The 72,089-nt window shown below is 45.6% G+C and overlaps 2 protein-coding genes across 6 annotated transcripts in view; both read right to left on the minus strand.

Annotated features, from left to right (window-relative positions):
• The window catches only part of PURB (purine rich element binding protein B), a 7,408-nt gene extending 3,145 nt beyond the window's left edge, over positions 1 to 4,263 (minus strand). Inside the window, exon 1 of the mRNA XM_077262870.1 lies at positions 1 to 4,263. This exon is cut by the window's left edge and continues 3,145 nt beyond it. Within this exon, the coding sequence (XP_077118985.1) occupies positions 3,001 to 3,990 (990 nt within the window). The 5' untranslated portion in view covers positions 3,991 to 4,263 and the 3' untranslated portion in view covers positions 1 to 3,000.
• A 19,511-nt stretch (positions 4,264 to 23,774) lies between these two features.
• Positions 23,775 to 43,994, minus strand: LOC143775047 (neuropeptide Y receptor type 1-like). 5 transcript variants are annotated; one of them, XR_013215581.1, is made up of 5 exons: positions 43,196 to 43,715; positions 39,796 to 39,896; positions 26,597 to 26,662; positions 25,905 to 26,093; positions 23,775 to 25,240 (listed from the first exon to the last, which is right to left on the minus strand). XR_013215581.1 is itself a non-coding variant. In XM_077262874.1 (5 exons), the coding sequence occupies exon 5, from the start codon at positions 25,206 to 25,208 to the stop codon at positions 24,096 to 24,098; it is 1,113 nt and encodes a 370-aa protein (XP_077118989.1). In that variant the 5' UTR covers positions 25,209 to 25,240; positions 26,597 to 26,662; positions 39,796 to 39,890; positions 43,372 to 43,665; positions 43,889 to 43,994; the 3' UTR covers positions 23,775 to 24,095. The 5 variants fall into 5 exon arrangements, 4 of the variants coding, with proteins under 4 accessions (XP_077118989.1, XP_077118986.1, XP_077118987.1 ...); XM_077262874.1 differs by lacking the exon at positions 25,905 to 26,093 and adding an exon at positions 43,889 to 43,994 and having other exon boundaries at positions 39,796 to 39,890; positions 43,372 to 43,665; XM_077262871.1 differs by lacking the exon at positions 25,905 to 26,093 and having other exon boundaries at positions 43,196 to 43,692.
• Between the last annotated feature and the right edge of the window lie 28,095 nt (positions 43,995 to 72,089).

Consider the following 72,089-nt stretch of genomic DNA (forward strand, 5'->3'; position numbering starts at 1 on the left):
CTGAGAAAAACAAAGTAGAATTAAACATTTCCAACAGGTAGTCGGATAACATGAGGGTACGCTGGGATAAGAACCAGCAGCGGCTCGAATTCTTGAACCTAAAGTAGGCCTGCCATTTACACACACACACCGAGGCAGCCATTGGTGGACTTGTGGGATGACCATGGGGGGTCTCCTCACCAAAACATGAAGAAAAATGCTGCCTCGGATGCGTCCAAGCAACAGGCCAATACTTTACCATTAGTCACCTGCCAAGCTGTTCTCCGCTTCCCCAACAATCAGTTCCATCATCTATTCCCTGTCTAGAAGAAGCACACGTGGGCCGTGTGGGACGTTGGCAGGGTCAATCAGGTCCAAACACAATAAATACATTAATATAGATACCAAATTATATCATGAAGTGGTGCAGACATATAAGAAGGCAGCTTACGTGAAGAAAATAAAAGATGAATGACGTCTATGCATCATATACCGAAAGCTGCTACATCTCCAGAAGCCTCCGCGACAATGGTGGTGGAGCTTCTAGAGAAGAAGCAGTACCGCCGAGGCTCTGGAGATGTCTAACACCTAAGTATGGGGAGATCATGATCAGCTCAGACAGGAACACACAAGATAAAAATACTACAATTTAATTTCGACTTTCTTGGGGACGGAGGCGGATGTGGGAAACGGCAGGCGCCTCGGTTCCCAAGAAGGTTCATTTCTCATCGTAACGAACATTAGCGAGGGAGCCGTTGAGAAGAGTTAAAAACATATATCTGTAGAGGTCGTAGTAAAAGTACAGGTTGAGATCTAGACACTGCAGCGCCCCCCGCTGCCATAATAGAGGGGGCAATACGAGAGCATCTTGTAGGCAGTAAGTTTGAGTAGAGGGCCTGGGGTTGTCACAGGCCGCACGCTCTTCTCCCCCGTTGCTTGTAGTGCTGTGGACTGTTCACCACCTGGACAGTTTTTAATTTTTTTTATTTTTGGAGGCACCATTACCCTCCGAGGTACTGAGAATTGAATGCAGGTCTTTTCAAGAATAAAAAGCCCGTAAGAGAAGAATCATGGACCTGAGCTTATCTTATTTGACGTTTGTCCGTTTGCATGAACCTACATTGTTTTGGTTTTTTTTTTTGGTCTTTTTCTCTTCCTGGTTGGAAGGGTTTAATAAATTGGAGATCTCAGATTTTCAGGGGGGGGTTTACTTTACCCCTTCGAATTGATGTTTAATGTCAAATTTTTGCTCTTAGTTGCTGGTCTTTAAAAAAAACAAAAACCAAAAGGTGACCTTATGGCAGTAGGAAATAATCCATGATTGGCGGGATCAAGAATTCAGTCCTGGTAGGAATGGTAACGCTGGTCCTGTCCCTCTGCGGACTGGAGAAGCAAAGATTTGCCAAGAAATCCAAAAACGAGCTTTTTCTTTTCTTTATTTTCCTTGTGCTTTAGGAATGGGTGACGTCCTTGGGTAACTGCAGAGTGTGGTAGGAACAGAACTGCTGGTTTTCTTCTCCTTGAGGGAGGGGGCATCAATGGAAAGCCCCTGAAGCAAACTGATCATGGTGGCGAGAGAGGCAAGGGAGAAAGGGGTGAGCCTGGACTAGCGGTCGCTTCCCTTTATTCTAGCCCATCCTGTACCCCTGGACCTTCTGCTCGGGTTCTGGTGAAGCTACGGTCACTGCTCTCTACATCCTGCCCAGAAGTCAGGGTTTTCCTAGCCAAGTGGCTCGTGTGACCCAGCACCGTGTAGAGCGTAATACACACAGGGGAGGCTGGGGTACTCCTACGTCCTGCCAGCTGGTGGTAAAAATCCCAAAAAATACACTAAGATCAGTCAGTGCCCTAGGGTTGGTGTGACGGTGACGGCCCAGGCGGCCTGACGCCAGTACTCACATCCTATGTGGTGGAAATGTGTGGGGGAGGGGAGCTTCACTTCTACAGACGGGGAGCACTGCTCTAAAGCCTAACCAGATTTAAAGGGGCCGCCCACCTTTGTTAGGAACATGGGTATTGTTTACTTAACTGCATCGATTTGGGGCTAAAAATCATTTTTGAAGATGGAGTGAATTAATAATTTGGCCCTGTTTTGCTTTTACAGGGTTTTATGTGTTCAGAAACAGATAAAAACCATTCTTAGCCCCAAATAGAAGCATTTCGGTTAAAGTCCTTAAAAGGTGGACAGCCCCTTTAACCCTTGGGTCACGTAACGCATTTATACACCACAGCTGGTGGTTATACGCAACATATAATGGTTCATGTGTGATGAGACTAGAACATCTGCATCCTATAATATCCCCCCCAAGCTGACAACCTGCCAGAGATGGAAGAACAACAAGTCCCAGCCTGTGATCCCTTCAAGTATGACGGGAGATCTATGAAAGCTGATAGGAGAAATTGTCAGCTGCTTGTAGCAACCAATCACGGTGCAGCTTTCGTTTCAGTACAGTGCTGCTGTAAAATGAAAGCTGCGCCGTGATTGGTTACTACAGGCAAAAAGATTCTGTCACAACTTTCAGAGCTCGTCTGTTGCAAATGGCAACCAATCACAGAGTAGCTTTCATTTGGTACAGTGCTTGTAACATGGAAGCTGCGCTGTGATTGGTTGCTAGGGGCAAGATTCTTTTACAATTTTCAGAGCTGCTTTGCTGTTGCCAGCAGCAACCAATCACAGTGCAGCTTTCATTTGTTACTGTAATCTTGTACAATAAAAGCTGTGCTGTGATTGGTCACTACAGGCAAACAGATTGCTTTACAGTTGCAAAGAGCAACCAATCACAGGGCAGCTTTCATTTGGTGCAGTGCTCCAGAAAGATGAAAGCCGCAGTGATTGGTTGCTACCGGCGACAGTTTCTCTTATGACAGTTTTCATAGGTCGCGCAGACAACAGAAGCATGCTGGGACTTGTCGTCCTCCCCGCATGCTGGGCCTTGTGGTCCGCCGGCAGGGTGCGGTAAGCTGTGTGACTGACCTCCCCCCCAGCTCTCCGCTTTCTCCTCCGCCTCCTCCTCTCTGCGCTCAGTCGTCGTCCACGTCTTCTGTCTCGGAGTCTTCGCCGCCTCCCCCGGAGCCCAGGCCGCCGCCTCTCTCCCCGGGGCCCCGGCGGTCGTAGAGCTTGTCTCGCTGCCGCTCCTGGATCTCCTTCATCTCCTCGGCGTAGCGGCAGAAGGCGCCGCCGAACTTGCCCCAGGCCTTGAGCGGCACGGTGATGGAGTTGCGGTAGCTGGGCTTCACCTCGCTCACCCGCAGGAACACGCCGTACTTGTTGCAGCCCACGTCGAAGAAGAAGCGCTTGGAGTCCACGGTGATGGACGTGCCCTCCGGCAGCTCCCCGTACAGGCCGCCGGCCGCTCCGCCTCCTCCCGCGCCGGGGCCCAGCCCCACGCCCAGCTCGTCGTCCTCCCCGCCGTAGTCGTCTATGAGCTTGGCCAGGGCGTCGCGGAACTCGATGAGGCCCTGGGCGGGGAGCGCGATGGTCTGTCCGCTCTGCAGGCCCGCTCCCCCGCCCGCGCCGCCGCTGAAGCCCGGCCCGCGGTTGATGGTCTGGCGGATGCGCAGGAAGCGGCCGCGCTGGTTCTCCTTCAGGTCCAGGTAGTACTTGCGGTTCTCCCGGACCAGGAACTCGCTCTTCAGGGCCCGGCGAGGACCCCCGGCCCCGGAGCCGTCATCCCCGGAGGACTGCGCGATCTGCTCGGGGCTGCTGGGGCCCAGCTGGGCGTAGTGCTCGATGAAGTCGCCCAGGTAGTCGCGGAACTCGGCGGCCACGGCCATGGAGAGGGTGAGGCGGCTCTTGGAGCCCCCGGCGCCGACCTCGGCGATCTTGATGAAGCGGCCCTTGGCGTTCTGCTTCACGTCCAGGTAGAAGCGCTTGTTCTGGATGTCCAGCCGCTTCGAGGCCAGCTCCTGCGTCTCCTGCTCCCGGGACATGTGCTGCTGGAAGCCGCCGGGGCCTCCGCCTCCTCCTCCGCTGCTGCCCCCTCTCTCGCTCCCGCTATCCCCGTCCGCCATCTTCTCCTCTCCTCCTTCGCGCTCACAGAAGCCTTCTCCAACTGTCTCCTCTCGGCTTCCGTCAGTCCCTTAGCCCGGGACTCCCTCCGCCTCCTCCTTCTTCCCTCGGGCTGCCCGCCTCACAGTCAACCCGCTCTCTGCCGCTCCTCACCCTCCACCGCTCTGCTCGCCCCTCTTCTTCCCTCTCGTTCTCTCTCTGCCTCAGCCCAACCTTCTCCTCCTCTTCCTGCGTGTGCGTCCTGCGCAGCTACGACTGGAGCGGGCCCCCGGCTGAAGCCGGCAGCGCCATCTTGACTAAGGGCATGACATCTTCAGCATTGGTAGGGTGCAGTGCGGGGATTGGTTGTAAGCGCTCACTGTAGAAACCAATCAGACCGCTTCTTTCAGCGTGTAATCTGCACGGGAGGAATAAAAGCTGCCCTCTTATTGGTTGCCATGGCTGTAGGGCTAGTGGTTGCTATGGGCAACTTCACAGTTTCAGTCGTTTTTTAGGCCTGATACAAATCCAGAGGAGCACAAGGGGCAGATGTGGTAACATGTTTGTTTCATGGCATAAATTCAATTAAAACGTCAGAATTTATAGACACTTAGATAAGAATAGGAAAAGTGTAGCTAATTGTGGCATATTAGTAAATCTAGTGCGGCGGTCATGTACAAGGGTTCCCATGGTTACAAGAACATGACAGCTGAAGCGACACCACACTTGCCCAATGGTTGCCCTGGTATTACCGCTCTCCCCATTGCTATGTACATGGAGACTGTATGTGAGCGATTTGCCTCCTGGTCTCGTGCCGAGGCGAGTCCTACACTAGAACATTGGAGGCCGAGAATCTAGTTGGCACAAGACTGCAGGTACGCCACTCACCTATGGCTGGTCATGTGACCTTCCACCCGCACAGGAAGTCCCGGGGAATCGTGACAGTGGGCACATTCCTCTCCATCATGATTCTGCAATCACTAGTTTATCCTTCTATCCCTTTAATCTAAATGTATATAATGGCACATCAGGCAGTGTACAACCAGTCCCCTCCATAGATCTCCAACATATTCTTCATTTACTTCTTAAAGAAGCACTCCTCTTCCTCCTCCTTCCATCAAAGTTATCCTCTCAATTCTCTATACTCCTCCTTCTACTGTAGACCTGTCCTCTGCTTTCAACACAGTTGACCACTGCCTACTACTACAGATCCTCTCCTCCTTTGGCGTCAAAGACCTCGCCCTATCCTGGATCGCCTCGTACCTTATCAACCGCACATTCAGCGTTTCCTACTCCCACACTACCTCTTCATCTTGCCCCCTCTCTGTTGGAGTCCCCCAAGGCTCTGTCCTAGGGCCCTTACTCTTCTCAATCTATACACTCGGCCTGGGACAACTCATAAACTCCCATGGATTCCAGTAGCACCTCTATGCTGATGACACTCAGATCTACCTTTCTGGCCCAGACGTCACCTCTCTTCTGTCCAGAATCCCAGAGTGCCTATCAGCCATATCCTCCTCCTTCTTCTCTTCTCTTTTCCTCAAACGCAATGTGGACAAATCTGAACTCATCATCTATCCTCCATCTCATATATCTTCCTTACCTGACCTATCTATCACAATTAACGACATCACGCTTTCCCCCGTACCGGAAGTCCGCTGCCTCGGAGTAACCCTTGACTCTGCCCTATCCTTCAAACCGCACATCCAAGCTCTTTTCATCTCCTGTCGTCTCCAGCTCAAAAACATCTCCAGAATCCGTCCTTTCCTCAACCCTTAATCTACTAAAATGCTTGTGCATGCCCTCATCATCTCCTGCCTCAACTACTGCAACATCCTTTTCTGCTGCCTCCCTGCTAACACCCTTGCACCGCTCCAGTCCATCCTTAACTCTGCTGCCCGACTAATTCATCTCTCTCCTCGCTACTCCTCCGCTTCCCCCCTCTGCAAATCTCTTCATTGGCTCCCATTCCCTCAGCGTATCTAGTTCAAATTACTAATACTGACCTACAAAGCCATCCATAACCTGTCTCCTCCATATATCTCTAAACTAATCTTCCCTCATGTAATCTCCGCTCCTCCCAAGACCTCCTTCTCTCCTCCACACTTAGGCTACTTTCACACTAGCGTCGTGCACTGCACGTTGCTGTGCGTCGTTTTGTAGAAAAAACGCATCCTGCAAAAGTGCTTGCAGGATGCGTTTTTTTTCCATTGACTTGCATTAGCGACGCATTGCCACACGTCGCAACCGTCGTTCGACGGTTGCGTCGTGTTGCGTCAGACCATCACCACCAAAAAACGTTGCTTGTAACGTTTTTTGGTGCGTCGTTCCCGTCTTTTCCCCACACCTCACAATGGGGCAGCGGATGCGTTGAAAAACAGCATCCGCTGCCCCCGTTGTGCGGCGCATTCACTGCTAGCGTCGGTACGTCGCAACGACGCAATTCGTCGTGCGTCGTCCGACGCTAGTGTGAAAGTAGCCTTATTCGCTCCTCACCCAACCGCCTCCAAGACTTCTCCCGAATATCCCCCATCCTCTGGAATTCTTTGCCCCTACACGTCCGACTATCAACCACATTCGGATCCTTCAGACGGAACCTGAAAACCCCCTCTCTTCAAGAAAGCCTACAGCCTGCACTGACCCCGCTGCCTCCTCACCACTAACGGAGCTACTGAAACCCCCCAACCTACTGTCTCTTCCCCACCATCCTGTAGAATGTAAGCCCGCAAGGGCAGGGTCCTCGCCCCTCTGTATCAGTCTGTCATTGTTAGTTTGTTTACTGTAAGTGATATCTGTAATTTATATGTACCCCTTCTCATGTACAGCACTAAGGAATCAATGGTGCTATATAAATAAATAATAATAAATTGCAGTCGTCATATTATATAGCACTATGTACTTACAATTGCTCATTTTGCCTTTCTACCCAGTTAATTCTTCTCTTTTCTATGTAGAAACAGGAAGTCTCTTGTCTCTGCAGAAATTATTCCCCTTTTTTAACTGGTGACCCAGTTTCTCTGCTCCTCCCCTCCTGCCAGGGACTTTTGCAGTGACTGATGGCTCATACAGGGAAAATTGACCTCCTATTTCTACATAGAGCTTAGAAGAGTTAGACTAGTCAGTTATTAATCACGTGATGTCATAGACTTAATGGAAAAGAGAAGAATTAGCGGGTTAGAAAGAAAAAATGGGCAATTGTAAGTACAGAGTGCTGTATAATATGGTGAATGCAATATATTAAAAGGATAACTTTGCAAGGAGGAGGAGTGATTCTTTAAAATCTGAATGGGGGCTCTGAAAATTAACCACTTACAGCACATGCCCGTATCATTATGTCTGAAGTCTGCTGCTCTTAATACAAATGGACCTAATGGTATACCAGAGACGTGCTGGTGCCATCAAAACCAAGAGCTGGCTGTAATACACAGCTGAAATCGTGGTGCACGGGATGGGACCTGAGTTGCCTTCAATCCTGCACATTAAATCCCTTTGGTCGGTTTCACACAAATTTCTTCGACTAGCGATGGATCTCTCAACCCAAACTCAACAGCCTCATAGGCATCTATAAGACTAGGTGCAGATAATCATTATTTTCTCATCTGAGAGAATCTGGTGGATTATGCTAATCCCACTCTGATCAGAGTATGGTAACAGTGTGATCCGATTCTCTTTGATGTGAATAAGAGAGTTAAAAAAATGTCTCCATCTTCTCCATTGTGTTAGTCCGTGGAAATTGGACTGCACTCAGATGTCATCTGAGTACAGTCTGATGGTTTCCACACACTCTTTGACTTGCATGACTGAGTGTGATCCGAATATTGGACATATGCATGACGCCATAGACTAACATTGGATCAATGTTTCGTCAGATTGCACGCAGACCCGGGTATTGAGGCGAGAGACTCGCATTGCACCCGCAAGTGTGACCCCGGCCTTAGGTGCAGTATATGTGTAAGTATGGCTCACAAGGCATCTGTAGACCCCAGTCTCCCAGCAGAGGCCAGTTTTGTCTCTGATAGTGTACACTGGGGTTTCTATCTTTTGTTATAAGGAATACTGAAGCAAACTACTTTATACAATACAGTGGCATCCAGTAAAAATGCATCCCATGTTGTATGGAATTTGTAACACGTCCTTTGGGTAACAGTTAACACTTTATGGCATCAGTTACATCCATTCATTTGAACAAGTGAAAGCAAAAAACACACATTAGATTAAATATATAGCTCTGGCAAAAATTAAGAGACCACTGCAAAATGTTCAGTTTGTCTGATTTTTCTCTTTATAGGTATATTTTCGAGTGAAATGTAAATTATTCTTTTATTCTATAAACTACTGACAACATGTCTCCGAAGTTCCAAGCAATACATTTTGTATTTATTTTCTGAAAATGAGAAATGGTCAAAATAACAAAAAAAATGCAGTGCTTGCAGACCTCAAATAATGCAAAAAAAAACAAAAAAACAAGTTCATAATAATTTAGAAACAACAATACTAATGTTTTAACTCGGGAAGAGTTCAGAAATCAATATTTTGTGGAATAACCATGATTTATAATCACAGCTTTCATGTGTCTTGGCATGCTTTCCACCAGTCTTTCACACTGCTTTGGGTGACCTTATGTCACTCCTGGTACAAAAATGTAGGCAGTTCTTCTTTGTTTGATGGCTTGTGACTATCCATCTAAGGCCGGGGTCACACTAGACCGTAATACGGACGAGTGCTATGCGATAAAAAATCGCATAGCTCTCGGCCCAATGTTAATCTATGGTCCAGCTCCCATCATCCGATATTTTCTCCACCGTATTTCGGATCCAAGGGAACTCGCAGCAGGCTGCGATTGTCAGCGTATCTCGGCCGAGACTCGCCAATGCAAGTCTATGGGGGCGAGAAAAAATCGGATTACACACGGACCATGCGTGTGCATTGCGAGAAATACGCAGCGGTGTTCTATAGAAAAGCCGGTAATTCAATTGCCGGCTTTTCATTTCTCCTTCACAAACCCGACAGGATATGAGACATGGTGTACATACAGTAAACCATCTCATATCCCCTTTTTTTTTTTTGTATATTCCACACTACTAATGTTAGTAGTGTGTATGTGCAAAATTTTAGCGCTGTAGCTGCTAAAATAAAGGGTTAAATGGCGGAAAAAATTGGCGTGGGCTCCCGCGCAATTTTCTCCGCCAGAATGGTAAAGCCAGTGACTGAGGGCAGATATTAATAGCCAGGAGAGGGTCCATGGTTATTGGCCCCCCCGTGGCTAAAAACATCTGCCCCCAGCCACCCCAGAAAAGGCACATCTGGAAGATGCGCCTATTCTGGCACTTGGCCACTCTCTTCCCACTCCCTGTAGCGGTGGGCTATGGGGTAATGAAGGGTTAATGCCACCTTGCTATTGTAAGGTGACATTAAGCCAGATTAATGATGGAGAGGCGTCAATTATGACACCTATCCATTATTAATCCAATTGTATGAAAGGGTTAAAAAACACACACACACATGATTTAAAAGTATTTTAATGAAATAAACACAGCGGTTGTGTTAATAATTTATTGCTCTCTCAATCCATCCGGGACACCCTCGCTTGGAAAAATAATAAACGCACAAGATACATACCTTCTGATGTCCGATCACGTCCCATGATGTAATCCATCTGAAGGGGTTAACTAATATTACAGGCACGAGCTGCGATAAACCACTCGCTCGTGCCTGTAATCCCCGGGTGCTGAAAGGAAAGCAGAGTGATCTATACTTACATTGAGTCGCGGTGATGCGCCCCTGCTGGATGTTCTCATGAACTGCAGCCTGGGAACTTTTTCCCACGCTCCAGGTCATATGAGGACATCCACCAGGGGGCGCCTCACCGCGACTGAAGGAAATGTAGGTCAATGACCTACATTTCATTCATTCGCCGGGGATTACAGGCACGGAGCACAGCTGCATTTGCAGGGCTCCTGCTTGTAAAATATTTTAACCCCTTCAGATCATGGATTACCTCGTGGGACGTGACTGTTCAGCTGAGGGTATGTATCTTGTGCGTTTATTATTTTTCCAAGCGAGGGTTATTTGCTGATGGATTGAGAGAGGAATAAAATACTGAAACAACCGCTGTGTTTATTTCATTAAAATAATTTTTAATCATGTGTGTGTGTGTTTTTTAACCCTTTCAGACAATTGGATTAATAATGGATAGGTGTCATAATTGACGCCTCTCCATTATTAATCTGGCTTAATGTCACCTTACAATAGCAAGGTGGCATTAACCCTTCATTACCCCATATCCCACCGCTACAGGGAGTGGGAAGAGAGTGGCCAAGTGCCAGAATAGGCGCATCTTCCAGATGTGCCTTTTCTGGGATGGCTGGGGGCAGATGTTTTTAGCCACGGGGGGGCCAATAACCATGGGCCCTCTCCTGGCTATTAATATCTGCCCTCAGTCACTGGCTTTACTACTCTGGCGGAGAAAATTGCGCGGGAGCCCACGCCAATTTTTTCCGCCATTTAACCCTTTATTTTAGCAGCTACAGCGCTGAAATTTTGCACATACACACTACTAACATTAGTAGTGTGGAATATGCAAAAAAAAATGGGATATGAGATGGTTTACTGTATGAAAACCATGTCTCATATCCTGTCGGGTTTGTGCAGGAGAAATGAAAAGCCGGCAATTGAATTACCGGCTTTTCACAGATATCGCGCTGAATGAAATCTAAATACAGAATATATATATATGTGTCTCAATGACATATATATATATATATATATATATATATATATATATATATATATATATATATATATATATATATATATACTGTATATATGTTTTCCCGAACATTTGAGCACATAAATCCATTAGATGTCGGTTTTGCAAGCTTGCGAGAAAATCTCGGCATACGGATGCCATACGGATGTCACACGGATGTCACACGGATCATTTGATGTGAGGAAATCGCATCCTCGCACTGCACACGGATCACTGTTTTTGAAACATTTGTGCGATTCTCGGCCGTGAAAAACGGACCGTTTTTTTATACGTTAAGTGTGTCCCCGGCCTAACTCTTGATTACATTCCAGAGGTTTTCAATGGGGTTCAGGTCTGGAGATTGGGTTGGCCATGACAGGGATTTGATGTGTTGGTCGTTCATCCACACCTTGATTGACCTAGCTGTGTGGTATGGAGCATTGTCCTGCTGGAAAAACCAGTCCTCAGAGTTGGGGAACACTGCCTGAGCCGGAGGAATCAACTGTTAACAGGATAACCTTGTATGCGGCTTGATTCATACATCTTTCGCAAAGAACAACCTGCCCAGTTCCAATCTTGCTGAACTGACCATTTCTCATTTTCAGAAAATAAATACAAAATTTATTGCTTGGAACTTCGGAGACATGTTGTCAGTAGTTTATAGAATAAAAGAACAATTTACATTTTACTCAAAAATATATCTATAAAGAGAAAAATCAGACAAACTGAACATTTTGCCATGGTCTCTTAATTTGTGCCAGAGCTGTATATATCTAAAGACCTCAGTACACATTATACTGTTGCGGGGCCTCTTGACTCTCACCTGACAGATGAATGAGCCGAGCACCTATGTGAATGGAGGAGTCAGAAGAGATGGCTGAATGATCGACCAAAGTATCATTGATCTGACATCTATCTGTTAGGACGCTCACTAGGTGAGGTGGATCCTGTAAGCCCCAGACCCCGGGGCGCTGATGTAAGAAGGCACCTTGGCACATTCAGGAATCTCGGGAGCTGTAGTGGATTCCAGCAGGAGCGAAATGTGAGCACAAATGCACAGCTGGTGGCGCACACCAACCATAGAGATCAGACACTCAATCCCAAGACACAGGTCGTGTTTGTCTAAGTGAGCCCTACATAGGTCTAGAGAGATGATGTCATTGATCCACATTGGACAACTTGCAAAACGTGACGTGGAGCACAGCAGAGGGCAGTGGACCTAGGGGAAGGCAATGGAGCCCAGTATTTCCATGACAGGAGTGTAACCTATTGTGCATGGGGTATTTTAGCCTGTGTCCATTTCTGAGGTGTGTGCAGCTTGTACAGAGGCACACAAAGTCTGTAGAGCTCATTATTACGGCTCTCCATCTGCTCCTTATGGTCCCTCTGTATGGTACTGTGTTCTGCACTAAATGTCATTCTGCTGTGCGCTGGAGCCCTGATCGTTCACCACTTCCTCCATTTTACAGCACTTTTCCAGGTGTATTCTTCATCTCTTTTCCTGCTGTTTCATAATGTAAATGTATTTGGTGTAACCATTCCACTATGACCAAATTTGCTTTTAGAAGAGTCAACAATGTACACAAGTTGTAATGATGGCTACATCCAGTGCTCATACGTTTGTCAGACAATCAGTTGTCAGTGGTTTGTGAATTGTAACGTGTGTATGTGACCTGTGACTGAAGTCTGATATCAGAGAAAGGTGTCGTGTCTCACCTGGTGAGGTTATACTCAAAGCCCCTGGTCTTGATGATCTTGAGGAAAAAGGACAGGTGGCGATTGCTGAGACGGGGTGAAGTGATGTTGAAGATGTAATTGACTGGAGATGCCAATCAACGATGACTGATGTAGCAGAACTGGTAAAATGCTGACTGATGACACCGATCTGGAATAGTAAAGTTGTAGCAGTAGTGGCGGATGTAGCAGTGCTGGAACAACACTGACCGATGAGTTGGGATAGCAATGATCAGAATAGCAGGGTTGTGGGAGATATGAGGTTCCCAGCCAAAGTCGTGGCAGAATGCCGACTACCTGAAAACTCAGGCTGAGTCCTGCCACCTGAGCCGGGTTATGTATCCTGGTGCAATGAAGTCATAAGTGCACATAGGATTGCTGCAGTAGCTGAACACTCAGGAGAGGATACAGAGCCAGCCAAGGGGGAGAAGTGAGGAAGTGCTTGGTGTTGTGACTGGGACAAGTGGGTAATAAAAGGTACAGATAGTAGTGATGAGCGAACGTTCTCGGATAAGACGTTCTCCGAGTATTAATAAATAAATAATCTTTATTTTTATATACAGTTACATCCATATATATGTGGACAGAGACAACATTTTTCTAATTTTGGTTATAGACATTACCACAATGAATTTTAAACTAAACAATTTAGATGCAGTTGAAGTTCAGACTTTCAGCTTTCATTTGAGGGTATCCACATTAAAATTGTATGAAGGGTTTAGGAGTTTCAGCTCCTTAACATGTGCCACCCTGTTTTTAAAGGGACCAAAAGTAATTGGACAGTTGACTCCAAGGCTTTTTCATGGACAGGTGTGGGCAATCCCTTCGTTATGTCACTCTCAATTAAGCAGATAAAAGGCCTGGAGTTGATTTGAGGTGCGGTGCTTGCATTTGGAAGGTTTTGCTGTGAAGTAAACATGCGGTCAAAGGAGCTCTCCATGCAGGTGAAACAAGCCATCCTTAAGCTGCGAAAACAGATAAAACCCATCCGAGAAATTGCTACAATATTAGGAGTGGCAAAATCTACAGTTTGGTACATCCTGAGAAAGAAAGAAAGCACTGGTGAACTCATCAATGCAAAAAGACCTGGGTGCCCACGGAAGACAACAGTGGTGGATGATCGCAGAATAATCTCCATGGTGAAGAGAAACCCCTTCACAACAGCCAACCGAGTGACCAACACTCTCCAGGAGGTAGGCGTATCAATATCCAAATCTATCATAAAGAGAAGACGGCATGAAAGTAACTACAGAGGGTTCACTGCACGGTGCAAGTGCAGCGCCCCAGAGTCCTGGTCGTTGCAGTACTGTGGCTCCGCCACTAAGGGGAGCTATGGTACGTCTGATGGCACTGAAGGAGTTCATCTGATCAGGTATCACAGACACCAATACATTTCACCGCCGGGCCTCCAGGGGGAGCTAAGGGTTCTATTTACTAGGCCACTCTCCACACACAGGTAAAACTGGGGGTCAGGCAGGAAGTTAGAAAGAAAGCTGACTGGATGGGAACCAGGCAACACCTTGTGGCAGAGGGTGTTGCGGGAGAAGATTCAGTAGGGTCCCTGTCAGGGGTGGGATCCTGACAGGGGCTTGGCAACTTGAGCGAACGTAACGGGACCGTGCCTGCACAGTATAGCGGCGGTGCCCAAGAAGGGACTGGAAGCGAGATAGATTGTGCTGAGTGAGAAACGAGATCAAAGCAAGAAGGAGAATACCAGTAGGGGTCGTGCTGTAAGACCGAGGCAACATCCTACTGAGGCGCAAACAACCGGTGGCCGGAACGCCGAAGGAAGTATTTCTACAGACAGCTTCAGGCAATACTTCGAACCTACGGCAGGACAGTCAGTCTCAGGCGGGCTGTCTCACCTTAATCACCTATGCAGTCTTGGGGGGCAACTTGTGGAGAGGGGCGACTCTAGGGTCCCGGAAGAGCTCCGAGCCTACCCGTCAAACGGGTGCCGTCCTGACCGCAACATCAGGGAGGGACGGAGATTAGTAGAAGATCATCTAATCGAGTTGTGAGGGAACTTAAGAAACAGACACAACAGTTGTGGGGACTTTCCGTAAGCACAGCAGGGAAGGACCGCAACACATAGCGCTAGAAGGAAGGCACAGATTTCCACCTGTTAAGAGAACTCTGGAGGTGCCATTGGACCGGCCGGACTTGCGCAGCCTGGTTCTCCGGACTCCGGACTGAGGACCCAGAGATCTTCAGTAAAGAGGTAAAGAGACTGCAACCTGGTGTCCTCGTTATTTGCTGCACCGCACCACTGCACCGCATCACTACAGCCTCACCACCGCTACCACTATCTACTTCTATCATCACTGACTGTGCGCCCCTCGGCAGGGTCACGGACCGGGCCTAGCCACCGTGACAACCCCAGAGCAGAGACTCAGAGGCCCGGTACCGGGTACCCCTCGGCCCTGCGGCAGAGTGGGGGCGCTACAACTTGGCGTCACGAACAGGATCTACTTAAGCCTAAAGAATCAGGTCATGTGTGCCTTGGAACTGTGATTTACTGTGCTTGGACTGTACTTTATTGAAAAGACTGTGCTGCCATTACTACAAGGATTGCCGCCAAAACCGCCGCCATTGCAGCGCTGAGGAGAAGCGCAGGAGAAGAAGAGGGGCGTGGAGTGGGCGTAGACAAGCTGGAGAGCGCGAAAGACAATGGCCGCCCAGTCTAAATATTCCTGCCCCTTGAGGACGTGTCCGTCAGCAGCCGAGATCCGCCTCCTGATTCTCAATGGTGGGCGGAGACAGAGAAAACGAAACCGCCCACGAAGGAGAGAGCGGGAAAAGGACCAGGAAGAAGAAGCGAGCAACATGGAGGACGCCATGGCCAGCCGCCCGGAGCGTGGGGTCGGAGCCGAGGACTCCCCCAGCTACCCGGAGAGGCACCGCAGCCAGACCTCCACAGTTGACGCTGACCTCCTGCAGACCGGAGCGGACAAGCTGATCCACCAACCCCGGCGGATGCAGCTGAGCACTGAGGCCGGGTGGAAGAAGACCATCATCGGGAGCCTCGCCAGACGTCTGTCGGCAGCTTCGTCTGGTCCGGAGCAAGAAAGAAGTTCCAGCGCTCCGAAGCCAGAAAGCAAGGCCCTGCCGGAAAGCGAGGTACTGCAAGCAGAGATGACAGCGTCGCAGCACAAGGCCCTGCAACCAGCGCTACAGGCCGCAGTGGAGACGGAGCAGACCGGCACCGGAGGGACCGCATCTGAAGCAGGTATGAAGGACGACCCTGCCCTGACGATTGACACCACTCCAGTGACTGCTAGTGCCAAAGCTGCTGACTCCGTTCCAGTGACTGATCTTGCAGCAGCCGCTACCTCTGCTGCAACAAATGCCCCTACTCAAGCTGCGCAGACCTCCATCGCTGCGCATGATTTAACTGTACATGCAAGACGGATTAACGGCGTTTGTCCAGCTCTGGGTGCAACCCTGGACCTCACTTTGCCCAGGCCAAGAAGGGTTAAGTGCCAGGTGCAGCCCTGGAAGCCGTCCAACTAAACCTCGGAAACCTGAAACTGTAAATAGTTAACTGTTTATTTCCTTGCTGTTTTGCTGCTGAAACCCGTCCTGGGTTAACTCTTGAGGGGATCCCTTTGTTTATCCGGGATCCCTATTGCTTTTTATTTTTGCTTTCACTTTCATTTTTGCTTTTTGTTCCACAATGTTATAAAAACTGCTGAATCATGAACAGCGCATGATGCAGGCTTCTTGTGAATGGTTTGCACCTTCTTGAAGGCGCTCCCTACTGGTTTTACTTAAAGAGAGACTCTTTGCGAAGATACCGCACCAGAGCCTTTGCTGAGTATGGACTGGTAGCCTGAGAAGATATGCTACCTCGTAGAGACTTGATCCCCTCTTAAAGGGGATGTTCATCTGTGTACTTATGAGTAATACTGCCTTAGAACAGTAAAGTGATAATGATACTTTGAAAGAAAATGATACTGTTTACATGTAGAAGTTATATGTATTGAACTAGTTAATTGTAAAAGAAATGCCGATAATGTTCAGTAGAAGAAAGTGTGAAAGCTGAAAGAAGGGTGCAGTAGGCCCGTTGGGGTAGACAGAGTGTCCTGCATAGTTGTTGGCAAGAAAGTAAAGATAGAAGTTAATGCTCTAAGAAAATGTTGATAATGTTGATAGAAAATGGGGATAGAAGGTGAACCCTGAGTCCTCCGTAGAAAGCTAGTTTATTGTAAAGAAAGAGTTAATAATGTGTTACAGAGGACAGAAAGTGAACCCGTGGGGGTTAGGTAGTGAGTCCTCCTGGGAGCCATATGAAGATGGCTCAGTATTCCTAAACTGAAAGTATGTTATGTTCTATACTGTGTATAGTAGTTGAAAAGACAGAAGGCTCGGGCTGAAAGGAGCGGTCCTGTAAGAAAGGAGAGGCAGTAGGTCTGGCGCCGTTAGGACAGGCGGTCCTGCAGATTTAAAGAAGGAGAATGTAAAAGTTAAATTGCCTTATAATGTGATTATAAGAAGGTCTTTAGTGGATTTAGAGTGTACGTCCTTTGAAGGCAATGTTGGGTTATTGTTCAAGAATTTGTACTAAGTAGAATACCCGGTTGGGTAAGAGAAGTTATTTATAGCCTGTTGCTGTGATATTTAACCATGTTCTGTAACGTTCAAGTGTCCGCACCTCCCATAAAGGGAAGCTCTGTTCAAGTATACTTATTGTTATTGCACTCAACTAATTGCATGTCGTTTTGCTAACTTGTATTGTTGTTTTCTTCCCAGTCCCGGAGTACTGGATTTAACCGGGGGGGAGTGCAGTGCCCCAGAGTCCTGGTCGTTGCAGTACTGTGGCTCCGCCACTAAGGGGAGCTATGGTACGTCTGATGGCACTGAAGGAGTTCATCTGATCAGGTATCACAGACACCAATACATTTCACCGCCAGGCCTCCAGGGTGAGCTAAGGGTTCTATTTACTAGGCCACTCTCCACACACAGGTAAAACTGGGGGTCAGGCAGGAAGTTAGAAAGAAAGCTGACTGGATGGGAACCAGGCAACACCTTGTGGCAGAGGGTGTTGCGGGAGAAGATTCAGTAGGGTCCCTGTCAGGGGTGGGATCCTGACAGGGGCTTGGCAACTTGAGCGAACATAACGGGACCGTGCCTGCACAGTATAGCGGCGGTGCCCAAGAAGGGACTGGAAGCGAGATAGATTGTGCTGAGTGAGAAACGAGATCAAAGCAAGAAGGAGAATACCAGTAGGGGTCGTGCTGTAAGACCGAGGCAACATCCTACTGAGGCGCAAACAACCGGTGGCCGGAACGCCGAAGGAAGTATTTCTACAGACAGCTTCAGGCAATACTTCGAACCTACGGCAGGACAGTCAGTCTCAGGCGGGCTGTCTCACCTTAATCACCTATGCAGTCTTGGGGGGCAACTTGTGGAGAGGGGCGACTCTAGGGTCCCGGAAGAGCTCCGAGCCTACCCGTCAAACGGGTGCCGTCCTGACCGCAACATCAGGGAGGGACGGAGATTAGTAGAAGATCATCTAATCGAGTTGTGAGGGAACTTAAGAAACAGACACAACAGTTGTGGGGACTTTCCGTAAGCACAGCAGGGAAGGACCGCAACACATAGCGCTAGAAGGAAGGCACAGATTTCCACCTGTTAAGAGAACTCTGGAGGTGCCATTGGACCGGCTGGACTTGCGCAGCCTGGTTATCCGGACTCCGGACTGAGGACCCAGAGATCTTCAGTAAAGAGGTAAAGAGACTGCAACCTGGTGTCCTCGTTATTTGCTGCACCGCACCACTGCACCGCATCACTACAGCCTCACCACTGCTACCACTATCTACTTCTATCATCACTGACTGTGCGCCCCTCGGCAGGGTCACGGACCGGGCCTAGCCACCGTGACAACCCCAGAGCAGAGACTCAGAGGCCCGGTACCAGGTACCCCTCGGCCCTGCGGCAGAGTGGGGGCGCTACACAAGCCACTCATAAGTGTCAAGAATAAAAAGGCTAGACTGGACTTTGCTAAAAAACATCTAAAAAAGCCAGCACAGTTCTGGAAGAACATTCTTTGGACAGATGAAACCAAGATCAACCTCTACCAGAATGTTGGAAAGAGAAAAGTATGGCGAAGGCGTGGTACAGCTCATGAACCAAAGCATACCACATCATCTGTAAAACATGGCGGAGGCAGTGTGATGGCTTGGGCATGCATGGCTGCCAGCGGTACTGGGTCACTAGTGTTTATTGATGATGTGACACAGTGACAGGACAGAAGCAGCCAAATGAATTCTGAGGTATTCAGAGCCATACTGTGTGCTCATATCCAGCCAAATGCAGCCAAACTGATTGGTCGTTGTTTCATACTACAGATGGACAATGACCCAAAACATAAAGCCAAAGCAACCCAGGAGTTTATTGAAGCAAAGAAGTGGATTATTCTTGAATGGCCAAGTCAGTCACCTGGTCTCAACCCAATTGAGCAGCATTTCACTTGTTAAAGACTAAACTTCAGACAGCAAGGCCCACAAGCAAACATCAACTGAAAACCACCGCAGTGAAGGCCTGGCAGAGCATCAAAAAGGAGGAAACACAGCGTCTGGTGATGTCCATGAGTTCGAGACTTCAGGCAGCCATTGCCAACAAAGGGTTTTCAACCAAGTACTAAAAATGAACATTTTATTTAAAATTATTTAATCTGTCCAATTACTTTTGGTCCCTTTAAAAACAGGGTGGCACATGTTAAGGAGCTGAAACTCCTAAACCCTTCATACAATTTTAATGTGGATACCCTCAAATGAAAGCTGAAAGTCTGAACTTCAACTGCATCTGAATTGTTTTGTTTAAAATTCATTGTGGTAATGTCTATAACCAAAATCAGAAAAATGTCTCTGTCCAAATATATATGGACCTAACTGTAGTGCTAACATATTCCGCAGACACTCGGTTAGCAGAGGAGTCCTGTGTTCAAATCCCACCGAGGAAAACATCTGCTAGGAGTTTGTATGTTCTCCCCGTGTTTGCGTGGGTTTCCTCCTGGTTCTCCGCTTTCCTCCCACATTCCAAATACATACTGATAGGGAATCTAGATTGTGAGCCCCGATGGGGACAGTGATGATGATGTCTGTAAAGCAATGGGTAATTAATAGCGCTATATAAGGGAGTAAAATAAGACAATTTGCAGAGAACTTTGTGACAAATGTTAGTGCAAAGAACCCACATAAGGGAATAGTCACTGGTTCCTGCAACTGGAAATCGGCTCCATTCATCTGCATGTGGCACGTCAGAGACTAGTAGGAAAACAGTACATTGGTGCGTGGCTCCCGTACGCAGGACATGTGGAATAGAAAGACGTCGCCCTTATGACATGGCTAAATAATAACGACGCACTGCTTCAAACCAATCCTGCAGTGCTTCTATATAAAAACCTAATAAAATACAGGCGCCTGCTAGAATATGAGCCGACCAGTGTGAGTGCAATGGAACCTGCAGTGTTAATAGGAGTCATTTTTGGATTCATTAATGGGAACATAAGAATGTAAATATATATATAATTTGTCTTATTTTCTTCCCTAATCTGCAATGATTGTAAACTATTTTATGGTGCCCCCTGCCTGGTGGTAAAATATCACATGATGATGAAGAGACCCAGATGTATTGGTTTTCTAGGGTTAAGTGGGTTTTGATAAAGGTGCAAGAGAAGGTTGCCATCAGCCCCGTTCACTGGCTCAGTCTGGGCGCAGATGTCACTATTCTGGGCGCGTGCCCGCGTCTTTACCCATGTGTTGTGGTCTCTGTATCAGATATCACATGCTCATCTGTTACATGGAGGACCCCTCCCCCATGTCACTGGCCACACAGCCCTGTTTTGTGCAGTGCCACTGTACATGGTGCATTGCAGAGCAGCTCAGGCTGGCCGCTTTGATGCAGAATCCTAAGCCTCGCGTGTGTGCAGATGTGTGTGGGCACAATGCTGTGCGTGCAGTCAGCCTTCTGCATCTAGAGAAAGATGGAACCTGCAAGGACGTTTTCAGTTTTGTTCACACTGTACAAGGAGATGATATAAACTGCAAAGGCCACCGAGTTACAAGGCTGCAAAAGTTGCTGGTGTGTATTATCACCCGGTTACCGTGGCGACTGCTGCTTGAGCGTGATGGGGGGTCTACAACCTAGAGGATGGCGGTGGAGGTGTGTGGGAAGGAGGACATGTACGGGGGCGTGAGGGGGCAGTGAGCGAGAGTGAGCTCTGCGCTTACGCCTTCATTTTATACTTCTGGCTTTTATGGAAAATATTGGTTGTCGCAGGATTGGACAATGCCCCCCTGAAAGCAGGACCCGTGGACCACCCTTCTCCAGACCAAAGGACATGGTATTCAGGAAAAGGGCACAGATTCTTCTATATATACCTATGTACAGCTCTGGCAAAAATTAAGAGACCACCACATCAAGACCCTGATATAGGCAGCCCAATCTCCAGACCTGAACCCCATTGAAAACCTCTGGAATGTAATCAAGAGAATGATGGATAGTCACAAGCCACCAAACAAAGAAGATCTGCTTACATTTTTGCACCAAGAGCAGTGTGAAAAACTGATGGAAAGCATGCCAAGACGCATGAAAGCTGTGATTAAAAATCATGGTTATTCCACAAAATATTGATTTCTGAACTCTTCCTGAGTTAAAACATTAGTATTATTGTTTCTAAATGATTATGAACTTGTTTTTTTTTGCATTATTTGAGGTCTGAAAGCAATGCTTTTTTTGTTATTTTGACCATTTCTCCTTACAAAATTTATTGCTTGGAACTTCGGAGACATGTTGTCAGTAGTTTATAGAATTAAAGAACAGTTTACATTTTACTCAAAAATATACCTATAAAGAGAAAAATCAGACAGACTGAATATTTTGCATTAGACTCTTAATTTTTTGCCAGAGCTGTATATACTGTATATAAAGCATTTGTTAATTATTAAAAGTCAAAATATTAAGGAAAGTTCCTATAGAGTCTATTCTAACTTACTGAGAATAGGCGACGTATCCTGATGTCGATAGATCACATGGGCATTGGTACCAGTGATGGGCATTGACTCTAGTGATGGGCAATGTCACTAGAGATGGGCATTACAGCTTTTTTTATGAGTTGGATTATTTGGCTCACCTAGGTAAAAAGAGATGGCTCTTTTGGCTCCCTATCTAATGCCACTACTCCCCCCAGGAGGTAGCGTGCAATGCTTAAGGGCAGAAACACTTTTTGGGCTGGCGGCTGCACTGACATTAAAAAGGGGACTACCTTTGCTTTCAGGGACCCACTGATAGATTCAGCAGCTCCTCGGTGGGCCAACTTACCCTCCCACCCTTTATTCTATTTTCTGGACCTACAGCACATACAGGTGCTTCTCACAAAAGTAGAATATCATCAAAAAGTTAATTTATTTCAGTTCTTCAATACAAAGAGTAAAACTCATATATTATAAATAGAGTCATTACAAACAGAGTTATCTATTTCAGGTGTTTATTTCTGTTTATATTGATGATTATGGCTTACAGCCAATGAAAACCCAAAAGTCACTATCTCACTAAATTAGAATAATTAACAAAAACACCTGCAAAGGCTTCCTAAGTGTTTAAAAAGGTCCCCTAGTGTGCTTCAGTAGGCTCCACAATCATGGGGAAGACTGCTGACTTGACAGATGTCCAGAAGGCAGTCATTGACACACTCCACAAGGACGGTAAGCCACAAAAGGTTATTGCTAAAGAAGCTGGCTGTTCACAGAGTGCTGTATCCAAGCATATTAATGGAAAGTTGAGTGGAAGGAAAAAGTGTGGTAGAAAAAGGTGCACAAGCAACCGGGATAACCGTAGCCTTGAAAGGATTGTTAAGAAAAGGCCATTCAAGAATTTGAGGAAGATTCACAAGGAGTGGACTGCTGCTGGAGTCATTGCTTCATGAGCCACCACACACAGATGTATCCAGGACATGGGCTACAAGTGTCACATTCCTTGTGTCAGGCCACTCATGACCAATAGACAATGCCAGAAGTGTCTTACCTAGGCCAAGGAGAAAAAGAACTGGACTGTTGCTCAGTGGTCCGAGGTGTTGTTTTCAGATGAAAGTAAATTTTGCATTTCATTTGGAAACCAAGGTCCCAGAGTCTGGAGGAAGAGTGGAGAGGCCTCAATCCAAGCTGCTGGAGGTCTAGTGTGAAGTTTCCACAATCAGTGATGGTTTGGGGAGCCATGTCATCTGCTTGTGTAGGTCCTTTGTGTTTTATCAAGACCAAAGTCAGCGCAGCCACCTACCAGGAAATTTTAGAGCACTTTATACCTCCCACTGCCAACAAGCTTTTTGGAGATGGAAATTTCATTCTCCAGCAGAACTTGACACCTGTCCACACTGACAAAAGTACCAATACCTGGTTTAAAAACAACAGTATCACTGTGCTTGATTGGCCAGCAAACTCGCCTGACCTTAACCCCATAGAGAGTCTATGGGGTATTATCAAGAGGAAGATGAGAGACACCAGATCCAACAATGCAGATGAGCTGAAGGCTGCTATCAAAGCAACCTAGGCTTCCATAACCCCTCAGCAGTGCCACAGACTGATCGCCTCCATGCCACGCCGCAATGATGGAGTAATTGATGCAAAAGGAGCCCTGACCAAGTATTGAGTGCATTTACTGAACATACATTTCAGTAGGCCAATATTTCGGATTTTAAAATCATTTTTCAAGCTGGTGTTATAAAGTATTCTAATTTACTGAGATAATGACTTTTGGGTTTTCATTGGCTGTAAGTCATAATCATCAACATTAACAGAAATAAACACTTGAAATAGATCACTCTGTTTGTAATGACTCTATATAATGTATGAGTTTCACTTTTTGTATTGAAGAACTGAAATAAATTAACTTTTTGATGATATTCTAATTTTGTGAGAAGCACTTGTACCATGAGCCCATACATTGTGATGTCCTCATTTATACCTACCATGAGCCCATACATTCTGATGTCCTCACTAATATATGCCACCAGGAAACCATACATTGCAATGTCCTCACTAATATAAACCACAACGAGTCCATACATTCTGATGTCTTCACTAATATATGCCACCAGCAGACATACACACACATACACTCACATAGACAGACTGACACACAAACAATAAAGGACTTACCACCACCCTATCGCCTCTTCAGTTACACCCCCCTCCATCAATGCCGGTGATGATAGTCACCTTTTTACTTTGGACTGTAGGGTTGCTTTTCCTAGCTAGCTTCCTTGAGAACATCAAAATACCTAATTTGTAAAATTAAGCTGTAGCAAAAAAAAAGTACCACATGAAGTAATTCCCATTTCTATAATTTTACAGCAAAGACCCCCCAAAAAACAGAAGAGTATAACACAACTATGAATGTGCATGCTTTTCATTGCTGAGCTGAAAGATAACAAGTGAAATAAAATATATATATTTTTAAAAGTCTTTGAGGCCACTTAGCACAAATGCCTGCAAACTTGCAGCAAGTTGCAGAACCTATTTGCATGGAGGGAGATCTAACTCTGTAGAAGCAGCATTTTGGCTTATAGCCCACTTTGATAACCTGGGTACCAATTTAACGTGGGTTAAAATCCACCCAGTTGTATAGACCTGATTCCCAACAGGAATTTTATACATTATTTCCATTGGTGACGCTTTGCAGGGAAGCTTTGGACACTTCAGTGCTGACCGTGGAAAGCGGGAAACTCTCATATTTGTCCTGACTTCCTGCGCATCGGCAGCGGAGTAGTAAGGTCTTTACCTCTTTTTGGAAGTTGCTATTCAAGAAACCATACATGACTGGGTTGACACACGTAGACGCCATGGCTGACAGGTGGCAGAGAGAAAATATGAGATCGTGATAACAGGTAGAAATACGCTTATGGTCCCAGTCAAAGAGGGCATTGAAAACAGTGAGAGGCAGCCAACAAAGAGCAAAGGCTACGACAATGGAAAGTAACATGATGTTAACCCTCCGATGACCTCCCTTCCGTCCTCCTGAGTCTCCCCCTCCTGCTCTCTCCACTACATCTCTTCTTCTCCGTAAGCGTAGAAATATACGGAGGTAACACAAAAGAATAAGGAGCAAGGGTAGGCAGTACTGGAAGAGCAGGAGGCAGGTGGTATAAGCCAGACGGTGTGGTTCAGATGGCCAGTTATCAATACACACAAAATGGTCAATGTAAGGGTCAAAAGGTAACGAGAGGTTCTGGAATGGCTGATTGGTTAGGATACTGAAGGAAAGGAACGGTAGGGAAATGAAACATGACACTGCCCAAGTTACTGCCACGGCAAGATAAGCGTGCCATGGCAAAGGTTTCCAACCAGTGGGATGTATTATGAGCTGATGTCGTTCCAAAGCAATGAGGACTAATGATAATACAGAGACGGTGACAGAGATACACTGCACAAAAGGGGTCACTTTGCAGAGTGCCTCACCCAGGATCCAGCGGTTCATCAGAGTATAGATTACAGTGACGGGCACACACACCAAAGCCATGAGGATATCAGAGCAGGACAGATTAGCAATAAAAATATTGGTGACATTCCGCATCTCCCGTTGGCGAGCAATAACAAACACCAGGCATGAGTTTCCAATGAGTCCCACTGCTATGAGGGCACTGTAGGCTATAACCAAGAAGGTGACATTGCCAACAGAGTCTACGCAAGAGGCTTCTCCTTCCCAGTTGGGGCCTAGATATCCAGTCAAGTTTATGGTAAAAAGATGTAGGTAATCCTCCATTTTCTTATACCGTGGTGCTCCTAAGGACACACCTGTGAAGCACAAACACATACATGAGTATATACATGGGCATTTAACTTACAGCAAAACAAAGTCAATAAAGGAACACTAAAATATAGAAAGTACATTAAAACATTACAAAAATTCAAGCCATTTCTTCTTCTCTTTTGATTATACTCTGCCTATTTTTGTCCTAGGAGATTGTTCATTTTACTCTTTCCTCTCGCACAACTCAGTCAAGACCTGTTTTTGCCAATGTCCAAAAAAGGACAATGGCTGTCAACAGAAGTGCTGCCGAGACTGAAGATTAAGTTCAAGGTCTTTATTATTATTAGGAGAAGGCATTTTGAGACCAGTCTGATCACTTCCTCCAGGCCATCAGACAAATCTCAAAACGTGTTGTCCCAATCATCATAATAAAGTCCTTGAACTTGATCTTCAGTCTCGGGAGCACTTACGTTGACCGCCATTCTCCTTTTTTTGTACATTGGCATTTTTTACTCTGGATCACCGGAGCTGCAGAAATTCTATTCCATCTGCATTTACTAATTGCACAACTTCAATAAGTGAGTGCACACTGAACACTCGTATGTACACAACCCTCCTATCGGCTTTCACAGGTATGATGTGCTCTGGGAAACCCTATTATGTTTGCATATGGGGCTAAGAATTTACTTGTATGTAGTTGCTAATTACCTGACTGCTCTGCCCGGTGCTGATCTCTCCTGGCACAGAGCGGTCACAGACCGCTCCTGATGGAAGTTCTCCTGCTTCCATTGATGTCACGTTCACAGGTTGAACACAGGCCAATAACCAACTTGGGTATTACTGGGCAAGGGCCAAGGCTAATGTCATCAGTAATAAGGCGGGCAGAGAGCTGAAACGCTATGAGAGAAGACGTTCATTTGAAAGTATGTTCTTTGCTGCATAATAATGGAATTAAATATTGGGTTTAAGGATCAATAAAAAAAACAATATATTTACCTTAAATTCTACTAACTTCTCAAATGGGTTTTCCAGGACTAAAATATTGAAGACCTTTCCCACGAATAGGTCATCAGTATCAGATCGGTGGTGGTCCGACACCTGGTAACTCCACTGAACAGATGTTGGAAGCTCTGCCTGATGTACATAGTGTACAGAACTGGACCAGCGCACCTGCGTACACTGTGCCGTGGCCATTGTTGGGTACTGCAGCTCATATCTCAACAAGATCACTGACATTGTGCAGAGACTTGCTGTTCCAGCACTGTACACTGTATATCTAGCCGTCTAGAGTTGATGATCACCGTTGGGGTGGCAGGTATCAGATTCTCTCAGATCTGATTTTAGTGAGTGATCCCAAATCCTTGACAACCCTTTTAAAATAATAAAATGAATAAACTCACCAAAGAGTTAAGAGCGACATCTGGACTGAATCATTATATGACCTGATGCTGCTCAAGAGAGGATTCCTATAAGAAAAGAAGGCAAGACTTTAGACAGAGAAAGTTGTACAGAAAATTAAAGGGGTTGTCTTAGAGACAATGTACGGAATGTCACCTACCCACAGGATGGGTTATCAATGTGTGAATGAAGCGGTAGTGAACATGTACGGCCACAGCATTCACTCTCTATAGGAGTGATGGTCGCTCACGCTCACTTCCCCAGAGTGGTCATACATTTATCATCTACCCTGATAAATGTTTTTATGGAACAACCTATTTAAGGGGTAAATGAGAAGTTTTAGGCTAAGATCATTACTCCCCCCCCCCAAAAAAACCCAAACCATTACGATTATATGAATTATATGAATCCGTTACCTAAAACTATTTTATTATATTTAAAATATTAGCTGACAATCATTTGTGCTATTTTAGTTTATTATATTATCTATTGTATTATGTAAAAAAAATTATATTTATCATGTATTCTATATTTATTGTGTTCTATGTAGTTTATTATATATACTGTATATATTTATATATAGACTGGTACTTTGCAGCATGAGATGTATTATGTGTAGTGTTTAGGTGGTTAGATGCATTAGCTTTAGTGTTTCTTTTTTACATAACGACCTGCGATTTGTGCGATTGGGGCTCATGAGTTGTGCGGAGGCCTATAAGTCTTTGGGGCGCTATGCTACCTTTCTATGTATCTCATATGAGGCCGAGACAGGCTTTCTTCCTTGTGAATCTGAGAGACAAAATACATGGCATGGCGGATAGGATGCTACAGAGCTCCTCTCCCCCGTACACAGCTACATTCCCATCAGTCGTTCTGGTGCAGAAAATGGGAACTAGTGATGAGCGGGCGTGCTGGTATAAGGTGTTATCCGAGCACACTTGTGTCCTAATCGAGTGTCTTCGGCGTGCTTGAGTTGCCGCCGCTGCGTGTCTCGCAGCTGTTTGACAGCCGCACCATATGCAGGGATTGTGTAACAAACAGGTCATCACCGCCGTAAGTGTTGTGGCTGTGGAACAGCTTCGAGACATGCAGCGGCGTCAACTTGAGCATGCAGAAGACACTCGATTAGGACACAAGCGTGCTCGGATAACACCTTATACCAGCACGCTCGCTCATCACTAATGGGAACGTTACTGCAGTATGATGGTTCCATAAGGGGGCTCTACAGTATGTAACCCCCTCCATACAGTGTCCATGAATAGAGCTCTGCCATGTGCTAATTACCTTACTGGTAAGTATCGATACACAGCATACATTACAGAAACATAACATAGGCAGTCACTGATGCCACTGATGCGCAGTGCCGCACCTATCGACTATACTCTAAGGCTAGGGGCACGCCGCGTCTTTTAGATTCCGGTGGTTGTTGTCTTTGTCCGCCAGTGCTGTGAAGTATGTCGAGAAGAATGAGCATGTGATTTCTTTTAACCTCTCCAGGGTTTCTGAACCCCAAGGGCTTATACAGATGTCCATGTACGGTAAATTGGTCCAAGCCCAAACCCTAATGCGCTGACTGGATGAAGCTCTCCCGACCCAAAGTGTCAGCTTCATATATGTCTGTGAAGCTGTCTTGCTCAGGTCGGGAAAGCCGCGGCCACTCCATGCATTATGGTTCGGGCTCTGACCAATTTACACAGACGTCTGCAAAAGCCCTAAAAGAAGTGATGTAAGATGGAGCAACATGTGCACAGCAATATGGTTTTGACATTGTTGTGCATAACGATCATTTTATGGGGGCATGCTTCAAGTGCTTTTTCAGGTGTATTCCGGGCAGAATCCCCCTGAAAAAAAGATGTACGTTGCTTACAAATATTTTTAGTAAAGTTTGATAAACCTCTTTGATGATCCATTAAGGGGATTTTACATAAAGTTATTTATTTTTTATTTTTAATACATTTTGCAAAAGACACCAACTTGTACCAGTTGCTCATACATCTTTTAGAACTTTCAGACATGTACATGATAATCGCGTTTTAGGTATGCAAGAATGGATAGTGAGATTGCATAGAACATGGAGGACCTCATGTATAAAAAAGTAGCACAGACAAAAGTGGAACAGTCGTCCGCATCAGACCCTTCCGCTCATTAACCTAAAACTGGATCCTGAACGCTTGCTGTGGGCATTACGTCTGGTATGAGAAGAAGAGAACTCATTCTACAGTGAAAAATCCACAGTGAAATCTGCAGCATTTTTTGATTTCTTTTGCAGAAATGTTGTGGACCTTTCAGCCTTTGCGTTGCATTAGGTAAAATGTATGGTGATATCTGCATCTGTGATTCATCTGTAGAAGGTAGACATTGCCACAGTTTCCCAGTCCAAGGGCTCGTTCACACATCAGTTTTTCACGTACTTGTGACAGTCTATGTTGCTGTTCACATGTGAGTGATTGAGTGGTCCGTGTAAAATTGTGGAGAAATGTCCGATACTGATCCAATTGTCAGATGAAACTATGCAATGAAAGTCTATGGGTCCATGAAAAAATCAGGACTCTGATGCCATCTTGCCAAACAGAATTGGCCCGAACCTTCCAAATGGTGCAAGTTTATTGAGGCTTGTATGAAGTACCTGAGACTGGATTGCTGGCTTATCCTTAGGATATTCTGGTCAATGTTTGACCAGTGAGTGTCTGATCCCTGGGAACTGCACCATTACAGGAAAAAATAAGAAACGAGGGCACAATCAGATGGTCATATAACATGGATGATTGCATCATAGTGTTCGGACTGGCCGGCGGCTCTCCTGACCCAAGCGTGACAGCATGTATTTTTATTCAGCTGTCATGCTCAGGTCAGGAGAGCCGCTGGCCAGTCCGAACATTGTGATGTGATCGTCGTCTGTGTTATATGGCCATCTGACTTGAGTCTATGCGTGATGACTCATAATAGGAACTAGATAAATTAATTTTGAAGGTCTGTTGTATTACGTTACCGATAGGGAGTTTATGGGGAAAGATGACAATGAGAAAGGTTTAAGTTTGAAAATGACATTGAACTCATGGTGGTGGGCACGTGGAAATCTAGTGGGGGTGGGCAGCTGAGAAATTGTCCACCTGAGAATACATGCTACATAGCTGGAATGGTAGGAAAATGTGATAGGGAGATAGGTGGAACAGGTGGAGTTATGGTCTTTTATAGGGCAAGCAGGGAGAGCAGGAGAAAAATAGCATGTGGTAAGGAAAATTCTCATCCAACCCTTCATTGTGTTTATGTAATGTAGAGCTCATGTGAAGACAAACTTCTGATAAGGGGGTTTCGGTGATGGACCACAGCAAGTTAGATCTAGTTTTACAGCACTTGTCAGGACTTAGCTTACAGAATGTCACCAGGAAACATTGGACTTGGGCAGTCACAAAGGTTATAGAAACATGAAGGGCCAGTGGCTACATGGGTGAGCCAGTGCCAGTGGTGACAAGAGGCATGGCTGGCCTAGGCTTTGGTCAGTCACAAAGGTTACAGAGATATAAACGTCCAGTGCCTGCATGGGCGAGCCTATGGTGACAAGATGCATGGCTGGCCTAAGACTTGAGCAGTCACAAAGGTTATAGAAACAAGAAGGTCCTGTGGCTGCATTGTTGAGCTTGTGATGACAAGAGGCATGGCTGGCCTAGGCCTTGGACAGTCACAAAGGTTATAGAGACATGAAGGTCCAGTGGCTGTGAGTCGCCCACCAGGACAATGGGGATACTCGGTACCGGGTCCGGTTGCACTTAAAGGGGATGTCACGGTGGCTGTGACCCGTTCCATGGCCCTGGTGTTATGATCTGGTGGCCTAGGAGCAGCATTAGACGTACTCTGTAGAAGGTGGTACCTGTACTGACCGCAGACCCTGAACTTAACACCGCAACTAGAAGTAGCCGTGGAATGTACCTATCACTCCCTAGACATCTCGACACAGCTGGAGGACTAATTAACCCTAGAGATAGAAAAGGGAAAACTATCTTGCCTCAGAGAAAATCCCCAAAGGATAGACAGCCCCCCACAAATATTGTCTGTGAGAGGAGAGGGAAAAAACATACACAGACTGAAATCAGAATTTAGCAAAGGAGGCCACTTCTAGCTAAATAGAAAGGATAGGACAGAGTACTATGCGGTCAGTATTAAAACACTAGAAAATATCCACCACAGAAAATACAAAATCTCCACATCTAACTAAAGATATGGAGGGTATATCTGCATCTCCAGAGATACCAGCTTGGCTAAACAAATCCTTATACAGACCAAGCTGGACAAGACCAAAACAAGGAAAAGAACTAAACAATAAGGCCCACAGCATGTGGACTGCAAAAATCAAGGCCAGAACTTATCTTTGTTAAAATGACCAGCAAAGCAGGAGAGACCAGGCAGGGATGTGAATCCTCCAGGAACAATGGACAACTGGCACTGACTAAAGGGTCAAGAAAGACTAAATAGCCCAGTCAGAATTGCAAAAAGTGGACACACCTGATGAATGCTGTGATCCAGAGACAGCAGCGCTACCACTTATAACCACTGGAGGGAGCCCAAGAGCAGAATTCACAACAGTACCCCCCCTTGAGGAGGGGTCACCGAACCCTCACCAGAGCCCCCAGGCCGATCCGGACGAGCCAAATGAAAGGCACGAACCAAATCCTCAGCATGAACATCAGAGGCAACAACCCAAGAATTATCCTCCTGGCCATAACCCTTCCATTTGACAAGATACTGAAGCTTCCGCCTCGAAAAACGAGAATCCAAAATCTTCTCAACCACATACTCCAACTCCCCATCAATCAACACCGGGGCAGGAGGATCAACAGAGGGAACAACGGGCACCACATATTTCCGCAACAAAGATCTATGAAAAACATTATGGATGGAAAAAGAGGCTGGAAGGGCCAAGCGAAAAGACACTGGATTGATAATCTCAGAAATCCTATAAGGGCCAATAAACTGAGGCTTGAACTTAAGGGAAGAAACCTTCATAGGAACATGACGGGAAGACAACCAGACCAAATCCCCAACCCGAAGCCGGGAACCAACACACCGACGACGGTTAGCAAAACGCTGAGCCCCCTCCTGAGACAACACCAAATTGTCAACAACATGAGCCCAAATTTGCTGCAACCTGTCAACCACAGAGTCCACCCCAGGACAATCAGAAGGCTCAACCTGCCCTGAAGAAAAACGAGGATGAAAACCAGAGTTACAAAAGAAGGGTGAAACCAAGGTAGCAGAACTAGCCCGATTATTAAGGGCAAACTCGGCCAATGGCAATAAAGCCACCCAATCATCCTGATCAGCAGACACAAAGCATCTCAAATAAGTTTCCAAAGTCTGATTAGTTCGCTCGGTTTGGCCATTTGTCTGAGGATGAAATGCGGAAGAAAAAGACAAATCAATGCCCAGCCTAGCACAAAAAGGCCTGCCAAAACCTAGAAACAAACTGGGAACCTCTATCGGACACAATATTCTCCTGAATGCCATGCAAACGAACCACATGCTGAAAAAACAACGGAACCAAATCAGAAGAGGAAGGCAATTTAGGCAAAGGTACCAAATGAACCATCTTAGAAAACCGGTCACAAACCACCCAGATAACCGACATCCTCTGGGAAACCGGAAGATCCGAAATAAAATCCATAGAAATATGCGTCCAAGGCCTCTCGGGGACCGGCAAAGGCAAAAGCAACCCACTAGCGCGGGAACAGCAAGGCTTGGCCCGCGCACAAGTCCCACAGGACTGCACAAAAGAATGCACATCCCGTGATAAAGAAGGCCACCAAAAGGACCTACCAACCAAATCTCTGGTACCAAAAATCCAAGGATGACCAGCCAACACAGAACAATGAACCTCAGAAATCACTTTACTAGTCCATCTGTCAGGAACAAACAGTTTCCCCACTGGACAGCGGTCAGGTTTATCAGCCTGAAATTCCTGAAGAACCCGTCGTAAATCAGGGGAGATGGCAGAAAGAATCACCCCTTCCTTCAGAATGCCGACCGGCTCAAGGACCCCAGGAGAATCAGGCAAAAGGCTCCTAGAGAGGGCATCAGCCTTAACATTCTTAGAACCCGGAAGATACGAGACCACAAAATCAAAACGAGAGAAAAACAGGGACCATCGGGCCTGTCTAGGATTCAGCCGTTAGGCAGACTCGAGGTAAATCAGATTCTTATGATCGGTCAAGACCACAATACGGTGCTTGGCCCCCTCAAGTCAATGTCGCCACTCCTCAAATGCCCACTTCATAGCCAACAAATCACGATTGCCGACATCATAATTGCGTTCCGCAGGCGAAAACTTTCGAGAAAAGAAGGCACACGGTTTCATCAATGAACCATCACAATTCCTCTGAGACAAAACGGCCCCTGCCCCAATCTCAGAAGCGTCAACCTCAACCTGAAAAGGAAGAGAAACATCCGGCTGACGCAACACAGGGGCAGAAGTAAATCGGCATTTAAGCTCCTGAAAGGCAGAAACAGCCGCAGAGGACCAATTCGTCACATCAGCGCCTTTCTTCGTCAAATCGGTCAGGGGTTTAACCACACTGGAGAAGTTGGCAATGAAACGGCGATAAAATTTAGCAAAGCCCAAAAATTTCTGAAGGCTCTTCACGGATGTGGGCTGGATCCAATCATGAATGGCCTGAAGCTTAACCGGATCCATTTCTATAGATGAGGGAGAAAAAATGAAGCCCAAAAAAGAAACCTTCTGTACTCCAAAGAGGCACTTAGACCCCTTCACAAACAAGGCATTATCACGAAGGATCTGAAATACCATCCTGACTTGTTTCACATGAGACTCCCAATCATCTGAAAAAATCAAAATATCATCCAAATATACAATCATGAATTTATCAAGATAATTCCGAAATATATCATGCATGAAGGACTGAAACACAGATGGAGCATTAGAGAGTCCGAATGGCATCACATGGTATTCAAAATGGCCTTCGGGCGTATTAAACGCAGTTTTCCATTCGTCACCCTGCTTAATACGAACAAGATTATATGCCCCTCGAAGGTCAATCTTAGTAAACCAACTAGCCCCCTTAATCCTAGCAAACAGATCAGAAAGCAAAGGCAAAGGGTATTGGAATTTGACCGTGATCTTATTCAAGAGGCGATAATCAATACAGGGTCTCAAGGAGCCATCCTTCATGGCAACAAAAGAAAAACCTGCTCCCAATGGTGAAGAAGATGGCCGAATATGCCCCTTCTCCAAAGACTCCTTAACATAGCTCCGCATGGCGGTATGTTCTGGCACAGACAGGTTGAAAAGTCGGCCCTTAGGGAACTTACATCCTGGAATCAAGTCAATAGCACAATCACAGTCCCTATGCGGTGGAAGGGAACTGGACTTGGGCTCATTGAATACATCCTGGAAATCTGACAAAAACTCAGGAATTTCAGAAGAGGGGGAGGAGGCATTTGACATCAAAGGAACGTCACCATGAACCCCCTGACAACCCCAACTAGTCACAGACATAGATTTCCAATCTAATACCGGATTATGCACCTGTAACCATGGGAAACCCAGCACAATAGCATCATGCAAATTATGCAACACCAGAAAACGACAATCTTCCTGATGGGCTGGCGCCATGCACATGGTCAGCTGTGTCCAAAACTGAGGTTTATTTTTAGCCAACGGTGTAGCATCAATGCCCCTCAAAGGAATAGGACTCTGCAAAGGCTGTAAGGGGAAACCACAACGTCTGGCAAATTCTAAGTCCATTAAGTTTAGAGCGGCGCCTGAATCCACAAATGCCATGACAGAAAATGACGATAATGAGCAGATCAGGGTCACAGATAACAGAAACTTAGGTTGTACAGTACTGATGGTAACAGAACTAGCGATTCTCTTGGTACGCTTAGGGCAATCAGAAATAACATGAGCAGAATCGCCGCAGTAAAAACACAACCTATTCTGACATCTGAATCCTTGTCGTTCAGCTCTAGACACAATCCTATCACACTGCATAGGCTCAGGACTCCGCTCGGAAGACAATGCCATAGTGTGCACAACTCTGCGCTCGCGCAAGCGCCGATCAATCTGAATGGCCAGAGACATAGAATCACTCAGACCAGCAGGCGTGGGGAACCCCACCATAACATCTTTAACGGATTCAGAAAGACCCTTTCTGAAAATTGCCGCCAAGGCATCCTCATTCCATTTAGTCAGCACAGACCATTTTCTAAATTTCTGGCAATGTGATTCTGCCGCTTCTTGACCCTGACACAGGGCCAACAAGGTCTTCTCAGCATGATCCACTGAATTAGGTTCATCATACAATAACCCAAGCGCCTGGAAAAAGGTGTCTACATTAAGCAAAGCCGGATTCCCAGGTTCCAGGGCAAATGCCCATTCCTGGGGGTCACAATATAACAATTTTAACCTGCTGGATGGGATCACCAGAGGAACGGGGTTTCAGAGCAAAAAACAGTTTACAGTTATTTTTAAAGCTCAAAAATTTGGACCTGTCCCCAAAAAACAAATTAGGAGTTGGAATTCTAGGCTCTAAAACCGGAGTCTGAACGATATAATCGGAAATACCCTGTACTCTAGCAGCAAGTTGATCCACACGAGAAGCCAATCCCTGAACAGCCATGCCAGCGCCAAACTCCTGAGCCACCCAGGGGTAAAGAGGGAAAAAAAACACAACAGACTACAGAAAAAAAAATGGCTCAGCACTTTCCTTCCCTTCTTCTGAGATGCGGTTAACTCATTGTTGGCCAGTTGTACTGTTATGATCTGGTGGCCTAGGAGCAGCATTAGACGTACTCTGGAGAAGGTGGTACCTGTACTGACCGCAGACCCTGAACTTAACACCGCAACTAGAAGTAGCCGTGGAATGTACCCATCACTCCCTAGACATCTCGACACAGCCGGAGGACTAATTACCCCTAGAGATAGAAAAGGGAAAACTATCTTGCCTCAGAGAAAATCCCCAAAGGATAGACAGCCCCCCCACAAATATTGACTGTGAGAGGAGAGGGAAAAAACATACACAGACTGAAATCAGAATTTAGCAAAGGAGGCCACTTCTAGCTAAATAGAAAGGATAGGACAGAGTACTATGCGGTCAGTATTAAAACACTAGAAAATATCCACCACAGAAAATACAAAATCTCCACATCTAACTAAAGATATGGAGGGTATATCTGCATCTCCAGAGATACCAGCTTGGCTAAACAAATCCTTATACAGGCCAAGCTGGACAAGACCAAAACATGGAAAAGAACTAAACAATAAGGCCCACAGCATGTGGACTGCAAAAATCAAGGCCAGAACTTATCTTTGTTGAAATGACCAGCAAAGCAGGAGAGACCAGGCAGGGATGTGAATCCTCCAGGAACAATGGACAACTGGCACTGACTAAAGGGTCAAGCAAGACTAAATAGCCCAGTCAGAATTGCAAAAAGTGGACACACCTGATGAATGCTGCGATCCAGAGACAGCAGCGCTACCACTTATAACCACCGGAGGGAGCCCAAGAGCAGAATTCACAACACCCTGGGCACTCAATTAAAAGGGAAAAGTCTTTTAAGGGGCTTTGTAATAAAGTTTGTATTCGTGACGCCACCTGTGGTTCTCGGTTAGAGGGGACTGACGCTGCTTAAAGGGGTCCTCTGGGGTGATGTTGTTGCAGCAAGACGGTGACGCTTCCCACAGTTGAAGTGGGGTCCCCAGGGCTCCCAAAGTGTATGGCAAGGATGATGGGTTGCCGGTAAATAACAGAGGACACAGGGTTGCAGTCTTTACCTGGTTTACTGATGGCAGCAGGCCACAGTCCAGGGTACCGGTAACAGGTACAGAAGGAGTCCAGACAGCCCGAAAACAAGTAGAAATCCCCTTGGCAAGTCTGGTTGGGAGCCGTCCACTATGCGTTGCTTTTCTGGTCCCTTGCTCCCTGTAGTTTGCTGGCAAGGTACCCCTTTCTCTCCTGTCCTGGGACAGTACCTTGAGCCGTTCTCTTGGGTTCTCAGACACAGTGACTCCAGGCTCTAACTGCTGCTGTACCTCAGGCGTTATATGGGCAATTTATGTATAGTCCTATGCCCTCCGGTTCTGCTGCGGAACTTGTAGTTGTCCACAACCTCGGGCTCCCGATGCCCAGTTTCTGTGCTCTGGGTCAGAGGAGGCCCAATCGCAGCCTCCTTGAGCTCCTAATCTCCCCTCTCTGCTCCTTCACTGTCTTCTACTAACTAACTCCTCCTCCAGACCAGGATGTAAATGAGGGAAGTTCCTCTAAAGCCAGGTTTTGAGCTCCCCCTCCTGGCCTGGATTCAGAATGTGTTGTATGTGAGATTACCTGCCAAAGGGATCCCCCTTGTATTTAGGTATGGCACTACCCTCCCCGAGAGGAAGGCAGCACCACTGTGGTACCCGAACTCCTGGGGTACCACAGCTGTATGGGTGAGCCAGTGGTGACAAGAGGCATGGCTGGGCTAGGTCTGGTATACAGGGGCTGCAATGCCTGAACGCCTTATGAAACATTACATAATACTCAGTGAAATCAATGGGTTTTTCATGTAATGAAAGTGCTTGTTCCTCAGTGTCAGACCCAATCAATTAAACTGATGGCTTAAGATCTATCAATGTGCTGGGTCCTCGAGCAACAGTTGTTCTTTGCAGTTGCTTTCAGCTCAAGCTAATAGATGACAGCAGTCCCGTCCAGGGACCCCCCTTCTATTAGATCAGAATCCAATAAAAAAGGATTTTAAAATCAGACATTCCCAGGAAATCACTACATTTTCATTTTATATCCAGTTTGTGTTCTCCTAGTACATTTCTCAGCGGATTCTATCGTCATCCAGCCCTTGGTCTACAGATACCTTTCATGATCTGTGTGTTGCCGCCTGCATTAAACGAGTCATGTACAATGATCGGACTCTCGCCCACTCCCGGTCACGCTCCAGTTTATAGTAATTAAATAATAACGGCATAGGCTCCTTTTCCAGTGACTTGTCTGTGATTTTCCTAACATAATGTATTATTGCTTTCCAGATGGCCGATAGATCTGCTCATTGCCACAAACTGTGCTGCAAATTTGCCTGCGCTAGGCTGTAATCTGTTCTCTCCAAACAACAAATAAAATACATAATTAATGCAATCAGTAAAATATTTAGTAACCATGCAGGATAAGAAATGGCATTTCACTCTGAGCTAAAGAAATCTTTTTTTTTAGCAACTCCTATCTGATTTTAGAAAAGTCGGATGACAACTGATGAGTACAATCACGGGGGTTGTCACGCAGGGTTTCTGAATGGCAAATCTATAATTGCACTAATATATCTCATGCGCTCATCCATCAGTACATAATTAGGCAGATTTATGGGGGGCACCAGTGTCAAGCATGGGTTGTTCAGGGTTCTCCAGTTTCCTGCCACATATAACCAAATTGTATGGCTCTTTTCCTTTAATTAAAGGTTTCCTACCATGATAAGTATTTGCATATTCCACCAGTCATGTGAAGGAATGAGCGCTCTCTTGCACTGGCTGTCCAAAGAAATGCTGCGTAGCCCTATTCACTTGTAATGATGCTGTGTTAGACCCCAAAGTGGCCTTTACGCTTGGGATCAGTGGGGGTCCCACTGTTATGTAAGGAGGTGGCGGGGACCTTCAACTGCCTTCTCTCTCCTATACACCGAGTACATGTGTCACATGTGGCACCCTGATGGTTCATTAATGTTCTATACTGTTATGTCATGTAGTAATGTCATTGTCATATGCTGTACCCTAAATGTGCATGTACTTGTATATATTTAGTTTAGGGATAGAATGAGTTAAACTGTTTGGGAGGAGTTAAAAATGGGGATGGTGCAACATCTCAGAATGTAGAGAAAGGAATCCTGCTTCTAGAGCAGAGCCCGGGCAGGCTTGCCCAGGGTAGGACATGCACTGTAGTGAGGACAGAGGAGTCCCCTGTCAGGGGGATGAAGGCTGCCCTAGCTTGATGGGCAGCGCCGATAGACACTGGTTCAGTGGGGTCGACCCCAGGAGAAATACGGACAAGGACAGCCTGTCAGGCAGTTTATTGAAGTCGCAGGGAAAGCGCAGGAAGCATTGTCTTGTTTGCACCGTGTTCAGTAAAGTTTTGCAGTTAGAACAGAACTTTGGTTTGTGGTGTTTTCTGTGACCTCGTCGCCTGCAACCTGATTGGCTGAGTGCTGAAGGTAACTGACTGTATCGCAGGACTGAGACTTCACCTGTCTTTTCATGTGCAAGGTGCTAGGGTGTTCACTGACTGTGAAGTAGTAAACTCGCCCACGACTACCACTCCGTGCCACCTTGTTACAGTTCTATCTTTGCATTATGTAAAGCGCCATGGAATAAATGGCGCTATAATAATAATAATGATAATTATGTCATAACATTGCAAAATGGGATTATCTAGAGATGAGTGAATCGATTCAGTGCACGTCAAATTCATGTCAAATTTTTGGGAATTCTCGACGAATTCAAACAATTTACAGATTGCTTTGTGCAAAATGTCTAAAAAGTCCATTTAACATATTGCATAAAATTAAATCACGTGACCTTGCTTGTCATGTACAGTCACAACTTAGCAAAAGAGATAGTGAGAGGGCACCATGGTGGCTCAGTGGTTAGCATTGTATGGTGGCTCAGTGGTTAGCACTGCAGCACTGGGGTCTTGGCTTAAAATCTCACCAAGGACAACATCTGCAAGGAGTTTTGTATGTTCTCCCAGTGCTTGCATGTGTTTCCTCCGGGTTCTCCAGTTTCCTCCCACACTCCAAAGACATCCTGATAGGGAGTTTAGATTGTGAGCCCCATTGGGGGCAGCGATGTCTGTAAAGCGCTGTGGAATTAATGGCGCTATATAAGCGAATAAAATAAAGCCATAAAACACCGATAAAACTTTACAAATAGTGAGTGACAGTACAGCAATGAAGAAGCATACATGTTTTTCAGGGCAGTTGGAGAACTTTTGATTCACAATGCCTCGATTTATTGTGAATTGAATTTCCAGAGAAAATTTGGCAATTTCAAATTTTCAAAGATTTGCTCATCTCTACTGCCAGAGGTTTTCAGACTGAGGTCATTATACAAATGCGGTAACATTTCTGGTGCCAGTTGGGGAATATTGATGTGTAGCATGCAGCATATGTCAGCAGGAGTAGAAATACTTTATGCTTTCAAACATCTGTCACTCACTTGTGAAAGCGTCCTCCAAAGAATGTCCTGGTGGCGGTGAGGTCAGGGGTCACTGCAGGATGCGCCGCTGAGCAGGCCAGTTTTAAAAGACCAAACTGTTGCTGAAATTAGAAAAAAAAAGAACAAGATCCATAACCTGACAGTATACTGTAGATATAGAACACTCTTGTCTCCCATGTGGCCCATGGAATGAAGACACATGGCATGGGGGGCCCCAATATAATGTCTCCATTTAAACCTCTCCTCACTAACAAGGGAGGCGAGATCTGCCTGGGGTTCCGTGTATACTGCGATTTTCACTTACAGAGGATAAAAAGGTCAGGAGTTGGTTTTTAAAATCAGGGAGACTTCTATCACATGTTACCATACTCCAAAGTATAACACTGTTCCTGTGAAAGATTGTATTTTCCTATGCTGATGAATTGTCCGAAATTAAAAAACAGACTTCCAGGAAGAATTGCCTAATTTACTGGGTTCAGCTGAAATCTTCCAAAAATCAAGAATTTTTGAAGGTTTATTGTGCCTCGTGGCTTCTGAGACCCAAGGCATGGAGCTAGTGGAAAAGTAAGTGTAGAGGGATAGAGAATGGCCATTGAGTGGTGCAACTTCGTCAATGGCTATTGCCCCAAATTTGGTTCTTTGGATGCACTGCGGAACTACCGTAAATGTCTTCTGCTTGTTAACTTGGCAAGTATTCTTAAGGTGATTCAAGGTCAGATTCTTCAGCTTCGGGGACATTTTTTTTTAGTGAACTGAGAATCCATCTGAGTTTGAAACTCTGTTATCTCTATGCTCCTGAACTCATGCTGATTTATGATCACAGAGCAGAGCTGAACTTTGATTTTTTCATAAATTAGCTGAGAGGATCTCACAAAAGGATAAAAAGAAGAGTTACAAACTCCCCGTCATAATGAGCTCACCAGTGGATTCTCAGTTAAAGAGAACCTTTCATCAAAATGTTATACCCCAAGCTAAGACCATCTATATAAAGGTGCTTTAATACTGAGTAAATCCTTACCTTTCTTGTAGAAATCCACTTTGCTGTTTTAGAAAAATCCATAGTTGAAATTGTATGCTAATGAAGTGCAAGTGCAGTGGGTGGGACAATGCACTCACTGCTCTCCTGCCTCTCCACCTATTCCCCGTCCATTACCTGTCTCTGACTGATAGAGCACTGAAACATGAATGACTTGCCAGTTAGAGACAGGAGGCATGCAGCGGGCGAGGGCTCTTTAGAGAGGCAGGAGAGCTGTAAGTGCATTGTCCCGCCCACTGCACTTGCACTTCATTAGCATACCATTTCAACTATGGATTACTCTAAAACAGCAAAGCGGATTTGTACAAGAAAGGTAAGGATTTAATCAGCATGAAAGCGCCTTTCTATACATGCCATTCGTTTGGGGAATAAAATCCTGATGACAGGTTGACTCTAACATAATCTGTAGCCAGCAATGTGCAGCGAAGCAAAAAGTCTGAGTCTGAAAAAAAACAAAAGGTGCAAAAGTTTAAATGAAACTCAATTAAAAAAAAATATTTTATTTTAGCAAAAAATACATGCATTTAAGTAAAAAAAGAAAAATGCCGTGGATGATGTCCATATACTTTATCATTTATACCCAGCATGTCTATCATAGTATGACAGCCATGAATAATTCTATATTGTTTCAGAGGAAAGAAGCAATATAATAAAATAGACTTCTCCCATTTTACCTCTCCATGAGAATGCAGCTCCATTTGTTTTAGGATATTATGAGTGCAAGCTGGATTTTATAAAATAAAACATAGGAACCCTTAAAGGGGTATTCTAGTTTTTGTATATTGAAAAGTTGTATATTTTTCTTTATACTTTATTCTTATTTCTTCAGCTTTCCTAATGTTTATTCCTTATTTACTCCTACTTGAAAGAAATCTGTCCAGGCGATGTGGTGGGCACACAGGTGCATGGTTTGTCAGTTACCGCACAGAACAAGACGTGCACCTGCGTGCCCATCACATGATCAGCACAGAATATGATCTGAAAGGGAATGATGCAGGTTTGGACTGAATGGTGGGGCAAGCAGAGATAATGAAACATATAGGAAAATTGGTGCAGAAGATATACTGGAAAATAGTATAACTTTTCATGCAAAGAACAATATTGATTTGCTGAAACCAGAATACCCCTTTAAGGAATATTTAGACCTCCTAATATATAATCTGCTAAAATGTAGTCCTTAAATCCCGGATTGTGAGATCTGTGAATTTGGAGGGACATTGCTCGTTTAGATATCCTTCTCTTTGATGCTACCTGTCGAATTGAAAGCTTTAGCTGCCTTTTGAACTAAATATAAGGGCAGGTGGAGACGGCTGTAGATTCTCTTTTCCAAGACGCTTTGATCAAACTCTGATCAGAGTGTGATTATGGTGTGATCTGATACTCTTGGATGAAGAGAAGATGGAGAAAAAATGTCTCCATCTTCTCCATTCTGTGAATGAATTTTATATGATTATGAAAATAATTAGACATGTGCACGGCCCCATAGACTAACATTGGTCCGAGTGCGATCCGATCTTTTGTCGGTTTGCACCTGGACAGCAAATACGCCTGTCTGTACCTGCCCTAAAGGTGTTTAATACCATCACAGCCTCTGGACACGTATCCTACATCTTACTGGGATACCCCTTTAAACAATGAATGACTATGACACTGTCCCAACTGAGAAATAGAGGCTCTGCCCCAAGATAAACTGAAGGTGCCCATACAACTCTGATAAAACTCAGCCAAAATCGATGATTATGATCATTTCAGTTGGCCATCATTTATGGAGTGAAACAATTTGCCGTGCTGATGGCTGACTTCTCTCTGTGAAAGTGTGGTCTGTAAAGTTGGAAAATGTGAAGCTAAATGGGCCAAAATCAGACGATCACTCGGTCAAGCAAATTGCATAGTTGTCTTTTAATAAGTGTCTCATCTCCCACTTAAGTCTGGAAGTTGATGGTCGGATCGTTCATACAATCAGGACACTCATGCAACCTGACCGGACAAAAACTTAAGGTGCACCCTGTATAAAAGTCAAGTAAACCATGGTAGACCCCAATGAAGGACATATGATGTGGAGAGAAGAGAAATGTAGGTTATTGCTGGAGATGATCTTGGCAAGAATTATAGTCACTCTCTCCTTCACGTGGGGCAAGGAGTCAATCTGCTGCCCTACCACTATATCTAAATACCCTGGGCCACAGCAGAGGGGCTTGCAGACACCCAGCACCATGGCACATGGCCTGACAACCCTCTGTTAATACACTACGCCCCATAGGTTAGTGATAGATACCCATGTTACAAGTCCGGGGTCCACATGCTGTAGAAATAGTAATTTTGAGACTCACAGGACAGACACAGAGCAAGCGGAGAGTCACTTACATGTCACTTACAGGAGAGCATCAGCATGTAGGTACCAAGTGTCCAGAGAAGATGGTGTGAAGCAGGAGAAAAAAGGAGGAGAGACCTGTCAGATGTCTTCACACTGGATGTATGACTCCACTCTCTATCTCTTCTCCCTCCACCCCTTTATCGGTCCTCTCGGCTCACTCTTTTACCTTATTTTATGGCTCCACCATAGTTCCTGTGTGTGAGCCTCATGGTTTCGTCCGTATTTCTAGCACCCTTTCCTCTCGCCTCGTTCCTCTTTCTGGATAACCTCTCCTAGTGTTGGCACTTTCTCCTTCACCTTTTTAGCCCCCTGTCTCCCACCTGTGCACTTGCATTGCTGTAAGCGAGGGGGTCCGTGAAGAATGCTGAGGATGGTGCTAAGCTTGTAGGGGTGCAGACCCTATTAGGCCCCCCGCCACCCCCAGGAGATTTGGTTCACTAGAGAAAATTCGGCGCAGCTTCTGCGGGAGAAATGAAGAGATCTCAGCAGACGGACAGACTCATTATGGGAAATCAGCTGCTGTTGCTAGGAAACCAAATTCTTTTTTATCTGGAATCTGCCAGCAACAGAAAACAAATTATTCCGAATCCTTCTCGCACCCCGCAGCCCAGCACCTTCTGCTGTTCCTGGGCATGCACACACTGCTGCTCTGACACCCTCTGCTCCTCTAATGCATACATTACCCTGGCACAGCAACATCTGCTATCTCTGCCCCGACATTACCACTCCTCTAGGATCTCTGCTATTTCTGGTTGCTCACTTCGATATTAATGAAATCTCTGGTTTTTCTGTGCACTCACTGGACCAGAATTCTTCATGCATAAAATACACAGAGGCACGGAAAAGCTGATTGCAGATAAAGGCCAAGCTTTATATAACACATTTCCAGATGAGCCCCAAACCTAAAAACCTGGCAGCTCCCAAAAATCCATCTGCGAAAGTTGCCTATCTTCTGTCCCATACAGACTAGTGTGCAGCACCAGGTCAGGTACCTGCTTGAAGCCCAATCTGGAATCGGGAGTTTTCAGATCATACCTTAGGTCTTAAAGTTCAGGTAGTGGTCAAAGAAGATGGGTACATTGTCTGTGTGATAGCCAGAGCTGCAATCTCTATTCTGCCAGCTTCACTGCTGAAATCTGTCGGCATTCCATGCATGCTCCATATCTGCTGAAGGTGATTTGCATTCTGGGCATGGTACAGTAATCTGATGTATGATAATCAACTGCTCACTGTTAAGTCAGGTTCACATTTCTCAACTCTGCCAGGACCGTGATACGGCAAGACCAAGCCCGGCTGTACATGAAAGATAACTGTCAGCCGAATGATCCTTGGCAGACATATATCTATCCCGACTCTGGAAAGCCATTGCCAAAATTGGTCCCACCAATTTTTATTTTTTTTAATAAAAGTTTTGGCACCTCGGTCAACATTACTGTTACTCTGAACAGTTAAGGCTAGGTTTACATTTGCGGTTGAGTCCACAGCGTTTCGTACGCAACCGCAAACACATAGCAAAACGCATGCAAACACATGATAACGCTGCATTCTTAATCCACATCAACTTATGCATGACGGATAAAGAAAGAAAAGTTTGCACATGTTTGCATGCGTTTTTGCATGAGTTCGCATTTTTTATGCGCATGCGCATGCGTTTGTTATAAAAAAAAATTTCAAGGAGATTCTCCTTGACACAAACCACGCCCAATGGGCGTGACTCATGGGATTTCTGTATATAAACCCTTGTGCAGATGAAACCCTCTCATTTTGCTCCTGTATCCTGTGTCAAGATGGATCTTGGCATGGAGAGTTTCTATCGGAATCTGGATTTGGATGTCATCTTATTTCTTTCCTTTGCATTTGCTTGTGAGCAAGAATGGAAAAGAGAAAAACAGAAAAGACGGCGTCAGTGCTTTTGGCAGCACCCGATTGTTAAACTCCGACAGAGCCGTGGAGCCTACCATTCCTTATTCAGTGAGCTCCATGAAAACCCAGAGAAATATTTTGCGTACACGAGGATGTCTCAAGACAGCTTTATGGAATTGCTGGATCGTGTACAAGGAGCCATCAGCAGGAAGGACACCCAGCTCCGTAGAGCAATTCCTGCTGAGGAACGTCTGCTGGTGACACTTAGGTACGTAATATTTAAACATTCATGCCTGTCATAATTCTTATTGTTCGGCAATGTACTTAATATGTTTCCCTTTTTTTCTTTTGCTAAAATACTGTCCTAAATATTATGGTTATAAAAGCCATGTTCTTTCTCTTTTTTTTCTTTCTTTGTTTAGCAAAACCCCAGTCACAAATATTATTGTTCTGATTTTTTTTTTCTTTCTCTGTTCTGTAGATTCCTGGCTACTGGAGAGAGCCTATCATCGCTCCATTTCCAGTTCCGGATTGGAGTTTCAACACTATCTGGGATTGTCGCAGACACCTGCTGGGCTTTGTGGGATGTTCGCCATGCAGAATTTATCCCCCTACCCACTATGGAAATCTGGCAGCAAACTGCTGAAAATTTTTTGAAGTTTGTAATTTCCCCAACTGTTTGGGAGGCGTGGATGGAAAACATATTAGAATTTCCAAACCGACTGGAACTGGATCCGAGTACTTTAATTATAAAAAATATTTTTCCATAGTGCTCATGGCAATTGCAGCTGCAGACTGTAGGTTTGTCGCCGTGGACATGGGATCTTTTGGCCATGGTAATGACTCCCAGACATTTAAAAACTCGGACATGGGCCATCGGTTGTATGGCAATCATTTCAATTTCCCCCTGCCACAACCTCTTCACAACACTCAAGGCCCACCAATGCCATTTGTTGTGGTTGGGGATGAGGCATTTCAGATGTGTGGAAACCTCCTGAAACCATACTCCAGTTGGGACTTGACACACACAAAAAGGATTTTTAATTACCGACTGACTAGGGCACAAAGAACTGTTGAGTGTGCCTTTCGTATGATTGTCTCGAAATGGCGCATTTTAGGGACAGCCATTAATCTCAAAATTGAGACAGTTGATGAGGTGGTCAAGGCGTGTGTGGTTCTGCACAACTACATAATGGCTAAAGAGCAACCCAACGTTGAACTTGATAAACCTGTTAGTAACCCATTGCCAGATTACCATCATCACCCTTTCAGGAGAACTGTTGAAGATGCCCAAATGAGGAATAAATTTGCGTCATACTTTGTTTCTGAGAATGGACGTCTGTCCTGGCAAGATGACATGGTTTACTGTTCTTGTAATGTTGTGCAATGTTATGTACCTGTAATTATTTAAATTTATTTTAATATTTGCTGACAATAAAACACTTCTAGTTAAACACCTGTTCCAAGTGCCCTTTATATTAGAATAATTATTTTTAAAGTCTAATAAGGTGATCACCGGTTCACAACTACAGTTTTTATATAATCCACTCGCTGTATCATGCAGATTGCATGAGACAGGGATTGGATTATAACCAAATTGGGTTATGTAACCCATGCTTTACACTACACCTCTTCTCTCTGAGGTCAGTGCTATGGTAGGTGACATAGGATTAGCTCTCTTCAGTCTGCATTTCTATAGTTCTATATATTAATGCAGACTGAAGAGATGATGGAGCTAATCCACCTCTTATCTTTACTCACCTGCCCATGTGTCAGAACTAGTGCACTCAGGAAGCAGAAAATATTGCATCCTGAGTGCACTAGTGCTGACACCTGGGCAGGTGAGCATTGCTGACCCCTGACCATTTTGCTGTATTAATATAAATTTTTGGAGGATTTTCAGTCCTCTGTGTTTTTGCCACCTCATAGCTCCATGACATACACAAGAAGCAAAGCCGCAGTGTAAAGCAAATAAAGGAGAGGGGCAATAGTTTGTGTGTCATGGAGCTATGAGGTGGCAAAAAACACAGTGTGTGTACACGGTAGTGTAGAGCATTCCGATACCGCAAGTATCGGGTATCGGCCGATATTCACGGTATTGGAATTCCGATACCGAGTTCCGATACTTTCAGTATATCGGATACCGGAATCGGAAATTCCCATAATTCAAAGAGCCAGAATTCAGCCAATGAGGAATGATTAGAAGTGTGGGCACATCCTGTTCTGCATGTTAGGCATGTAACTACTGGCATGGCTGTGATTGGCTGCTGAAATGATGTCATGATGCACTATAAAAGTTGCCGCCGCCATTTTGGTTTCACTCTGCTGTGAATTCAATTAGGGACAGGACGCTGCTGTTCTGACTGAGGGCCAGTTTAGAGATAGCGATTTGCTTCATTGTGCTTTACCCAAGCTAATTTAGCAACCGCTGTGTGAGAACCTTGTTTTTGCCTTGCAGCGCTGTTCACGGCTGTCTGCACGGTCTCTGTGTGAGTGCAGCTCACTCTGTAGTCTGTTCTGCCGCCACAGCCGGTTGTAGTCAGCTCAGAGTGCGTCACTGCCTCATACCGTTCCATTGTCCTTTTTCAATTAGTGCAGCCTGCTGCACATTTTTTTTCTAATTTATCCTATTAGTGGCTTTCCATCCGTATCCTGCTAGATTGTGGAAAAACACTATATAGGATTACATAGAGGAGCTTTTTTTGGCCTTGCAGGGCCGTTCACGGCTGTCTGCATGGTCTCTGTGTCTCTGTATGCCTTTAATGTCTCCTCTACGTCCCCCAATACATCCTACATTATTCTTAGTTGTTTTCCTTCATGTAGAATTAACCTACAAGGAAATAAAGGGTTTATTTTAATTCCGATATTTTTGTCCTATTGACTTGCATTGGTATCGGGTATCGGTATTGGCGATATCCGATATTTTTTGAATATCGGCCGATCCAATCCGATACCGATACTTCTGGATATCGGAAGGTATCGCTCAACACTAGTACACGGCGATATGTGTGTTGACGGCGCACGGTGTGTGTTGCTGGGGACGAAAGAGACAAAGATCAAGCAGTGATTGGGGAAAAACAACAAAAATGTATTTCCAAAAAAAAAAAAAATTATTTAGAAGAAAAAAAATTAACTTTTACGAATCGATGAGGGGGAAATGTTATGGACCTGGGGGTGTGGAGCTGGAAGGATTGGCTATGGGTGGATGATGAAGGGGTTCCAAGGGAAGGGGTAACTAAACTTGTGGGGTCTGGGAGGTCAAGGATGGAAGTAGACACATTAGGAGTGGAAGCATGGGATGGGAGAGACATATTGGAAGGGAGAGAAAAACTGGACAACACAGACACATTGGGAGATGAGGGTGGAGGTAGCACGACACTTCTGCTGCCACAAGTCCGTTTGCCTTTCTGTCCAGTTTTATGTGGCAGCTTCCTTTTTTTATGTCTCCTTGGGAGGGTGGGAGTGGTGGGGTCAGCAGGTTGTTCACAATGTTGACCCGGCCTGGTGGTGGCGGTGGACAGCTGTGCAGGAACTTCAGGCAGCCTATTTGTGGTGGTGGACAGCCATGCACGATTTTCTGGCGGCCTAGTGGTGGTGGAGATGGGCAGCCGTGCAGGATCTTCTGGCGGTCTAGTGGTGTTGGTGGTGGGCAGCCGTGCAGGATCTTCTGGCGGCCTAGTGGTGGTGGCGGTGGTCAGCCGTGCAGGAGCAGGACTCGGCATGGTGGTGGAGTGGCTTTGAGCAGAACCCGGCATGGTGGTGGTGGTGTTGTGTTGTGCAGCAGGACTGGGCATGGTGGTAGCCGTACAGTGGTATGCAGTAGAACTCGGTATTGATGTTAAGTGTGTAATTTGTGGCACAATGTGGAAATACCACCTGTGGCTGGTGGAAGTACCGAGTCTGCTGCATAGCCTGAACGTAAGGAGCATTGCAGGCCTGCATCACGTTGAGCTGTATTTCAGGTGTAAGGTGTTCCGAAATGCCCTGCTCTATCTTATTAAAAAGATGGTGTGCTGGTCTCTGGAGGTCGGCTTCCAGACAGCTAAGGCATTGGTTGACATCCTGGAAAAGTGTGTTAATATGGGTCAGACCATTTTCCAGTCTATCTCCCAGCGCCATCAAGCCATTCTGGAAGACCGAGCTCAAGTGAATAAACTAGGGCATGAGGGACCTGTCCGATGCCTTCTGCCACTGGCGGGAACAGCCCAAAAAAATAGAGGTAGAGAACTGGGACAGGGGAACACCTGAAGGACCAGCTGCCTGTTCTCCAGCCACATGTGTAATAGTGACAGTGAATACTTACCAATCAGTAGCAAATGTACTCACTTCAGTTTCCTGTCCACTGTGTGAGCTCTGATCTTCAGTGGAGGACATGATGACGAATGCTGCAAGAGACACAGAAATGATTACAGACTGTAGCGAGGAAAACAGACAGGCAGACAAATAGCTTGTATACTTACATTTTGATAGTCTTCCGAACTTGATGCTGCAATGCTTTTCTCGCTTCCAGAGTCTTGAGAGTAATGGACTTCCACTGCCCACACCTTCTTTTATAAGGTTTGTTTGGTGGGTGGCTTAAAACCAGTTCCTAGACATGTTTACTCATAAAAACGCATGTGTATGTAAACGGTCGTATGCATGTCCTTGCATACGCATGCGTTCCCATAGACTGTAATGCTTTTATTTGACGCACTCCTTCTTCAAACGTCTGCATGCGTATGGCGGTGGAAATTTGACGTCACAAAAATTCTAACATGGTGCATCAGCCGCGTCCAGCCGCACACCGTGAAAATACGCATGCGGGCGAACGAGGGCTAATGCATGCAAACGCATGCACCTGCATCTACAATGTTAAAGATATGAAATCAAGACGTATGCGGATGTATGCGTCAGAAACGCTGCGGACACAACCGCAAATGTGAAACCAGCCTAAGCGAGTTGAAGATGAAATGAGTTCTAAAAAGCCTAAAGTTAAAGATGACACATTTTTTTTGTATTTTAGGCAAAATATCTACTATATAATTGTCTAAGGGTCACTTCCGTCTTTCTGTCTGCCCTTCTGTCTGTCTATCTGTCTGTCACGGATATTCATTGGTCGCGGCCTCTGTCTGTCATGGAAATCCAAGTCGCTGATTGGTCGCGGCAAAACGGCCACGACCAATCAGCGACGGGCACAGTCCGGCGGCAAAATGGCCACTCCTTCCTCCCCGCAGTCAGTGCCCGCTCCATACTCTCCTCTAGTCAGTGCTCACACAGGGTTAATGACAGCGGTAACGGACCGCGTTATGCCGCGGTGTAATGCACTCCGTTACCGCTGCTATTAACCCTGTGTGACCAACTTTTTACTATTGATGCTGCCTATGCGCCATCAATAGTTAAAAGATCTAATGTTATAAATAATAAAAAAATAAAAAATCGTTATATACTCACCGTCCGTCGGCCCCTCGGATCCAGAACCGGCCTTTCCCGCTCCTCTCGACGCTCCGGTGACCGCTCCATGCATTGCGGTCTCGTGAGATGATGACGTAGCGGTCTCGCTACACCGCTACGTCATCATCTCGCGAGACTGCAATGCACTCTTGGGACCGGAGCGCGCGAGGAGCGTCGGTAACCGCTTCGCCTGGATCTGGGGCCAACGGAAGGTGAGTATATAACTATTTTTTATTTTAATTATTTTTTTTTAACAGGGATATGATGCCCACATTGCTATATACTGCGTGGGCTGTGCTATATACTACGTGGGCTGTGCAATATACTACGTGGGCTGTGCAATATACTACGTGGGCTGTGCAATATACTACTAGGGCTGTGCAATGTGCTACGTTGGCTGTGCAATGTGCTACGTGGGCTGTGCAATGTACTACGTGGGCTGTGCAATGTACTGCGTGGGTTGTGCAATATACTACGTGGGCTGTGCAATGTACTACGTGGGCTGTGCAATGTACTGCGTGGGTTGTGCAATATAATACGTGGGCTGTGCAATATACTACTTGGGCTGTGCAATGTACTACGTGGGCTGTGCTAAACACTACGTGGCCTGTGTTATACACTACGTGGCCTGTGTTATACACTACGTGGGCTGTGTTATAAACTACGTGGGCTGTGTTATACACTACGTGGGCTGTGTTATGTACTGCGTGCATGGGCTGTTATATACTACGTGAGCTGAGTTATATGCTACGTGGGCTTTTATAAACTACGTGGCTGTGTTATATGCTATGTGGGTTGTTATACACTCCGTGGGCTGTGCTATATACTATGTGGCTGTGCTATATACTCCGTGGGCTGTTATATACTACGTGGCTGTGCTATATACTCTGTGGGCTGTGCTATATACTACGTGGCTGTGCTATATACTACGAGGCTGTGCTATATATTACGCGGCTGTGCAGTATACTACGTGTCTGTGCAATATACTACGTGGCCTATTATATACTACATGGCTGGCCGCGAACAATCAGCGACAGGCGCAGTCCGGCTGCGAATTGGCGCGGGATTTGAACCACGCTTCGCTAATTGGTCACAGCCGGCCGAATCCTGTGTATTCAATGTATTATTCTAAAATCTTCATAAATAAACTACATACATATTCTAGAATACCCGATGCGTTAGAATCGGGCTACCATCTAGTATATATATATATATTTTAATCTTTTACATTTTAAAAATTAGAAAAAGGAAAATAGGCTGATGCAAAAGTTTGGGCACACATGGAGATTTGTTTCCTCAGATAACTCTCTTTGATTATGGTTTTAGAAAACCTTTTCACGACCTTGGAATTTTTTGTTTTTGCAATTTAATGTTTCCTTTCTTCCCAAAGCCATAACTTTTTTATTTTTCTGTGAGGGCTTGTTTTTTTGCAGGGCAAGTTGGACTTTTGAACGACACCATTTGATTTTACCATTTAGTGTACTGGAAAACTGGAAAAAAATTCCAAGTGCGGTGAGGTTGTAAAAAAAAGTGCAATTCCACAATTGTATTTTGATTGTTTTTTTTTAACCATGTTCACTAAATGCTAAAACTGACATTATGATTCTCCATTTTTTGTGATTTGGGGCTGAGTGGGGGCTTATTTTTTTCATGCTGAGCTAAGGTTTTTATTTATACCATTTTGGTGTAAATACAGTGTTTTGATCGCCTGTTATTGCATTTTATTGCAATGCTGGAGCAACCAAAAAAACTTAATTCTGTCTTTTTGATTTTTTTATCTTGTTATGCCGTTCGCCAGGAGCGCCCCCACGTAAGGGCAGTGGGATACTCGGTACCGGGTCCTTCGGTTTGGGGAATGTCACGGTGGCTGACCCGGTCCGTGGCTCTAGGGACGTCTGTTGATAATTGGGGGAAAGAGGTCTTTAAAGGGATAATGTTCGTGACGCCACCTGTGGTATTCGGTAAGGGTGACCGACTCTGCTTAGGGGTCCGCTGGGGTGATGTTATGGCAGCTAGATGGTATACCTTCCCACAGGTGAAGTGTATCCCCAGGGCTTTCCAGAGTGTAGATGGTGAATGGTGTGAGGCGCAGTGAATAACGAGGACACCAGGTTGCAGTCTCTTTACCTTGACTGAAGGCTTCAGTGTCCACAGTCCAGGGTACGGACCACAGGGTAGGCAGAGTCCGGCCAGTCTGAAGGCAAATCCAGAGTCCCCCTTATCCAGGTGGAATTCAGTAGCCTTCCTCTAGCGCCTGGGTGTTGTAGTACCTCCCTGCTGAGCTTCTCGGTAAGGTCCTCACAACTATTCTGGATGTTAAGTCTCTTTCTCTCTCTCCCCCTGATGGATAGGATAGGACAAACCCATATAACTGGTGACCTGAGGCTTTTTACAGGGACTCTACCACGCCCCGGCCCCCACAAGTTGCCACCGTGCCTCCTGGGTATAAGGTCGGGCAGCCAACGTGGAATTAACTGTCCTGCCAGTCTCTGAAGTAAAGCGTAGAGATCCTTACTCCCTCGGTGTTCTGGCTACTGGATTACCGCGCCTCAGAAGGAGGCAGCCTTTCACAGGGCAGAACTCCTTCTGGTTTCCTCTCCTTTTTGCTATGGCTTCGTTTCTCACTCACTGCAACGCAAATCCCTTCAATGTCTCTTTCTTTGGATGCTGCCGCACGTGGGGCAGGCGCAGCTCCGTGGACCCTCGTCCTACTCAGACCGCAGTCTGGATCTGACTGGAGCTCACTCCAGCCAGCTTCTCTCTGCTTCTGACTCTGACTAACTTCCTATCCAAACCACCAGTTTTACCCAACTGTGAGGAGTGCCCTAATAGATAGGAGCATAGCTCCCCCTGGCGGCCTGGAGTGTGAAGTGTGTTGTGTGGTTTGTGATACCTGATAAAGAGATCTCCTTTATTGCCTTCAGATGTAATATCACTCCCCCTGGTGGAAGAATAACATTACTGCAACGACCAGGACTCTGGGGCGCTGTACTCGCCCCCCGTTAAATCCAGTACTCCCGGACTGGGAAAAGAAAACAACAATACATTAGCAAAAGACATGCAAAATTTTTGAAATGCTATAAAACAAATTAATTTAACTGTGCTTCCCTTTATGGGAGGTGAGAACACTTGAACGTTACAAATAAGAACATATTTACAGTGTGCGTATGACTTTAACCCCTTAGTGACAGAGCCAATTTGGTACTTAATGACCGAGCCAATTTTTACAATTCTGACCAGTGTCACTTTATGAGGTTATAACTCTGGAACGCTTTATCGGATCCCGCTGATTCTGAGATTGTTTTTTCGTGACATGTTGTACTTCAAGTTAGTGGTAACATTTCTTCGATATTACTTGTGATTATTTATGAAAAAAATGGAAATATGGCGAAAATTTTTAAAATTTTGCAATTTTCAAACTTTGTATTTTTATGCCCTTAAATCAGAGAGATATGTCACAAAAAATAGTTAATAAATAACATTTCTCACATGTCTACTTTACATCAGCACAATTTTGGAAACAATTTTTTTTTTTGTTAGGGAGTTATAAGGGTTAAAAGTTGACCAGCAATTTCTCATTTTTACAACACCATGTTTTTTTTAGGGACCACATCACCTTTGAAGTGATTTTGAGGGGTCTATATGATAGAAAATAACCAAGTGTGACACCATTCTAAAAACTGCACCCCTCAAGCTGCTCAAAACCACATTCAAGAAGTTTATTAACCCTTTACGTACTTCACAGGAACTAAAACAATGTGGAAGAAAAAAAATTAACATTTTACTTTTTTTTGCAAACATTTTACTTCAGAACCATTTTTTTTAATTTTCACAAGTGTAAAAACAGAAATTTAACCACAAATTTTGTTGTGCAATTTTTCCTGAGTACGCCGATACCCCATATGTGGAGGTAAACCACTGTTTGGGCGCACCGCAGAGCTTGGAAGTGAAGGAGCACCGTTTGACTGTTTCAATGCAGAATTGGCTGGAATTGAGATCGGACGCCATGTCGCGTTTGGAGAGCCCCTAATGTGCCTAAACAGTGGAAACCCCCCACAAGTGATACCATTTTGGAAACTAGACCCCCCAAGGAACTTATCTAGATGTGTGGTGAGCACTTTGAACCCCCAAGTGCTTCACAGAAGTTTATAACGTAGAGCCGTGAAAATAAAAAATCGCATTTGTTTTCACAAAAATGATTTTTTCGCCCACAAATTCTTATTTTCACAAGGGTAACAGGAGAAATTAGACCACAAAAGTTGTTGTGCAATTTCTCCTGAGTACGTCGATACCCCATATGTGGAGGTAAACCACTGTTTGGGCGCACCGCAGAGCTTGGAAGTGAAGGAGCACCGTTTGACTTTTTCAATGCAGAATTGGCTGGAATTGAGATCGGATGCCATGTCGCGTTTGGAGAGTCCCTGATGTGCCTAAACAGTGGAAACCCCCCACAAGTGATACCATTTTGGAAACTAGACCCCCCAAGGAACTTATCTAGATGTGTGGTGAGCACTTTGAACCCCCAAGTGCTTCACAGAAGTTTATAACGTAGAGCCGTGAAAATAAAAAATCTCATTTTTTCTACAAAAAATGATCTTTTTGCCCCAAAATTTTTATTTTCACAAGGGTAACAGGAGAAATTAGACCACAAAAGTTGTTGTGCAATTTCTCCTGAGTACGTCGATACCCCATATGTGGAGGTAAACCACTGTTTGGGCGCACCGCAGAGCTTGGAAGTGAAGGAGCACCGTTTGACTTTTTCAATGCAGAATTGGCTGGAATTGAGATCGGATGCCATGTCGCGTTTGGAGAGTCCCTGATGTGCCTAAACAGTGGAAACCCCCCACAAGTGATACCATTTTGGAAACTAGACCCCCCAAGGAACTTATCTAGATGTGTGGTGAGCACTTTGAACCCCCAAGTGCTTCACAGAAGTTTATAACGTAGAGCCGTGAAAATAAAAAATCTCATTTTTTCTACAAAAATGATCTTTTTGCCCCCAAATTTTTATTTTCACAAGGGTAACAGGAGAAATTAGACCACAAAAGTTGTTGTGCAATTTCTCCTGAGTACGTCGATACCCCATATGTGGAGGTAAACCACTGTTTGGGCGCACCGCAGAGCTTGGAAGTGAAGGAGCACCGTTTGACTTTTTCAATGCAGAATTGGCTGGAATTGAGATCGGATGCCATGTCGCGTTTGGAGAGTCCCTGATGTGCCTAAACAGTGGAAACCCCCCACAAGTGATACCATTTTGGAAACTAGACCCCCCAAGGAACTTATCTAGATGTGTGGTGAGCACTTTGAACCCCCAAGTGCTTCACAGAAGTTTATAACGTAGAGCCGTGAAAATAAAAAATCTCATTTTTTCTACAAAAATGATCTTTTTGCCCCCAAATTTTTATTTTCACAAGGGTAACAGGAGAAATTAGACCACAAAAGTTGTTGTGCAATTTCTCCTGAGTACGTCGATACCCCATATATGGGGGTAAACCACTGTTTGGGCGCACCGCAGAGCTTGGAAGAGAAGGAGTGTCGTTTTACTTTTTCAATGTAGAATTGGCTGGAATTGAGATCGGACGCCATGTCACGTTTGGAGAGCCGCTGATGTGCCTAAACAGTAGAGACCCCCCACATATGACACCATTTTGGAAACTAGACCCCTTAAGGAACTTATCTAGATGTGTGGTGAGCACTTTAAACCCCCAGGTGCTTCACAGAAGTTTATAACGTAGAGCCGTGAAAATAAAAAAATCGCATTTTTTCTACAAAAATGATCTTTTTGCCTCCAAATTTTTATTTTACCAAGGGTAACAGGAGAAAATGGACCCCAGAAGCTGTTGTACAATTTGTCTTGAGTACGCCGACACCCCATATGTGGGGGTAAACCACTGTTTGGGCGCATGGCTGAGCTCGGAAGCAAAGGAGCACCATTTGACTTTTCAATGCAAAATTGACTGGAATTGAGATCGGACGCCATGTCGCGTTTGGAGAGCCCCTGATGTGCCTAAACAGCAGAAACCCCCCAAAAGTGACCCCATTTTGGAAACTAGACCCCCCATGGAACTTATCTAGATGTGTAGTGAGAACTTTGAATGCCCAAGTGCATCACAGAAGTTTATAATGCAGAGTCGTGAAAATAAAAAATATATATTTTTTAACAATAAAGATTTTTTAGCCCCCAAGTTTTTATTTTCACAAGGGTAACAAGAGAAATTGGACCCCAAAAGTTGTTGTCCAATTTGTCCTGAGTATGCTGGTACCCCATATGTGGGGGTAAACCACTGTTTGGGCGCATGGCAGAGCTCGGAAGGGAAGGAGTGCCATTTTGGAATGCAGACTTTGATAGAATTGTCTGCGGGCGTTATGTTGCCTTTGCAGACCCCTAATGTACCTAAACAGTAGAAACCCCCAACAAGTGACCCCATTTTGGAAAATAGACCCCCCAAGGAACTTATCTAGATATGTGGTGAGAACTTTGAATGCCCAAGTGCTTCACAGAAGTTTATAATGCAGAGTAGTGAAAATAAAAAATATTTCTTTTCCCACAAAAAAGATTTTTTTAGCCCCCAAATTTTTATTTTCACAAGGGTAACAAGAGAAATTGGACCCCAAAAGTTGTTGTCCAATTTGTCCTGAGTATGCTGGTACCCCATATGTGGGGGTAAACCACTGTTTGGGCGCACGGCAGAGCTCGGAAGGGAAGGAGCGCCATTTTGCAATGCAGACTTTGATAGAATTGTCTGCGGGCGTTATGTTGCGTTTGCAGACCCCTAATGTACCTAAACAGTAGAAACCCCCACAAGTGACCAAATTTTGGAAACTAGACCCCCTAAGGAACTTATCTAGATATGTGGTGAGAACTTTGAAAGCTCAAGTGCTTCACAGAACTTTATAATGCAGAGTAGTGAAAATAAAAAAATATATTTTTTTCCAACAAAAAAGATTTTTAGCCCCCAAGTTTTTATTTTCACAAGGGTAACAGGAGAAATTGGACCCCAAAAGTTGTTGTCCAATTTATCCCGAGTACGCTGATGCCCCATATGTGGGGGTAAACCACTGTTTGGGCGCACGGCAGAGCTCAGAAGGGAGGGAGTACCATTTGACTTTTTTAGCGCAAAATTGGCTGTTGTGTTTGGAGACCCCCTGATGTACCTAAACAGTGGAAACCCCCCAATTCTAACTCCAACCCTAACCCCAACACAGCCCTAACCCTAATCTCAACCCGATCCATAATCCTAATCACAACCCTAACGATAATCACAACCCTAACCCCAAAACAGCCCTAATCTCAACCCTAACCATAACCCTAATCAAAACCCTAAATCCAACACACCCCTAACCCTAATCCCAACCCTAACCCTAATCCCAACCCTAATCCCAAACGTAACACTAATCCCAACCCTAATCCAAACCCTAACCCTAATCCCAACTCTAACCCTAACTTTAGCCCCAACCCTAACTTTAGCCCCAACCCCAACCATAACTTTAGCCCCCGTCGTCACAAAAAAAGTTCAATGTAACCTTTTTTTTGTACGTCGCGTCCGCCATTTCCGCGGATGCGTGGCCGTAACTCTGCCCCCTCCTCCCCAGGACATAGACTGGGCAGCGGATGCGTTGAAAAACTGCATCCGCTGCCCACGTTGTGCACAATTTTCACAACGTGCGTCGGTACATCGGGCCGACGCATTGCGACCGCCCCGTACCGACGCAAGTGTGAAAGAAGCCTTAGGCTACTTTCAGACATAGCGCATTTTTGAGCGCTATTTTGCGGGCGCTTTTCAAAAATGCGCAATGTCATTTTCGTCTGCCGGCAAAGTGAATGAGAAATTCACTTTGCCGTTCAGACACACCGCAAAAAAACGCGGCGCTTTTGTCTGCAAACACGCCGGCGTAAAAAGAATTGACATGTCAATTCTTTACGCAGCGGCGTGTCTGCGTATCCCCCTAGGGCCCCATATTACCTTCCACACACAGCGCCTTTGTCCTGGGTGTCGGCGTCTTTGTACGGAGGGGTTGACACCCAGGACCGGACGTGACGTCGGACAGGAAGAGGGAAGCCCCCGCCCCCCAGTGAAGCAGCATGGAGTCCTTCTGTGTGTGTGTGTGTGCGTGTGTGTGCGTGTGTGTGCGTGTGTGTGTCCCCATGCGACGCTAGTGCCACCATTGTGCTAAGTCGCCGTATGGGACTACTACTCCCATCCCGTATTAGGATGGGAGAGTTGTCCCTGTGTCCGGCGACTTAGCACAATTGTAAAGTTACACAAAACACCTACACACAATACACATACATGACACACAGTACATACAACATATAACACAGAGTATATACTCACCAACAGCACACTTGTAGGCGAAGCCCTCGATCCTCCAGGAAAAAATCCAAAAATAATAAACCAAATTCATACTCCCTGTCCGCAGAATCCATAAAACGAGTGTCCCACGCCGATCGGCTGCTCTCCGGCGATACACTGCCAGGAGCGAAGCTCCTAGCAGTGTATCGCGTACTGTTCCGGAGTTCAATGACTCCGGCGTCTCGGTTAACAGCAGTACAGCTGCGTTGAACTTTCCCACGCAGCACTGCCGTTAAGCGAGAGTGCCGGGGTCAATGACCGCCGGTAAACTCGCTCGCGCATGCGCAGTGACACACCGACAGGAACTATGGCTCCTGTCAGTGTGTTGCTGCAGCCGTGGAGAGCAGACATATCTCTGGATGTGTCTGTTCTCCATGGAAAATCTTGATACGTGGCACTTAAATATGTGGCAATTAAATACGTGACACGTGGCACTTATACGTGATACGTGTCACTTAAATACGTGGCACTGAAATACGTGATACGTGGCACTTTGATACGTGGCACGTGTCACTTAAATACGTGGCACGTGGCACTGAAATATGTGGCACGTGGCACTTTGATACGTGGCACGTGTCTCTTAAATACGTGGCACGTGGCACTGAAAGATGTGGCACGTGGCACTTTGATACGTGGCACGTGGCACTTTGATACGTGGCACTGAAATATGTGGCACGTGGCACTTTGATACGTGGCACGTGGCACTTTGATACGTGGCACGTGGCACTTTGATACGTGGCACGTGGCACTTTGATACGTGGCACTGAAATATGTGGCACGTGGCACTTTGATACGTGGCACGTGTCACTTAAATACGTGGCACGTGGCACTGAAATACGTGGCACGTGGCACTGAAATATGTGGCACGTGGCACTTTGATACGTGGCACGTGTCTCTTAAATACGTGGCACGTGGCACTGAAAGATGTGGCACGTGGCACTTTGATACGTGGCACGTGGCACTTTGATACGTGGCACTGAAATATGTGGCACGTGGCACTTTGATACGTGGCACGTGGCACTTTGATACGTGGCACGTGGCACTTTGATACGTGGCACTGAAATATGTGGCACGTGGCACTTTGATACGTGGCACGAGTCACTTAAATACGTGGCACGTGGCACTGAAATATGTGGCACGTGGCACTTTGATACGTGGCACGTGTCTCTTAAATACGTGGCACGTGGCACTGAAAGATGTGGCACGTGGCACTTTGATACGTGGCACGTGGCACTTTGATACGTGGCACTGAAATATGTGGCACGTGGCACTTTGATACGTGGCACGTGGCACTTTGATACGTGGCACGTGGCACTTTGATACGTGGCACGTGGCACTTTGATACGTGGCACTGAAATATGTGGCACGTGGCACTTTGATACGTGGCACGTGTCACTTAAATACGTGGCACGTGGCACTGAAATATGTGGGACATGTCGCACAAAAAAGTTACATGTAGTTTTTTTTGTGTCGACGGTCCGCCGAAGCACGACGCATCCGTCGCACGACGGATGCGACATGTGGCAATCCGTCGCAATGCGTCGCTAATGCAAGCCAATGGAGAAAAAACGCATCCTGCAAGCACTTTTGCAGGATGCGTTTTTTCTTTAACGACGCATTGCGACGGAAGCCAAAAAACGCTAGTGTGAAAGTAGCCTAACCCTAACCCTAGCCCTAACCCTAACCCTAAATTTAGCCCCAACCCTAACCCTAACTCTAACCCTAACTCTAACCCTAACCCTAACCCTAATTTTAGCCCCAACTTGTCTTCTCCTGCCGGCCGGCAGATGGCAGCAGATGGCGGGCGCACTGCGCATGCGCCCGCCATGATGAAAAAGCCGGCTGGCAGGAGAAGACAGAAGAGGACCCAGGGACCCCGGGTGAGTATGATAGGGTCCCCGAATCCCCCTATTTCTCTGTCCTCTGATGTGCGATCACATCAGAGGACAGAGAAATAACTGATCGCTTTTTTTTTTTTTTTTTTTTTTTGCGGTCGCCGGTAAACTGTTAATTACCGGCGATCGCAAAGCAGGGGTCGGTGCAAATCGACCCCGATCATGTTCTTTGGGGTCTCGGCTACCCCCGGCAGCCGAGACCCCAAAGAACATCCGGGTGCCGGGCGGCGGGCGCACTGCGCGTGCGCCCGCCATTTTTTCCCGGAAAAAAGATGGCGGCGCCCATGGGGAGACACGAGGAGCACCGGGGGAGGTAGGTAAGTATTGGGGGGCTATTGGGGGCCATCGGGGACCACATTTCTCTGTCCTCCGATGTGCGATCACATCGGAGGACAGAGAAATTAAACGGCAAATCGCGTTTTTTTTTTTTTGTTGCGACCGCCGGTAAACGGTTAATTACCGGCGATCGCAACTCGGGGGTCGGTAAAAACCCCCCGAATCATGTTCTCTGGGGTCTCGGCTACCCTCGGCAACCGAGACCCCAGAGAAAATCCGACTCTGGGGGGCGCTATTCACTTTTTCCACAGCGCCGTTAATTAACGGCGCTGTGGTTTAAGTACCCTTAGCGGCCGCCGTTAAAAGGCGTATCGGCGGTCGTTAAGGGGTTAAACTAAATAAAAAACAGCCATTAACTAACTATGAAATACAATTACCCGTACAGATATACTATCTATTATCTACTACGTTCAAGTACCCTCTAAGGGTATACTACCGTAAAACCTCAAAGTGCAAATTAACATTTTCTTTATTCTTCTACACATGCAGGACTGTCTATCAACCCCCCATGGGCTCACTGCATTTTTCTTCAATTTACTCAGCCTTAATTTTATTCAAAGTACATCATTTAACATTTTATTCTCAAAGTACATCAAATGTGCTACCAGGAGCTACAGACTCTCACGCCTGCTCAGCTATTCTCCTTACATACCATCTCCGCCTAGCTGATGTTCCCTGACAAGCTCCCTTTATTTTCTTCAACAGTGCATTATCAACTAACTTCCCGGCTACATACTATTAACTATGTAATACATTAACTTTTTGGTACAGTGCAACAGGTAAACCTTCCCTTTAAGGGTGAAATAACGCTCAAGTCCTTTTCTGAGGTAGTGCAAACAATCACATCATCAACATTCAAGTTTATTTAAAGGTGACATGATGCGAGGGACCCGTGACGAACCCCCGAACGTTGGTCTTGGGTGGGCTACAAGACGTGTAATCCTAACCTGGAATTCTGCCACACCAACGGGTTTTTCTTCAGGTCTGTAAGGCAAAGTTATTTTACAGCAAAATTAACAGCAGTTTCTGTTAAGAGGCAGTCTCTGTAAAAGCCTCCTATGTAAAACCAGTAGAAAGCACCTTTAAGAAGATGCAAACTATTTACAAGCAGTTCGGGAATCATTCACCGTCCATGATCCTACAGTCTTTAAGGCAATGATGAACTTGTGCAAAACAGGTGCAAAACTTGGAATCCTCCAAAAACTGAGGACCCCTTTAAGGCATAAAACCCTGGACGGGTTCAAAAGGCAGGAAAGGAAAGGCAATGTCTTTAAACTATTTACATTCGGTGTTTCGAGGTTTATTGGAGCTCTGGAGGTAGCACTGGTGGAGGTAGCCAGGCTGGATACTGGCGGCTACCAGGTGCTACATAGGCTGCTCCTTCACTCCAGATGGGGGTCTGAGTACTCACAGTGTTCCGTTCAGGGGTAACCTTAGCACAGGTTACCATTGGGGTTGGTGCTATGGCCGCGACAGTTTCAGTAGTCGTGACAGTGCACACAGTTGTCCCAGTAAATGTACAAGTAGGCTTAACAGTGGTAGTGGTAGTAGTGGCGGTGGTCTTAACGCATGGTGACGCTGTTGTTATAGGAGACGACATAGCTGGAGATTTTGCATGATGCATCACAGTGCCTCTTTTCTTGTGCACATTTAGAGCAAACCAGCCTTTCTCACCGAAATGTCTGGTGTAGGTAACAGTGTCTCCCGGGTACAAGTCTCTGTCAGGGTGTCCTTCCCAGAGATGCGATTCCACATCCCTGCGGTTGACAAAGATCTCGGCGTATAGTCCTGACTCTTTGATAAAGCCCTATCCTCCTTGGAGTTTGAAGGCTACAACTGTGCCCTGCTTACGCGGGGCCTGGTTTGTGGTGCGGTCCTTGCGGGCTTGGGCTTTGACTTGCAGGTCGCGTTTATCAAAGACTCTACGTTGAGCCTGGTGTCTCTCCTCGGCTTCCTCCCACTTGCGAGCATGCTGGGCCTGGTAGTCCTCCCAACTCAGAACCTCGACAGTCTCTCCTTTTTGTTGTTCTGCCCCGGGGAACCCCATGAAATCTGGTCCGGGATTCACCCAGCGGTATACAATCCGCTCTGCGTAAACCTCACCCGGCAGGGTGGTAGGTGTCATTGGGGCAGTCATAAATCGATCCATCCCCGTGGCCTGGTCCCAAGGCTCGAGACGCTGTAGTAGATGAGGACTGCGGGGAGTTGGCACTGCTACGGGGCCTACCAGTAGGTCTTCAGTCACCGGGGCAGGGTCAGCGTTCTTACCTGCCGCAGCGGTGTCCTTGATGTCGGCTGGCTCTGCTGGTGGCGGCGTCCGTGACGGTGTTGGCAGCGGCTCCGGTAGTGGTGCAGGGAGCGGTGTCGGTGCCGGTGGATCCTCTGCAGGTGTCGTCCGGTACGGGGCTTTAGTGTTCACCCGCAGCTGCAGAAGCTGATCAATCAGTTCATCCACCCCGGCCTGCAGGAATTCGGCGCCAACTGTGGAGGCCTGGTTGCGGTGCCCCTCCGGGTAGCTGGGTGAGTCCTCTCCTCCAACCCCACGCTCTGGTTCTGGGCGACTCGCCATGGCGTCCTCCTCGTGGCTAGCTCCTTCCTCGTCCTTTTCCCGCTCTCTTCTTCTGGGGCAGTTTCGTTTTCTTTGTCTCCGCCCGCCATCAAGGATCAGGAGGCGGATCTCGGCTGCTGACGGACACGTCCTCAAGGTACAGAGATATTTAGACTGGGCGGCCATTATCTTTCGCGCTTCTCAGTTCGGTCATGCCCACAACTCCACGCCCTTCTTCTTCTCCTGCACTCCTCGTGGCGCTGTAATGGCGGCAGTTTTCGCAGGAATTTTGGCGGTAATGGCAATACACAGTCTTTAAGCAAATCACAGTTCCAACACAGTTCTGGCACAGTTCTTAGGCGCACATGACCCGATTTTCAGGCTTAAGTAGATCTTTTTCGTGATGCCAAAGTTGGAGCGCCCCCACGTAAGGGCAGTGGGATACTCGGTACCGGGTCCTTCGGTTCGGGGGATGTCACGGTGGCTGACCCGGTCCGTGGCCCTAGGGACGTCTGTTGATAATTGGGGGAAAGGTCTTTAAAGGGATAATGTTCGTGACGCCACCTGTGGTATTCGGTCAGGGTGACCGACGCTGCTTAGGTGTCCGCTGGGGTGATGTTATGGCAGCTAAATGGTACACTTCACCTGTGGGAAGGTATATCCCCAGGGCTTCCCAGAGTGTAGATGGTGAATGGTGAATGGCGCAGTGAATAACGAGGACTCCAGGTTGCAGTCTCTTTACATTTACTGAAGGCTTCAGTGTCCACAGTCCAGGGTACGGACCACAGGGTAGGCAGAGTCCGGCCGGTCTGAAGGCAAATCCAGAGTCCCCCTTATCCAGGTGGAATTCAATAGCCTTCCTCTAGCGCCTGGGTGTTGTAGTACCTCCCTGCTGAGCTTCTCGGTAAGGTCCTCACAACTATTCTAGATGTTAAGTCTCTTTCTCCCCTGATGGATAGGATAGAACAAACCCGTTTGACTGGTGGCCTGAGGCTTTTTACAGCCCCAGCCCTCACAAGTTGCCACCGTGCCGCCTGGGTATGTCGGGCAGCCAACTTGGAATTAACTGTCCTGCCAGTCTCTGAAGTAAAGCGTAGAGATCCTTACTCCCTCGGTGTTCTGGCTACTGGATTACCGCGCCTCAGAAGGAGGCAGCCTTTCACAGGGCAGAACTTTCTGGTTTCCTCTCCTTTTTGCTATGACTTCGTTTCTCACTCACTGCAACGCAAATCCCTTCAATGTCTCTTTGGATGTTGCCGCACGTGGGGCAGGCGCAGCTCTGTGGACCCTCGTCCTCCTCAGACCGCAGTCTGGATCTGACTGGAGCTCAGTCCAGCCAGCTTCTCTCTGCTTCTGACTTCTGACTCTGACTAACTTCCTATCCAAACCACCAGTTTTACCCAACTGTGAGGAGTGCCCTAATAGATAGAAGCAAGGCTCCCCCTGGCGGCCTGGAGTGTGAAGTGTGGTTTGTGATACCTGATAAAGAGATCTCCTTTATTGCCTTCAGACGTAATATCATCCCCCTGGTGGAAGAATAACATTACTGCAACGACCAGGACTCTGGGGTGCTGCATACCGATCTGATTAATTTGCTTTATATTTTGATAGATTGGGCATTTATCACCACAGAGATACCAAATATGTGTATTTTTTATTCTTTTACTTTGAATGGGGCAAAAGGATGGAGATTTGAACTTTTATATTTTTTTTTTTCGAAAAAGTTTCTACTGTTTACTTGCTTCAATAGTCTCCTTAGGAGACTTGAAGCTGCGATAGTCTGATTGCCTGTGCTATACAAAGCAGGGCTGCAGAACCGCCGCTTGACTGCAAAAGACCTTAAGATTTAGCAGACTCTGGAGTTGTGGTATATTATTCTCCTGTTCAGAGACACCTGCACAAGTATGGCCTTCATGGAAGAGTCATCAGAAGAAAACCTCTCCTGCATCCTCGCCATAAAATGCAGAGTCATAAGTATGCAAAAGAACATCTAAACAAGCCTCATCCATTTTGGAAACAAATCTTGTGAACCAATGAGGTTAAAATGGAACTCTTCAGCCACAAAAAAAGGGCACAGAATTTCAGGAAAAGAACATCTCGCCATGTGTGTGGCACCACAGAAGGCGTAGGTCACGCCATTCTTTTTCTACGCTGACACAAGAGCCCCAGCGGGGACTTTATCCTTATTATCTCCACACAATTCCTATGTAATTATCAGTGAGGTTTGACAAAGACCCAGGAAGGGTCGAAACGTAACCTTACCTTCAATGTTTCATCTCTCTGTGATGTTTTCCTGCACAATTAATAAACACAAATAATTTTTTGCAAACTATATCATTGTTTGAGTGCGGCTGTTTCCTTCTGAGTCAGAACTTTGAGCCAACCCAAGTTCAGCCTACACCTTCTATTGAGCAGAGTACACCTCATTTTTCTTATTCACTCACCCTGTGTCTGCACCCATCCACTCACTTGCTCCCCATACTGTGGCCACATACATTCCCCCCTTTGCTTCTCATACTGTGTTTGCACCCATCCTCCCCATTCTGTCTGCACCTATCCCACACCTACCATACTGTGTGTACACCTGTCCCCCCTTTCCTCATACTGTATCCGCATCCACCTCCACTCATCCTTTGGCGTAAACTCACCACACTATATCCACACCCATCCCCCACTCACCATATTGTGTCTGCACCCACCACCCATACTATTTCTTCATACATGCCCCTATCTCTCCCTTGCTCCTCATATTGTGTCTTCAAATTTATCCAACTCCCTATATTGTGTGTGCACCTGTCCCTTCCTTGCTCCCAAAACTTGTGTCCTCAAATCTCCCCTTTACACTAAACTTTCCCCACATTAAATCTCTCCCACCCCTCCCCTCCACAATAAATCTCCCCCACATGAAATCTCCAAACACAGTAAATCTGCCACACTACAGTAAATCGCCCTCCACATGTAATGAATGTACCCTAGCCCTTTTATAAGGTACTTGTTAGTGTTCGCATGACATCAGTTTGCCTATAAATGGTCGTTTTTGTCCTTAAAGAGGACCTTTCACCATTTTTTTCATTTTGAACTGGACACACAATGCATTAGTGGCAGCGATATGAAGCTTTTTTTTTAATATTTTGCGCCCCCGAGTTATTACCAATCAAAGTATTTGGTACCTAATATGTTAACTTTTGATAAGTCCACGTGGGTGTTATCAGATAACAACTCACACAGGGAGAAGAAGTGCACCCCTCAGTGAAAGGTATCTAATAACACCCACTTGGACTTAACTAAAGTTGGACTTAACTTATTAAGCACTGCAGCAACTATTACATTATGTGTCCAGTTCAATAAGAACAATTTAGTGAAAGGTCCCCTTTAAAACGGCTAGTTTTATTTCCTGTTCCTTGTTCACAGTGGAAAAGACAAGATAAACATCTGAGCAGCTAATACCACCAAGCACAAGCAGTCTAAAGGCTACAACACTGTCTCCAGAGGCCTTGGAACCAGTGGCGTACCGGCTGCTATGGGGCTGATCAGCCGAGGAGGCCTAGCGCCAGCGCAAACACCCCCCTCCCGTCGTCACACGTTCAACTGCATCGACATCCTGGATGCCGATACAGTTGAAAGTAAAGGATTGTAAACATGAAAGATGAATCGTCAACTAACGTTTCCTCCTCCATCATTCTTTGTCTGATGTCTCTGATTCGCTATATCTCTTTCTTCGTGCAGGGCATTGCAGGACCTTCGGTATCCATGGTTATGACCACTGATATAGTGACAGTTAGCTAGTTGCTAGTGGTCGTAACCATGGATACCTTAGGTACTGCAATGCCTGCACATGAGGTAAAAGACATAGTTAATCAGAAAAACTATACTACATTTTTAATTAATAGGTATTTGCTAATATTATTACACCTATTACATATTGAGATAGGATCTTGGCGATGGGAATACCCCTTTAACTTCAGGAGAAAGATACAAAAAAGGGAGGGAATTAGGATGGGTGCTGTCATGGTCACTGAAAAATCAAGTTACTGGTTAGTGTAATTATTATTTTTCGCCAAGCCCATGACAGAGGAAATATCCATAGGCTGGGACCACTGCCTGCAAGACTTTACATCTCAAGGAAAGATCAGAGGAAGATGGACGATAGTGTTTGAATGATGCTGAAGGAGTGCACCAAGTTGCAGGCTTACAAATGGCTGTGTGGAGGCATCAGCTCTCTCTGCCCAAAAGGTAGAAGATATACCTCTGGTAAAGGGGTATAAAACCGCTCGGTACTGGAGAAGAACTAGACTAATAAGCTGGGGTAATGGCAGATTGGATCCAACTAACAAACAGATTATCCATGCATGTGTTGTGGCTGTCAGACAGCTCCGAGACCTGCGGCTGCAGGAACGAGAACATAGTATTGGAGCAAGCGAGTTCAGAAAACACATTATCCGAGCACGTTCGCTCACCACTAATACCTAGGTTATTGCATAAGGAAGGGAGAATAATATTTTGGAAGATGTATGAAATGCCTGTTGGGGCAGACGGATACGTGGCCATTATACAGATGAGTATATATCTTTAGCCTTTATTTGATATTTATTGATCCTTTTACTTGTTTTTGTATACTAACAGCAGTTACATTATGTATCAGGAGTTCCTTGTATTTATTTATAGTTATTCCGCTTTTTTTATAGGATTAATCATTGTGGTTTCTCCTCTTTGGTCTTTGTAGTCCTCCATTTTTATATGAGCTATCTTGTAATTTTTAATTATTTATTTTGCAGAATAATGGTAAAGATTTATATTTTTAATTGTACATTTTCAGGCCTTTTTTATATGGTTGTGTTGGTTGTATATACAGTGCCTACAAGTAGTATTCAACCCCCTGCAGATTTAGCAGGTTTACACATTTGGAATTAACTTGGCATTGTGACATTTGGACTGTAGATCAGCCTGGAAGTGTGAAATGCACTGCAGCAAAAAAGAATGTTATTTCTTTGTTTATTTTTTTTTTAAATTGTGAAAAGTTGTTTCAGAGGGTCATTTATTATTCAACCCCTCAACCCACCAGAATTCTGTTTGGTTCCCCTAAAGTATTAAGAAGTAGTTCAGGCACAAAGAACAATGAGCTTCACATGTTTGGATTAATTATCTCTTTTTCCAGCCATTTCTGACTATTTAAGACCCTCCCCAAACTTGTGAACAGCACTCATACATGGTCAACATGGGAAAGACAAAGGAGCATTCCAAGGCCATCAGAGACAAGATCGTGGAGGGTCACAAGGCTGGCAAGGGGTACAAAACCCTTTCCAAGGAGTTGGGCCTACCTGTCTCCACTGTTGGGAGCATCATCCGGAAGTGGAAGGCTTATGGAACTACTGTTAGCCTTCCACGGCCTGGACAGCCTTTGAAAGTTTCCTCCCGTGCCGAGGCCAGGCTTGTCCGAAGAGTCAAGGCTAACCCAAGGACAACAAGGAAGGAGCTCCGGGAAGATCTCATGGCAGTGGGGACATTGGTTTCAGTCAATACCATAAGTAACGTACTCCACCGCAATGGTCTCCGTTCCAGACGAGCCCGTAAGGTACCTTTACTTTCAAAGCGTCATGTCAAGGCTCGTCTGCAGTTTGCTCATGATCACTTGGAGGACTCTGAGATTGACTGGTTCAAGGTCCTCTGGTCTGATGAGACCAAGATCGAGATCTTTGGTGCCAACCACAAACGTGACGTTTGGAGACTGGATGGCACTGCATACGACCCCAAGAATACCATCCCTACAGTCAAGCATGGTGGTGGCAGCATCATGCTGTGGGGCTGTTTCTCAGCCAAGGGGCCTGGCCATCTGGTCCGCATCCATGGGAAGATGGATAGCACGGCCTACCTGGAGATTTTGGCCAAGAACCTCCGCTCCTCCATCAAGGATCTTAAGATGGCTCGTCATTTCATCTTCCAACAAGACAACGACCCAAAGCACACAGCCAAGAAAACCAAGGCCTGGTTCAAGAGGCAAAAAATCAAGGTGTTGCAGTGGCCTAGTAAGTCTCCTGACCTTAACCCAATTGAAAACTTGTGGAAGGAGCTCAAGATTAAAGTCCACATGAGACACCCAAAGAACCTAGATAACTTGGAGAAGATCTGCATGGAGGAGTGGGCCAAGATAACTCCAGAGACCTGTGCCGGCCTGATCAGGTCTTATAAAAGACGACTATTAGCTGTAATTGCAAACAAAGGTTATTCCACAAAATATTAAACCTAGGGGTTGAATAATAATTGACCCACACTTTTATGTTTAAAATTTATAAAAATTTAACTGAGCAACAAAACTTTTTGGTTTGTAAGATTTATGCATCTGTTAATAAATCCTGCTCTTGTTTGAAGTTTGAAGGCTCTAACTTATTTGCATCTTATTAAACCTGCTAAATCTGCAGGGGGTTGAATACTACTTGTAGGCACTGTATCTATAGTTACTAATGTGTGTATGTTCCTGTTGAGAGTTTTTGTGAATTATTAATCTTATATGTCTAGGGCTGACATGAAACAGTCATGAATGTGAAGTTCTATTGTAAGCTTTAGAATCTCCATTTTTCTTTATACAGGTGTCTACTTATATTTTTTAGGTTTATGATCATTCGTAATACAAATCTCTCAGTAGGATCAATCCTCCTAAGCCTTTTATATTGGGATGTAGGTCATATGAAGCCGAATAAAATGTTACATTGATATCTGTGATCTGATCTCTTGTTCCCGAGAAATTCTCCCCATTACCAGTGTAGATCAGAAGAGCAGACTGTCAGTCATTACATGTCTCACAGTGGTAACACCTCATTTTATTATGTCCTGGAGGCAGTGTCAGGACTCTGAACATTTTTTATTACCTTTTTGTGCATTACTGCCCTTTTCCAAGATGGCGTCTTTGGTCTCATGTGCACTGTGTCTTCCTGCTATAAAACTCCAACCCAGCCTTCATTCTGTGCTAGAGTATTCTGCCTTGCATCCAGCTCCTGACCTCTGGTGACTCCCTGGCTATATACCTGCTCCTGTGAACCTGTGGGGTTATCCTGCTACTCTGCTCTGAGTTCCTGCTGCATACACCAGTTCCAGTAATCCTCCTTCATCTGCTGCTTGTGTTTACTTCCATCTGCATTTGCTGGACATGTAAGCTGTTGCTGCTCTGCAAGAACCTGAGACTATTACCCAGGCCTCCCTGGTTGAGCTAAGATATTATTTGAACTGCCTTATAAGCATATCTATCTGTGTTTTGGACTAAGCAAGGACTTATTTGTGTCAAGTATCCTCAAGAATAATTGTGCTTCATAGACTTTCTGTGTGATTGCATTTTCCTCTGAAGTTTCCTATAGACTGCTAAGCTGCATTTGATATTTGCACCAAGTGTTGTGGACTTGAGTTTCTCTCTGCACCTGTTTGAATCACCGTTTGATAATATAGACTTTACCACTTATAAAACTGTGTCCTGTAGTTGTCTTGTTCCACGCAAAGAGTCTCCTGAGTTATCCCCTATAATTATTACAGGCAGATTCTCAGAGAGATCTATGTCCGGCCAATAGATCTTAAGAGCTCATTTACATATGAAAAATGTGGATTTCAGTGGAATATGAAATCGGATCGCAGATATCAACGTATCATTTTATTCAGCTCTCTGTGACCTACATGCCAATATAGATGGCTTAGGACTGGAGGGTTCATCTAACCGACAGATTCTTTTTTTACTCCCTTCTTGCTTGTTTTCACCATAAATAAGAGGGGATAAAAACGAGATCCTTCTTCTCATGAGAGACAAGGCTCTAAAACTTGATTTTCAAAGACATTAGCAATTTTGTCCTTCCAGAATAGACTGATTTTGACCTGGTAGCTTGGTCACATTTTTTTTTTCTTACAAAGACCTGAACTCCAGCATGAATGGTCCTGAACTCTTATGCAGACTCTCCTACGCACAGATTTTAGAATCTGAGAATTTGCTGACATTTTTTCCCTGGCTGGGAAAAAAATCTTAGCCTTCCTCTGACCTCTCCTCTGGCATCATTGCTGACTGCCTTTACGGGAGGAATCCCACTGCTGACTACCAAACAGGAGACCTCTATTCTTCCCTTTAGGTCTCTATGGGCTGAATTAATAAGGGAAGTAGATTTAACCACCAATCTGATCGCATTAGCTAATTGGCAGCTTTCTAAATCAAAGGCAGAGAAGACAAAATCTGATCCCTTGCAGTACATGTACTAGCTATACAAGGTTGAAATATTCCCTGATTCCCAGGTCCTCCTCAGAGAGCTCTCTCCCTTCCTTTCCATAAGAGCTCTGAGAAGGCTGTCATCAAAAGGGAGAGAGGTCTATCTAGACATCTTCATAGACATGTCAATTTTCGGTGTCTTGTCCCAACAAGCAGAATCAGATTAATCAAAGAGGTATTAGCTTTTAACACTCTTGGGAATAAATCCTTTTTTGACTGATTTTT

Source organism: Ranitomeya variabilis, chromosome 5, assembly GCF_051348905.1.
Source record: "Ranitomeya variabilis isolate aRanVar5 chromosome 5, aRanVar5.hap1, whole genome shotgun sequence".
Lineage (NCBI taxonomy): Eukaryota > Metazoa > Chordata > Amphibia > Anura > Dendrobatidae > Ranitomeya > Ranitomeya variabilis.

Coding starts and splice junctions, on each gene's coding strand:
- LOC143775047 (XM_077262874.1), bottom strand. CDS start 25,208: ATGGAGGATTACCTACATCTTTTTACCATAAACTTGACTGGATATCTA.